Here is a 72,089-nt window from a genome sequence, read left to right on the forward strand (position 1 = left end):
TCTTTCAATCTCCCACCATCTGATAAGAGACACAGAAACATCTTCGCCAAGGCAGTAAGACTGATAAACAGTTTATTCCTCAGGGCAGCTCCACAGCCAATAGTGCAACACCCCAGCTTGCCAGTAGCCTTTGAGTGTCATGGACTATCAAAGTAAACATAGGAATGCCATACACATTGTAAATATCCATTTTTACAGAGACTGGAGTAGCACTGCAATCTCGTCTTGAGCAATGACAATAAAGTTATATTCTATGGAACTAGCAGATTGAGGGATGACCTTATGGAGGTGCAGAAAATAGTGAGGGATATAGATAGAGTGATAGCTGGATGGTGGTGTAGTGGCATCAACACTGGACTTCGAGATGAATTGTCCCAGGTTCAAATCCAGCCAGCTCCCTGCACACTTTCCATCCATGCTGGGTTGAGCATCAAACTAACAACTCAGCCTCAAAGGAAACAAACGCTAGGGAAACTGCAAAAAAAAAATGCCACCCAAAGCACAAGACGCAAAAAGGTAAAGGATAGATAGGGAAACAAGTAAATCTGTAGATGCTGGAAATCCGAGCGATACACACTAAATGTCGAGACTCAGCAGGCCGGGCAACGTCTATGAAAAAAAGTACAGTTGATGTTTTGGTCCAAGACCCTTCAGCAGGATTGAAGGAGGAACTTTTTCCCCAGCGAAGGGAACTAAAAAACTAGAGGGCATAGCTTTAAGTTGAGAGGTGAAAAATTTGAAAAGGGACCCGAGGAGCACAAACTCACAAAGGGTGGTGTGCCCATGGATCAGCTGTAGAGAAAATGGCTGTGGCAAGTATAACAACATTTAAGAACATGTGGACATGTACTTGGATAGGAGGGGTTTAGAAGGATATAGGTAAACGTGAGGTTGGTGGGCACCATGGCTGGCATGGATGAGTTAGGCTGAAGAGCCTGTATGATTCCAAGTGGCAAATGGTGTGGATGGGACCAGAGGATGGTCCATGGAGGGAATGCAGTGAAGATTCATGAGGGGCAGTGTAGTTTGCGATATAATATATAAGGGAGGGTAATAGGCAAGGCCTGTATTCCTTTGAATTTGGACAATGAGAGGTGATCAAAATGAAACTTTAAAACAACAGCAGTCAGAGTAGACGCTTCCCTTCGCTGAAGACTTCAGGGCCAGTGGTCAGTCTCAGAATAAAATCAGAATGCATAGAAATTCCTCACTCAGCAGGTGGGGTGTTTTTGAAATTGCCCACTACGATCACTGATTTATTCAAAATAACAGGTTCATAAACTTCTGGACATTGAGGGAATCAAGGGAGATGGGGTTGTGCAGAAAACAGAAAAATAGAAAAGCCACAATCGTGAACAATGAGCAGCAAGCATTAGGGATCGGATTGCCTGCTCCTTTTCTCTATGTTCCAATTTTCACGACAGCTGCTTGCGTCGGTGCCATGAACCAGAGTAGGTTCTTTCAATTCTGTCAATTCTAAAGCTTGTTGGGATATCGTCAAGCACAAGGACACCATTTAACTTCATAATCTATTTAGTCTATTCGCCTAAAATTTAGCTTATTAATTATCAACATTTTAGAATGACTGGAATTTTAGACTTGTGTTACTGGTGCAAAATGCAAACATGATTGAGTATCAAAATCAGTGATCCAACATTTATTTAGAATTGTTCAAGATTACAAAAAATTCACATTGTCTGTCTTACAACTAAACAAATACACAGCTGACTTCACATCCATAGTCTATTTCTGTGAAATAGGTAAAGGCACTAAATTCTCACATATGCCTCCAAGGAAGCTAAGTAAGGAAAAAAGGATCTGGAACAAATAGATTGCCTGAGATTCTCTGACAGAATTTTACCCTGAACAGCACATTTAACATAAAGCTCACACCAAGAAAAAGCCACATGCATTAAATTATTTGATTAGTGCTTCATTGAAGAGTATTGGAGGGAAGACAATAGAATAAGCACTAAATCTACAAAAATAACTAGGTTTTAAAAAAATGCTGGTTTAAAAAAAATACCTTTCATTATTTTTTTAAAAAACTCCCTTAGTTCATTTCCAAAATTAACTTACTGTATGAAGACTGGACTGTTATGATCATATCTAAAAGCATGATTTAATTGCCCTTCAGAAGTTTTGGAGACTGAGCAGATGTCTATTTGAGCAGCACACTACACCCAGTTTTAAACAAAAATGGTACAGCCATATAATTTTAAGTATTTTTAAAGATGGACATAATTCTAACTAAACTTTCTATATGATTTGATTGAAGCACAATATAGCTTTTGGTAAACCAATTATGTAAATCATATTTCATGATTGTACAATTGTTATCATGGCCAAAATATTTGTATTAGTTGACTGTCAGTTTTGCTGTTCATTGTTTTATGTTCACAGTTGGACATCCAATAGCCCTTTAACTATAACATTTCAAAATTAATTCTACAAAAGCGCAGACTTAAAATCACAATGATTTAATAACTTTCTAATTTCCTCATTTGTCCAAATAAAACAGACAGCTAAGCAAACAACTTATAAATGGCTATGAAGTTTTTGGTTTGAAATACAATTTCTTTGTAAGCATCGAAGAGAAGCAGGGGATTTGTTTCTTCCCTATTGCAGTACGCTCAGTACTGTTAAGCACACTTCGCTGTGACACCTTCCTATTCACCAGCGTCAGAAGTTCTGTGAACTCGAACTGTGAGCCATAGGTTTCGATTGCCTTGCAAAGATCCTGAATGTACCAGGAACCATTTATGGTTTCTCGATGAGAGTAGAAACCTAATGTAAAAAAAAAATCAGAAATTTAAGACAAAAAGGATTTAATTTTAAAGTAAAATTATATTGTATTATTTTGTTTTTTTTTTAAAAAGGGAGTTCCAATTACTCTCTCATACCACTGTAATTTTCTTTCCTTCACTGAAATACTGCTATGTCAGACTTTACTTTTTCCCCTATCAAATTTCAAGTTGAATTTAATCATATTGTGATCACTGCCTCCTAGGGGTTCTTTTACCTTAAGCTCCCTAATTATCTCTGGTTCATTACATAATACACAATCCAGCATTGCTGACCCCCTAGCAGACTCAACAAAAAACTGCTCTAAGAAGCCATCTTGTAGGCATTCAACAAACTCACTCTTGAGATTCATTTCCAACCTGATTTTCCCAATCTACCTGCATGCTGAAATCTCCCATGACTATAATAACATTGTCATTTTGATATGCCTTTTCTATTTCCTGTTGTAATCTGTGGTCCACATCCCAGCTACTGTTGGGAGGCCCATATATAACTGTCATCAGGGTCCTTTTAACCCTTGCAGTTTCTTAACTCAACCCATAAAAGGATTCAACATCTTCTGATCCTATGTCACATCTTTATACTGATTTGATGCCATTCTTTATCAGTAGTTCCATGCCAACCACTCTGCCTACCTTCCTACCCCTCTAATAAGATGATATAAGCTCTCTAATCAATTCTGGTTCATTACACAACTCTCAATCCAGAATAGCTGATCCCCTAGTGAGATCAACCACAAGCTGCTCCAAAAAGCCATTTCATAGGCACTCTACAAATTCTCTCTCTTGGAATCCAAAATCAACACCAACCTGATTTTCCCAATCTACCCACATATTGAAATCCCCCATAACTACGTAACATTGCCCTTTTGACATGCATTTTCTATCTCCCTTTGTAAATAGTAGCCCAAATCCTGGCTGTTGTTCGGAGGCTGTATTTTCATCTCCTTAATTTTACCCACAACAATTCTACATCTTCCGATCCTATGTCATCTGTTTCTAAAGATTTAATTTCATTTTTTTTTAAACCAACAAAGCCACCCCACCCCCTCTGGCTACCTGCCTGTTCTTTTGATAAAATGTTAAGCTCTGGATGTTAAGCTCCTAAATCTAATTTTCTTTCAGCCATGACTCAGTAATGCCCAGAATCTCTAACTGCACTCCAAGATCATCTACCTTATTCCACATACAGTGTGCATTCAAGTACAACACCCGCAGTCCTGTATTCATCATCCTTTTTGATTTTGTCACCGTTACACTGCAACTCGTCCCACTGACTGCTATTTTGCTTTATCAATCTCCAGTCCTTCCTGACAGTCTCACTACACACTGCCTCTGTTTCCACCCACCTCCCCAACAGTTCTAGCAAACCTGCTCACAAGGATATTGGTCCCTCTCGGGTTTAGGTATAAACCTGTTCCATAACAGGTCATACCTTCTTCAGAAGAGATCCCAGTGATCCAGAAATCTGAAACCCTGCCCCTGCACCAGCTCTTCAGCCACACATTCACCTGCCAAATCATCCCATTCTTACCCTCACTGATGCATGGCACAAGCAGCAGTCCAGAGATTACTACCCTGCAGGTCTTGTTTATCAGCTTTTTACCTAGCTCCCTAAATTCTCTCTTCAGGACCTCCTCCTTTTTCCTACCTATTTCATTAGTGCCAACATGCACCAAGACTTCTGGCTGCTCACCCTCCCCCTTTAAAATATCGTGATACCCATCCAAGACATCCCCCGGCCCTGGCACCTGCGAGGCAACATACCATCCAGGTGGCTCTATCGTGTTCACAGAATCTTGTGTCTACTCTTCTAACTATGGAATCCCCTATCACTAAAGCCGTCCCCTTCCCTCCTGAGCAACAACACCAGAGATCCAATTGCTATGTCTTCCCTCGGTAGCTCATTCTCCCCCAACCAGTATCCAAAGCTGTAAACTTGTTATTGACGGAGGAGCGCAGCCACAGGGGTACTCTGCACTGGCTGTCCATTTCCCTTCCTTCTCCTGACAGGCACTTGCTTCCTTCAACCTCCCTGTAGTTCCCATCTATCACCTATATGAGTTGAAGGTTATTGAACTGCAGCTCCAGTGTAAATGAACTTCTGCGATTTCAAGGGGATATTGCTTTTCTGTTCAACTTGTGGGATGAGAAGTTCCAAACAGTACATGAAGGATGGATGTTGGCCAAACCCGCTACAGTTTGTTACCTTCAGCTACTGAGTAGCACATTACAAAATCGGCGCCAGCTGGTAGTGTGTGCATCGTTCCAGCATCAACAACAACCTCGTTTTCTGCTGGGATTTCACAAACCGAATCCACCTCATCTTTGGGCATCACTGGATCATCATGTTTGTCCCCTCGGCATGCCTGAAAAATTAACATCAGATTGATTAAAACAGAAAGAGTAATTCACACAATTATTGATGGATACAGCATTTAGACCATAAGATTGCAGAGCAGAATTAGATCATCTGGCCCATTGAGTCTGCTTTGCCATTCAATCATCGCTGATCCTTTTTTTTTCCCTCCTCAACCCCATTTTCCAGCCTTCTCCCCGTAACCTTTGATGCCATGTCCAATCAAGAACCTATCAATCTTTGCACTAAATACACCCAATGACTTGGCCTCCACAGCTGCCTGTGACTCTCCCACCATGGAAAACATCCTTTCCACACCTACTCCATCTAGACTTTCAACATTCAAAAGGTTTCAATGAGATCCCCCTCTTATCCTAAATTCCAGCAGTACAGACCCTGAGCCATCAAAGATTCCTTGTATGATAACCCTTTCATTCCTGGAATCATTCTTATGAACCCCCACTGGACCCTCTCCAATGCCAGCAAATATCTTCTAAGATGAGGAGCCCAAATCTGTTCACAATACTCAGGGTGAGGCCTCACCAGTGCCTTATAAAGCCTCAGCTTCACATCCCTGCTCTTGTATTCTAGATCTCTTGAAATGAATGCTAACATGGCATCTGCCTTCCTCACCACCAACTCAAACTGCAAATTAACCTTCAGGGTGTTCTGAATAAGGACTCCCCAGTCCCTTTGCATTTCAGATTTTTGGATTTTCTCTCTGTTTATAAAATAGTCCACACATTTAGTTCTACTACCAAAGTGCATGACCATGCATTTTCCAACATCGTATTGCATTTGCCACTGTCTCGTCCATTCTCCGAATCTGTCTAAGTCCTTCCGCATCCTGCCCGTTTCCTCAACACTACCTGCCCCTCCACCAATCTTTGTATTATCTGCAAACTTGGCCACAAAACCATCTATTGCATCATCTAAATCATTCATATACAGCGTAAAAAGAAGTGGTCCCAAACACTGACCCTGCAGCCTCACATCAGGCATCTGTCAAAGGCCTTCTGAAATTCAGAGTAAACAACATCCACTGACTCTCCTTTGTCTATCCTACCTGTTACTTCCTCAAAGAATTCCAACAGATTTCTCAATTTTAGTTCTTTAGTGCAAAAGTATCCTTGTACTGGAACTACGATTTTTTAAAATTCCAGACTTTTCAACCTGTTTAACTTTATTCAGAAATCAACACTTGGTCACTATGGCTAGTCCTCGGATTGTTTAATGCTTAGTAATTGAACTACAACTTATAAGAGAGACTCTTCACTCTGGTTTTCATGCAGAGGAAATGAGTGCAGAGAGGGGGCAAACCCCACACTAAGAATGTTTTCCAATGGCTGGGAGGCAAGACAATTAAACAAATGGAAAATGTTGCAAAGGCTCAGTTGATATGACAATGTACAGGTGTTAACACATTTACCAGCAGCGCTGAAGTAGATTCACCTTGATTACAACACGAGTGAATCTGCAGATGCTGGAAATAAATAAAAACACAAAATGCTGGCAGAACTCAGCAGGCCAGACAGCATCTATGGGAGGAAGTAGTGACGACATTTTGGGCCCTGATTACAATTCAGATTAAGGTCACAATTCAACCTTCTTTTTGAAGGAAGGTTAAGAAACTCAAGTCTCACTATATTCTCATTGTAACTCATACTTGTAATGTTTCTTGACTACAGTAAGTCCTGGAAAGTTATTTAAATCACAGATCTGCAAATTATACATATTCTGCAGTTTAATAATGAAGTGTACAGCTGAGCACAATATGGAGAGCAAGCCTTTGCCCATGTAGAAGGCTCCCTTTCTCCATGCAGCTGATGAATCCAAAGGAACTGCAGAGACCGAGACAAATTAGGAAATATGAAGAATTTGAAGGTATCGACAATAATCTTAAATGTTACAATAAAAATGAAGATTTGGAAGATTCAGTCATTGACTGCATTGCATGAAGGCACTAGTATAATCTGCATTAGTATTGTTAGTCTTCAAATTTGTTGTGCATTTCGTTAAAATACATAATTTGTTACTCAGTTTGTCTTTTTTCATGCCTTTTAACTATTTCCATGAATCTTCAACTAATTGTGACAGCTGCTTAATTGCGCCAAAATGTACTGTTCCCAATGCGTCCCAATGAACCAAGATCCACTGTAATATTTTAAAAATCTGCTAAGTGGCAAGTCATGGACTTTCATTATTTGAATTTTCTATGAATGATGCTTTACTGATAATAGTACCACTACTTTGTGCCTGAAATATAAATAGACATTTTGTGTAGACATACAGAGAACTTGATAGACATTCTGTGCATTAAGACTGAGGGTTATCATTTAACCTTCCAATCACATATTAGTGTCCCAAATGCAGCATCAATACTTCAAAAAAAACACTTCAATATCTTCAGAAAAATAGAAAGCATCCAGTTTTTGCTCTTATAGTCACAAAATCTTTTGATTTACTTTACCTGAATTATGAATATCTTAGGTTTTCCGACCAGAGAAGAGCACTTGTCCCCTCTAAAACGGGCAGTTATGTCCTGTAGGTTTATCTTTCCATCGTAAGCGAAAACATGGTTGTTCTCCCCATGACTAAGGAAGATGCACAAGAAGCAATCTGCATCAGAATGATCTGAAGTGGCCACTGTGATCAAAAGAGAAAATAGTCAAACCCTGATTCAGAATAATAAGCAAATATCAACAATATTATCATATGCAGCCTAGATCTTCATAATTGCAAGAGATTCTGTAGAATCTGGAAATCCAGAGCAAAACAAAGCAAAGCACAGACACACACACACACACACACTCAATGGAAATGGAGTTGACATTTCGGCTTAAAACCCTTCATCAGGACTGGAAAGAAAGGGAGGAAATACTAGAATAAAGAGGTGGGTGGGGGCTGGGAGGCTAGCTATAAGGTGATAGGTGAAGCTAGGTGGGTAGGAAAGGTAAAAGGCTGGAGAAGAAGGAATCGGATAGGAGAGTGGACCATGGTAGAAAGGGAAGGAGGAGGGGCACCAGGGGAGGAAATAGGCTGGTGAGGAGAAGAGCTAAGAGGCCACAGTGGGGAATAGAAGGAGGCTGAGGCAGGGGAGAAGTAAAAAGGAAAAAAAAACAGATGAAATCGGTATTCGTGCTATCAGGTTAGAGGCTACTTAGATAGAATATGAGGTGTTCCTTCTCCACCCTGAGAGTGGCCTCATCATTGCAGGAGGTGGCCAGGGACCGACATATTAGAACAGAAATTGGGGATAGAAATTAAAATGTTTGGCCACCAGGAAACACTGCTTTTGGCAGATGGAGTGGAGATGTTCGACAAAGTGGTCTCCCAATTTACATTGGGTCTCGCCAATGTAGAAGAGGGCCACAACAAAAGCACCAGATACAATAGATGACTGAAACAGATTCTCAGGCAAAGTGTTGCCTCATCAGGAAGGACTGTTTGGGGCCCTGCATGGAGGTGAGGGAGGAGGAGAATGGGTAGGTATAGCACTTTGACTATTCGCAGGGTGAAAATGAGTGGAGGGAGCCAAATGAACAAGGAAATCATGTTGGGAGCGGTCCCTATGAAAATCCGAGCGTGGGGTGTGTGGGAAGAGGTAACGGGGTGCTTGATGGTAGGTAAGGAGAAGAGGAACTCATCAATTTTAAGGCAGCGGGAAGATGGGGTGAGAATGCAAGTGAGGGCAGCATGAAGGGTGGAGGAAGGGAAACCATGTTCTTTGAAGAAGCAGGACATCAGAGGCCAGAACTATGTGACCAGCCTTGTGTTTGCTATTTACTATGTATCCAACTTATTAGCCAGAATGTAATCTCTGTATTGTCTCTGTGCTATTGAACACATCAGTGCCTTGAGAATGTAGCTAACAGTGAAAGTAAGCATGTAGAGATAACGGTGGTAGACGGGATCGTGGAGTGTTGTGATGGTATGGGGACCAGTCAAGGCTGGGAAGGGGGACACGTGTTCCAAGGAGTAGACTAGACAGGATCATGTGATGGTGTGATGGTGTGAGAACCAGTCAAGGCACTAGAACAAGTATATGCTAATGTAACTGAGATAAGAAATTACTATAAAGAATACTGTGAACTAGGCTCGGCAGACAATTAGTGACACGCTCATTAATTGTCTCAGCTTTTGTTTGCAAATAAAGGCTTAAAATTCTCGAAGGACCTCCTGCGTCTCCTGGTTATTTCAAGAAACCACAACAAAATTGGCAACTGCGGCAGGACCGGAAAGAGACCCGCGGAAAGGAAACAGCAGATTGGGGACACTTCCCGGTCCTCTAGGGACCCCCACAAGGCTAACAGAATTAAGGGTGCACCCAAACAAAAGGTAAGCACTTTTTGCCACAATTTGGACTAAGAACTCTGTTGGTTTTGGGGAGGTCTCGGGGACTCAGAAGTGTGGAACCACTGCCGAAAGGTCTCTCCGGTCCAAAGAATCTGGCAGAATTAGGGGTTAACAGGAGGCTCAGAGGATTGATTGAGAACACTGCAGTGGGGGTAAGTACGAATAAGTTAATAAGAAGTTAAGTGAAGAAAAATTCCACGTGGTGTTGGTAAGTCCCTGTGGACACCGTTTCGTAGAGGTCAGTGGGAGACGCTCATGGAGTGAGTACTGTTTTAGATTTGCTCCACAACCTTTACTTTTTTGAACCTTTGATCACCCTTATTCAACTTATTTTTACCTACACCAAAAGATTCTTGCTATTTTTTTTTGGACTTATCGTTAAGAGTTTATTGTGAATTTTTGAAGATATGTACTCAGAAATGGCTCTTAGATCTAAAGGACGAGAACCTGGGCGGAACCCGAACGGTAATGGAAAGAAGCAAGCTCATCCGCAACGCACTGAATTAACTTACGAATTGTTATTGGAGGTTTTGGATAAAAAATTTGATGAACAACAACAAATTTTTAAACAAGATATAAAGGCTTTTCAAGATTATATGGTTAAGACGGATTTAGTAATTAACCAGCAGCAAGTTCTTATCGCATCTCTGCAAGAAGGCGCTCGGAAACGAGATTTGATAATTGAAAAATTGCAACAGGACTTACTTTTGACCACTAAACTGGTGGAAACACTTAAAACCAAGAGTGTCAACTTTGAGAATCGGTCCAGAAGACAGAACCTACGTATACTTGGTCTCCCAGAAGGTATCGAAAAAGACAACCCCAGGGAGTATTTTGCTCAACTTTTAAAGGATGCGTTCCCGTCTGTTTTCCCAGACAGCCCGCCGTTACTTGATCGCGCGCATAAAATTATGCGTCGATCACCGAGTGCTTCAGCTAAAACTTCGGTTGTAATTGTCCGGTTCCATTATGTACATATTAAAGAGCAACTTATTCGTGTGGCTTGACGTGTAGGTATGATTAAATTTCAAGATCACAACTTCTGCTTAGTGGAAGATTTTAGTCCTGAGGTAATGAGGGCACGACTTCTTTTTAAACCGCTGATGTCTGAATGTTATGAGAAAAATTTAAAACCAGCGCTCTTATACCCTGCGAAGCTCAGAATTTCTCCACCGAACGCTCCTTGACGGGTTTTTCTTTCTACATTTGAAGCGAGAAGTTTTCTGAATGAGAACTTGCCTACTGCTACGGGCTCTCAGGCCGAATGAATGAGTGATTTTGATTGTGTAAGATGGTTTTTGATCCTCTAAACCAGATTTTGTTTCTGGTTGTTGGTGTAGGTTTACTCTACACTTTATACTCAAGTTAAAGTGTTCTTTCGACATATTAATCGTTTTGTTTTACACACTTTAACCATTATACTGTATTGCTGACTATTTTCTATTCCTTCGAAGGTGTATTTTTAATCCTTCGAAGGTGAATACTTTTTTACTAAGATGGTGGTTTTTTGATAAAACATTTTTGGTGTTTTTTAAGATGGAGCTTTTTTTTCTCTTGTTTTCTTCCTACAATGCATCGCTTATCACAGTTTAAATATTTTTTTTGGTTTGTTTGGGTTTTAACCTGATTTATAAGTTTTTAGTGATTATATTTTCTTCGTTTTTTTTCTACTACCAATTATATTAAGAAGTCTGGTTCTAGTATAGTGATTATAATTTTTAAAGTTTGGATGTTTTTTTTTAATATATATCCTTTATATATGGAGTGGTCTTCCACTGATATGGGGGTAGGGTTAGTTTCATTTTTTCTCTTTCCCAGCCTTTTTTTGGCTCTGGTTTTTTTTCTCTTTCTTGAGTGGGAGGGGGGTGGTCTTTTTTCTAATTCTATATTTTTTCTATCAGTTTTTTTTTAGTTTTTTCATTTGGGCTGATTTTGAACTACAAATATGTCCGCGATATTTGTCGTCACTTCCGGGTCCGCTTTTTATTTTTGTTCCTCTTCCAGGGGCATGAGTTTATAATTTGGTTAACCCTTTTTATACCAAAGGGTTGATCTTAGAACTATGGCTCAGACCATTAATTTTGTTTCTTGGAATACTAATGGTTTAAACCATCCGATTAAACGAAAGAAGATTTTCAAAGTATTCCAAAGACTTAATGCTCATATCATTTTTGTACAAGAAACTCATGTGAGGAAGGAGGACAACTTTCGCTTTTTTAGGTTTTGGCGGGGTCAACAATATCATTCGAATTCGAATGCCAAAGTAAAGGGAGTTTCAGTTTTTATTGACTCCTCTATTACATTTGTCCAACATGATATCTTTTTGGAACCGAATGGTAGATTTTTGTTAATTACGGGTTTACTTTTTAATAAAAAGGTTGCTATGGTTAATGTCTATGCTCCAAATGTGGATTGTCCTGATTTTTTTGTCCTTATTTACTTCTTTACCTAATCTAAATGAATATAAGTTAATAATGGGTGGTGATTTTAATTGTTGTTTAAATCCTTTGATGGACAAATCTATATCTACTCAGACTGTACCCAATAAGTCGGCCACTTGTATCAACTCTTTTTTGACTGATAATGGAGTTTTTGATATTTGGAGATTTCGGCATCCTAAGGACAAAGAGTTTTCTTTTTTCTCACATGTTTATCATTCTTATTCGAGAATTGATTATTTTTGTATTGACTCTTGTTTGATTCCTTCGGTAAATGGTTGTTATTATGATAGTATAGCTATTTCTGACCATGCTCCATTAAAACTTTCTATTAAATTTATGGACACAGTTCATAATGTTAGACAATGGCGGTTTGATTCTACCTTATTGCAAGATCCGGACTTTATTAAATTTATGAATGAACAGATCAATTTCTTCTTCTCAACCAACTCCATGGAAGATATTTCTTACGGAACACTTTGGGACACTTTTAAAGCATATATACGTGGACAGATTATTTCTTATTCTGTTGGTCTGAGAAAACGCATAAAGAAGGAAACTCTTTTATTGGTTGATAAAATTAAAGAGATTGACAAGAAATATTTGATTACTCCTAGTAAGGAGCTTTACAAACAAAGGGTTGAACTTCAAACAGAATATAGTTTATTACTTACATCTTCGATTGAAAATCAACTGATGAAGTCCAGATCTGATTTTTATATACATAGTGATAAATCGGGTAAACTATTAGCTAGTCAATTGAAGAATGCTTTGGTTAAACGTCAAATTACTAAGATCCGTCAGCAAAATGGGGATTTGACAATTAACCATGATGAGATAAATAAATCATTTCAAGATTTTTATATTTCCCTGTATCATTCTGAATTTCCTCAGGATTGCAGTGCCATGTGTGATTTTCAATTTCCCAAGATTATCACCAGATGATCTTTCAATATTGGAAACTCCTATGACTGATGCAGAAATCAGAGGGGTTATTTCTTCCATGAATTCAGGGAAAGCACCTGGTCCGGATGGGTATACAGCAGAATTTTTAAAATGTTTTTCCACTACTCTCTCTCCTTGGTTATATAAGGTTTTTGAAGAAGCAATTAGATTGGGCAATTTGCCACAATCTTTTTATAGAGCTTCTATTTCTTTAATATTGAAGAAAGATAAAGACCCTACTGATTGTGCATCCTATAGACCAATATCCTTACTGAATGTAGATTCCAAGATTTTTTCCAAGTTACTTGCATCCAGATTGGAGAAGGTATTACCCCAAATTATTTCGGAGGATCAAACCGGTTTTATTAAAAATCGTTATTCTTTTTTTAATGTTAGGAGGTTATTGAATATTGTGTATACTCCTTCACATAATATCTCAGAATGCATTATTTCATTAGATGCGGAGAAAGCATTTGATAGAGTTGAATGGCCATACTTATTTAATGTGTTGGAGAAGTTTAATTTTAGTCCGACATTCATTTCCTGGATTAAACTGATTTATCATACCCCAGTAGCCTCGGTGTTTACTAAGAATCAAAGATCTCCCTTTTTTCGTTTATTTCGGGGCACTAGACAAGGCTGTCCTCTTATTATTATTATTTGATATTGCTTTAGAACCCTTGGCAATTGCTATCAGAGAATCACAGGATATTCTTGGTATTAATCGTGGGACAGATATTCATAAGTTATCTTTGTATGCAGATGATTTATTATTTATTTCCAATCCTGAGAAATCTATTCCTGTAGTTTTATCATTGTTGGCTCAATTTAGTGATTTTTCTGGGTATAAGTTAAATCTTAATAAGAGTGAATTGTTTCCTTTAAATAGACAGGTCCCAATTTATGGAAACTTACCTTTTAAATTAGTTAATGATTCTTTTATTTACTTAGGGATTAAAATCACAAAAAACCACAAAGACTTATTTAAGGTTAATTTTGTACCCTTAATTGATCAGATTAAATGCTTGTTTACTAAGTTGTCACCATTATCTTTATCTCTGATAGGTCAAATTAACACTATTAAGATGGTTATTTTACCTAAGTTCTTATATATTTTTCAAGCGGTACCAATTTTTATTCCGAAATCTTTTTTTACTAATGTTGATTCAAAAATTTCCTCATATATTTGGCAGAATAAAAATCCTAGGTTAGGTAAAATATACTTACAGAAGGCAAAGAAAGAAGGTGGATTAGCATTGCCTAATTTTAGATTTTATTATTGGGCAGTTAATATCAGATATTTGATATGTTGGTTGAAAGATTGGGATGGATCTTTTAGCCCTCATTGGGTGAGCCTGGAAATTAAATCGGTACCAGGTTTTGCACTGGGTTCTATTTTGGGGACTTTTCTCCCTTTTGCTCTTTCTAAATTGCCCAAACAAATTGACAACCCGATAGTTAAACATACTTTACGTATATGGTTTCAATTTCGGAAATTTTTTGGGTTGACTCAGTTTGTTTTAAATATTCCTATTGTATCCAATTGTTTTTTCCACCCTTCAATTATAGACCAAGCTTTTTTGGCTTGGAAGACTAAAGGATTAGTACGATTTTCTGACTTATTTTTGGATAATTGTTTTATGTCTTTTGAGCAGTTATCTAATAAATATAATTTGCCTAGATTTCATTTTTTTAGATATTTACAGATTAGGAATTTTTTAAATACTGTACTTCCTACTTTTCCAAACTTTGTGTCTTCAGGCATTTTGGAGAATTTGTTTGAATTAAACCCCTTTCAGAAAGGGCTTATATCAAAACTTTATAATATAATTATGAAGATACGTTCAGAGCCCCTTTATAAGACAAAAAATGATTGGGAAAGAGAGCTCAACATTATTATTCCTATTGAGAATTGGGATAAAATTCTTCAATTAGTTAATACATCATCTATATGTGCTAAACATTCATTAATACAGTTTAAGGTTGTACACAGGGCTCATATGTCCAAGGATAAATTGGCTCATTTTTATTCCTATATAAATCCTATTTGTGATAGATGTCAATCTGAAATAGTGTCTCTAACTCATATGTTCTGGTCGTGTCCGCTTTTGAAAAAATATTGGAAAGATATTTTTTATATTATCTCTGCGGTATTGAACATTGATTTACAACCCCATCCTATTACCGCAATTTTTGGTTTATCAATGATGGACACACTTCATTTATCTTCTTCCGCTTGTCGAATGATTGCATTTCTTACACTAATGGCTAGAAGATCTATTTTGTTGAATTGGAAGGAAATTAATCCTCCTACTGTATTTCATTGGCTTTCTCAAACTATGTTATGTTTAAATTTAGAAAAAATTATAAGTGGTGTATTTGACACCTACTAAATTTGAAAAGATATGGAGACCATTTATTCAATATTTTCATATGATGTAATAGGACCCTGTTCCAGGCCTATTTGATTTTCCAGTTTTGATTGCATATATGTCAAGAGGATCGGAGTTGACGACACTGATGATTTTGTATTTTTGTGAGATATTATAAACAGCCCCTTTTTTTTCTTTTTCTCTTTTTTTTGTTTTTTTCTCTTCTATTAGTTATTAGATTTTTAGATTAGTTTTTTGCATAATGATTTTTTTTCTTTTTATTTTTTTATTTTATATTATGATACACTTAGGTTTGCCTTGTCTATTTGTATATTGTATCATTTATGATGTGGGAATACTCATTTATACTGTAATCATTGCTCTTGTAATCTTTTATAGTTAGTTGAAATATGTATGCGTGTAATCTCATTATCTATGTATCAATTTTATTTTGTTGTTATTAATAATGATAATAAAAAGATGGAAAAAGGAAAAGGATACCATTTCGTATGAAACAAAGGTCTGAATGGGCAGGGAAAGGAAAAGTAGAAAAATCCTCATGGATACCGCCTTAAGAGATAAGGGTCTGAATAGACGAGGTGCAAAGAGAAAATCCTCGTGGATACCGCTATAAGGGTCTGAATAGACGGAAAGAGAAAGTTCTGCAGATACCGCTCTAGGTAGAGGTCTGCACGGGCAGAACAGAATAGGAAACAAGGACAGTCCGATATATAGTTTAAAGTGCTGGTAGATAGACTAGGCATAGAATTAGAGTAAATAGTATTATCCAGTAAACGAACTGTGAATCTCTGAAATACCTTAAAAAGAGAGAACAACATGACAGATAAAGGAATGGCAGTAGAGATTCTGAGCAAAAAATTCCCAGTAAATGAAAGTGAGATCACAAAAACTTCAGAAAAAATGGGAAAAAGGAACCAAGAACCTGGTCACAAAATGGCCAAGAGAAGGAACGTTTTATGTAAGCTTGTGCGAAGAAATGGAGGCGCTAATTAAAAATTACAAACCAAAAGATAAATCTAAGAAAAGAGAGCAAAAAAGAGAACGAGAAATGGAAGTGCTAAAACTCTTCAGAACAGAGGGAGAGAGGCTGAGGACAGGCAGAGTATTGATCACAAGCGAGGAAGACACTAAGGAGAAGGAGAAACTGCCTGTTAGAGAGAGGAAGGTACAGTGAGAAGCTGGCTTCAGCTCCAAACCCAGATGTGAAAGAAGCAGAAAGGCCCCCTCCCTATTATGAGGAAGGAACCCCTAAGCAGTGCCCCATGCTGATGGGTACAGTAAACATGCAGGGAGAAGTTACTGAGAGGGAATTGCCATAGCAGATGTGAAAAGTACTCCAGGAGCCGACCAAGTATTGAATCAGGACAGAAAGGAAGGACTCCACAGGGAGACAGAGGGAAGAAGAGGACCCCGGAGACATTTGTGTGGGAGGCAGTAAAGACATACCCTGAGACAGATGGGGAGTCAGGTGAGGAGGAGAGCCAGGGCAGGTGGGAAGAAGGAGGAAGAATGATGCCGTTGTTAGTTAAAGGATCAGGACAAGTGCAGTATATCCCTTGGGGATCCCAGGACCTAGAAGGGCTGAAAAACACTCTGCCCAGTCTACGTGAAGGAGCAGGGAAATGGATTAGAGCCTTTGAAGAAGAAACAGTGAGACGATTATTGGCTATGGGAGATTTAAAGGCACTATTGATAAGGTTGATGGGAACCTCCAAATTTAAAGAACTAATGGAAATGGCTGGCATAATAAACCCGAACGACCCGAGAACTGACGGAGGCTGGTTTGACAGAGTGAGGCAGAGGGTATGGCAGGCCCTCAGGAAGCTTTATCCACCCAAAGTGGACCCCAAAGCCTTAAAGGGGGATCCACTGGGAGACACTGAAAACCCAGCAGCCTACGTAGAAAACCAGTTGAAAAGGTGGAGACTGGAGACTGAGCAAGAGGTGGAGAATAGCTTATTTATGACCTCACTGTTCCGACATAGCATTTTGGATGCAATGCCTCCGCAAGTTAAATCCAAACTGGAGGAAGTGGTTGGGCTGACGTCAAAGACCCCACAAGAATTTAGAGACCACTAGTCCATGCGGTTGAGAAATACCGGAAAGACAAACGAAGGTTGGCTGAGCAGCAGGAAGAGGTGCAAAGAAAGTTAATACAAATGCAGCTCGAAGAACTCAAAAAGAGAAAAGCAAAAAGATGCTGCCAGCAACCACCGGTCCGAGTACAGCCATCGAACTGGATGAAGCACCACTATATGGAGGAACCGATCATACTGTAAGACAAGGGACGGAAAACCCCATGCTAATAATCAACGTCTTTGGAGGAGCATTCCCACAAATGCCCTATCAGGAACAGACTAAATTCAAACAGGACTGGAAGTCCCAAGGAGGAGGACAGAGGAGCTATGGGCAGAGGGGACCAGTGAGGAAACAGGGGGAAAGAGAGGTAGAGAGATTGTGCTGGGGATGTAATCAGCCAGGTGACATGAGAAGAGATTGTCCGTTTACACCATGGCCTGTCACACACCAGCAGGAACCGATAAGAAGGGAATTAAAGTTTAGCCAAGGACCAGCCCCCACAGACCCAAGCGGACCTGTGAACCCCTATGCAAGGTATTAGGGGTGCCCCGAGAACTCGAGTGGGAAGGGACATTACCCAATGATAACAAGGGAGGCAGAAGAGGAACCCATTGTTCAGGTTATGTTAGAAGGGCAACTGACACCAACGATGATAGATACTGGAGCCACGTACACTTGTGTACAGCCACAGTATGCCCTTCGCCTTCCCATGTCAGGAAAGTTTATTAAGACGGTAGGGTTCTCAGGGAAAACACAGTTGACACAATGCACGGCTCCAGTGCAGTTGAGAATGGGAAATAAAGGAATTGTTTTCCCATTGCTAGTATCTAAAGGAACTCCGATTAATTTGTTAGATTGAAACTGAAATTAAAATTAGAATGCACCAGAAACGGGCTGAGTGTGGAAAGAGCAGGGGCTCAATTGATAGTGTGAGAAGACAAGAAGACTAATGTCTTTTGGATAGGAGATATAGCAGATCAGATTCAGGAAACCTGGGAAAATGGAAAAGGGCGTGCAGGCTATATTACCCAGGGCTGTAATGCCCAAATCTGAGCTACACTGTATGGTGATTTTTGACGAGACTCAGAACAGGGAGTTAGAGGAGAGATGGCACCTGGAGGCATGTACCCAACAGCACCTGGAAGGGGAGGCTGTGATAATCAAAAAGCACGGGGCAGCTTTACAAGTTAAGTGGAACACCTTTTTAGAAAAATGGTACAGGATACCGCACCCCACGTAATGTTGTTGGTAAACAAGGGATATCAGTCTAAAGACTTAGGACCCTTAGTTAAGAGTGCTGAAACCGTAACAGTGTGGAGGAAAATCACACCGGAGGTGTGGATATCAGAAGACAACAATTGCATTAAAATAATGGTAAGTGTAGATATGGTAGGGACAATGAAAGAGGTCGAAATAATTCCCCAACCACACATGCCATTGCTGGGAAAGCAGAGAGGCCAGCAGAAAGATAGAAGGTTAGATGAGTTGCCGTCTATTCTGTGGTCACAGCATGACACGGACATAGGGAAAATAAAAACAGCTAGTTTGGTGGAAATAAGGCTGAAAAAGGGAGCAATTCCACCCAGGAGACCATAATACCCTCTAAGACCAGAAGCAGAAACGGGAATAGCATCAACAGTGCAGGGGTTGCTTGAAGCAGGAGAGCTTAAAAGAACAAGCAGTCCATGCAATACCCCGTTGCTGCCGGTCTTAAAAGCAGATAAATCTAAGTGGAGATTGGTGCACAATTTGTGAGTGGTAAACGACGTGGTGGAGGACTGGCCAGCGGTAGTCCCCAACCCACACACACTTTTGACTAATGTTCCGCCAGAAGCAAGTTACTTTTCAGTGATTGATTTGTGTGCGGCTTCCTTCAGCACTCCTCTGGCCGACCAGTGTCAGTATCTGTTTGCATTTACTTACAGAGGTGCTCAGTATACCTATACCAGAATGCCGCAAGGGTTTAAACATTCACCACATGTTTTTAATCAGGTGTTGAAGGCAGACCTAGAGGGCATACCATTGGAAAGTACATTGTTACAGTATGTGGATGACCTGTTGATTTGCTCCCACAGCGAGGAACAGTGTGAGCAGGACACTATAACTCTGTTAGAGAAGCTGGCGCACGGAGGACATAAAGTATCCAAAAAGAAACTGCAATTTTGCACGCAGCAAGTGGAATTCTTAGGCAGGGTAATATCCAAGGGAGTGAAGACGATAGCACCAGATCAGATTGAGGCAATAACTAAGGCCCCCAAACCCCAGACTGTAGGGCAGATGATGACGTTTTTGGGAATGGCAGGGTACAGTTCAGATTGGACAGGAGAATATGCTGAGATTGTGGCACCTTTGAGAAAGATAATGAAAGAAGCAGGACATACAAATTTGAAGAACGGCTTACAGTGGAATGAAGAGGCAGAGATAGCTTTCAATACTATTAAGCAGGAATTGCAGTCAGCACCAGCGGTTCTAACACAAGAGACAGGCACAGGAAAAGCAAAGCAGCCGATAGCATACTACAGTACGAGACTAGATGAGGTGGCTCGGGGGTATCCACCCTGTTATCAGGGATTGGCGGCGCTGTACTATGCATATGAAAAGGCATCATCTGTAACCCTGGGCTATCCTGTGACTACGTACACACACCACAAAGTAGCAGAATTGCTAGAAAGGGGGAAATTTGTGCTGATGCCAGCCAGGATAGCAGCGTATCAGATGCTATTGACATTTCCAGACATAACTATACAGAGATGCACTACCAGTAATATAGCCGATTTTGTCCCTTTGGGCTATGAAGGAGAACCCCATGATTGTGTAGGGAAGACGATGGCATTTGCCAAATTGAGAGCAGATTTACGGTCAGAACCACTAGAGGATGCAGATAAAGAGGTTCTGTTCGTAGATGGCTCTTGTTATAGGGATTATGATGGAAATCATGCAGGGTTCTCAGTGGTGCAGCAGGATCAGTCGAGCTATAAGATTATTAGGATGGAGTCCTGTCCCCAACCGTGTTCCGCCCAACTAGCGGAAATCAAAGCCCTGACAGCTGCGTGTGAAATGATGGAAGGTGAGACAGTGGACATCTATACGGATTTGGCATATGCTCATGGAGTATGCCATTTGTTCGGGGCAGTGTGGAAGCAGAGAGGTTTTTAAAAAAAAGCAGTGGAGATCCCATACAACATTGTCAGCAAATTCTAGACTTAATAAAAGCCATGATGAAACCTAAAGCATTGGCTATAGTAAAATGCCAGGCACACAAAAAGGGAAATGATGTAATAACAAAGGGAAATCAAGCTGCGGACAAGGCAGCCAGAAAAGCGTCTGGGTGTACGTCAGCTGTCATTGCCCCCCAGGTAAGCCTAGCTCCAGAACCTGTGGTAGAGGACCTAATTGAAATACGAGGTAAGGCAACTTTGGCAGAACAGACAATGTGGAGAAAAAGGGGGGCCAAGCAGAACCCGGAAGGCTTGTGGAGCATTGAAGACGGTTTGCCGGTAGTGCCCACCCCTCTAATGACGATTCTGATTTCAGAAGCGCATGGGATTGACCATTGTGCAAGGGGAGAATTGATAAAGAAATAAAGAAGGATGGTTTTTGGTCGCCTTATTTACAGGCTTCAGTGGACTTTGTCTTGTCACAGTGCGAGGTATGCACACAGAATAATGTTTGGAAGGGAATTACAACCCCAATAGGTCACATTCCCGTACCTGAAGGATCATTTAAACATCTAGTGATCGATTACGTAGACATGATAAAGACAGTGAGAGGGAAAAGATACATGCTGGGAATAGATAGAAGTGTATAAGGACTGGACATCCATGGTGAAAATGAAATGGTCAAGGCCAGGGAATTGAACATTGTTAAGGAGACTTAGAACCCATGAAGTGCCGAGAGTGCAGGTGGGAAGGGACTTTATAATGCCTTTTGAAATGAGATTATACAACCCATTCTGTTGTAACAAATGTGATTTGAGGGGAGTCATTTCATTTTCCAGGAATTAAAGATTTATCTGTTGATACAAACTAAATACCAAAAACTCTCTCTTTGCTACACATAGAAGCTTATAAATACGTTATGATCATGTGGAATCATTCCAATTCTCAGACTCTCCCAAGAAAGAGGAGGATATTATCCAACATTGGGATGGGTGCCTCAATATCTCTATCAACTCTTCCGTGGATGATCTGTCTAAATGTCATCTCAATCCATTTTTATGAATTACTCTCTATGTGAATAATGGTTCATGAACATCCCACCTCAGGGTCCGTCCCAACATTGGACTATTTCAGAACATTTCTATTGCACACCATTCATGGCCAGAAGGTCTTGCCCAATCTTTGCTATTCCCATGGAAGTCAAATTTCTGTGGAACTTGAATTACCCATGTTCATTAATGTAAACAAAACTTAGAAATTGTTTTAGATCTAAGATTATTACTTCTATTGCCTCTTCAGAGAATACCCATGATAACTGCTGCTCTCATCAGATTTCATCTGTTTCACTTCCCAACCTTTGCCACCGACCAAAGCTATCCTACATTTGAAATCCCCTTTTTCTTTCCCTCCCCAGGCCATATGAGGTTTCCATCTTTTCTCTGCAACCCAAGCCTAAAAGTTTCTCCCTCTCCAACTAGCTTACTGCAATGCTTCTTCAATTAGCTTTCTTCTGTCAGCTACGATTGAATAAGCTTGCTGCTTTCTTCAGATAAAGGGGAATTCAAACTTGAGGTGAGAGAAAAGCTGCACAGACAGAACAGGCCACATCTGAAATTCAATGTCTGAAACTGCTGCAGAGGCAGAAATTCTCAATGTGTGCATCCAGATATCTCTTTTAAAAAAAAGGAACTGCAACCTACCATGCTACAGACTAAAATAGAGAGGGGAAGAGCCCAATAATTCTTCATCAGCTGTCATGGAATCAGTGGGCCAAGAGGAGTCACCTATGGTTTGATGAGAGGGACCTCCAGCACCATCATCTGTGACCACATTCATGGCCTGCTAAATTTCAGACACCTCGAAAGACTCCCTAAGCTTTTGGCTGATAATTATAAAACCAGGACAAAATAAAATTCAGAATTCCTCATGATGACAAAGCTTTCTTTTTGAAATAATTGCTTAACAGGGTACGAAGGAACACATACCAATCCTCATAGAGGGATCAGAAGTGGAGAGAGTGAACAGCTTCAAGTTCCTGGGTGTCAAGATCTCTGAGGATCTAACCTGGTTGCAACATATCGATGTAGTTATAAAGCAGGAAAGACAGTAGCTATACTTTATTAGGAGTTTGAAGAGATTTGGTATGTCAACAAGTACTCAAAAATTTCTATAGTTGTACTGTGGAAAACATTCTGACAGGCTGCATCACTGTCTGGTATGGAGGGGCACAGGACTGAAAGAAGCTGCAGAAGCTGCATCTAGTCAGCTCCATCTTGGGCACTAGCCTACAAAGTACCCAGGACATCTTTAGGAAGTGGTGTCTCAGAAAGGCAGTGTCCATTATTAAAAGACCTCCAGCACCCAGGGTATGCCCTTTTCTCACTGTAGGAGATACAGAAGCCTGAAGACACACACTCAGCGATTCAGGAACAGCTTCTTCCCCTCTGCCATCCAATTCCTAAATGGGCATTGTATCCATGAACACTATCTCACTTTTTAAAAAAAAATACAGTATTTCTGTTTTTTGCACTTTTTAAAAAATCTAGTCAATATACGCAATAAATTTACATTTATTATTTTTATGTTATTTATTATTTATTATGCTTCTCTCTGCCAGATTATGTATTGCATTGAACTGCTGCTGCTAAGTTAACAAGTTTCACATCACATGCCGGTGATAATAAACCTGATTCTGATTATGTCACACCAAGCCTGAATCATTGTGTTTAATTGACTTAATTTTCAACCTAGAAGTTTCAAACAACTATTGTAATACCCACACTTCCTTGAGAAAAAGTACCACAACTGTCAATATTGTAATACCCACACCTCCTTGGGAACAAGTAATTGATGAACTAGGTTGGAATCTGACAGATTACCTTTGTGAATTATCTCCATGACGTCTATTGATTTGAGATTGTCGTAAGTAGACACATCAAAGCCCAGATCTTGTAACCTAATAGAAGTGCATAAAGTACACGCCAAGTTACACAACAGTAGCTTTAATGCAGCTTTTTAAAGCCACCCCCCCTTTGAATAAGTCCACACTAGTTAGCAACAATCACACTGCAAGGAAGATCGCTGCCATTGCACTTGCAAATTTGCAGCCAGAGATTGTTTCTGGACTGCATATTTCACCAGCTGAAATCTACAAGGTTACCAGGTTTACCTGGTAAAGTTTAAGTTTACCAGTTTACCTTAAGTTTACCAGGTTCTATTTCCTGTTATTTTTTTTAACTCACTGAGCTCAGTATCCCACTGAATTTGAATTCAATCAACTCCCAACATCTTCCAAATAATCAAACAGAAACATAATCTGAAGCAAAATTGGCTGGAGAACACAGTGGGTTGAGCAGCTCCCTGATACATGACTTTGACCATCCTTTTGCCTCCATGGATGCTGCACAACCTGCTAAGTTCTTTCAGTAGTTTGAAATAAAAGTGTGTTGGGTATTAACAGGAGTAACATTCAATCATCTAGAAAATCTGCCAGTAAAAGATACTGTAATATACATTCAGAAGTCACTTTAATAAGTGCAGGAGTGTACCTAATAAACTAGTTACAGGTGTGGATCTGCTGCTGTAGCCCATCCAAGGTTCAACATGTTATGTGTTCAGAGATGCTCTTCTGCTCACCTCTGTTGTAACACGTGGTTACTCGAGTTACTGTCAGGCCATTCTCCTCTGTCTTCTCTCATTAACAAGGCACTTTCACGCACAGAACTGGCACTCACTGGATTTTTTTTGTATTTCAAACCATTCTCTATAAACTCTAAAGACTGTTATACATCAAAATCCCAGGAGATCAGCAGTTTCTGAGGTACTCAGATCACCCCACCTGGCACCAACAATCATTTCACAGTTAAAGTCACTCAGATTATATTTCTTCACCATTCTGATGTGTGGTCTGAACAACTGTTGATGCTTTCATGCATTGAGTTGCTGCCACATGATAGGCTGATTGGATATTTGTATTAAACCCGTCTTGTTTGGATTCTAGATGACGGCCCATTTGATCACAGGGTCAACAAAAAGTATTATTGTCTTTTTTAAATACATCTTTTATGATCACATAACACTGCTGGATATTAAGTATTGTAGGTCTACCCCATCGGGGAGTTGCTTGTTGGCAGTGTGGATCGAGCTGCTGTCTGTGTCACAGGAGTCAATGCATGAAGAAGGTGTGTAGTCTTACAGCAATTAATTGCCTTACTTATTTTTCTTGTGATCGTAAGACCCTGTTGGACACGGTTACTGTGGAATGCTACAAGTCTGATTCACTGATTTAATTGGAGGATGGTGGGAGAAGCTGTGTAACCCCAGTTGTAGTGAGGATTAGCCTCAAGCTGCAGTGTCACCCATTTACAGCCGCCCAGGATGGAGGTGTCAAAGACAAGCTATATTGTGTTCATCAGCAGATTTCTGCAATATTTATGGACCAGAACTACTTTTTTTGTGTGACTGTATCTTGCTGACCATACGTGCCTCGTGCTAGGGTGATTATTGGTACTGTCTTGCACCCTGGCCCTGGAGTAATGCAGATTTGTTTGGCTCTATGCATCATGTTTGAATGGCAATTAAACTGTACCTGAATTAACCAGGTGTGCCCAGTAAAATACCACTTAGAAGCAAAAGGAAATAGAGAAAGGAGAAAGATTGCTTTGAGAGGAAGAAAAGGAGATTACAGAAAATGTATTCTTTTTTAAAATATTATAAATTTTTTGGCAAGATTAATCAACTTCAACAGTAGACCCTGCTGTAGACAACCTCACGTTTACACTAGATTAAGTGAGGCTAAACTAGTCACTGTAAGATATGCAGTGATTCATGATTCACCGCACACCTTTACAACACAACATTGCAGAACTATTTATAAAATAACATATTCAAATGAAACTTAATATTGTTCCTAACATGTACTATGTTACTGAAGCAGTACTATGAAGATGTTGGCCAACCTTCTTTCCAGGTTCATTTTGTCAGCATTAGTACCTCCTCTGCTGGGCAAACCCAGATACCAATAAAAGTGTTCATGATTGAAGATTAAGGCAGTCCCTCGCTTGCGGTGTTTCATGTTGTATTCAAGACTTGGATCCATTTGATCAATACTGCGACAAAGAACACTGGGTCAAACTCCATGAAAGTGATAAGGTGCATTTGATAGCAAGTAAGAAAATCTGTGCTCCAAGAAAAAAACAAGGCAAAGCAGAGAAGTTTAATCAACACTCAGTGACATGAGGCAACAAAAGATAGGAATTAGCATTTTTTGAAAAATTCACTTAATCTCTTATGCAAGTTTACAACGTATATTTTGAAGTGTACGGAAATATCAACAACAGGTACCTCAACCATCTTGCCATAGTATAGAAATAATTTTTTATATATAAAAAGAATCAGAGTTGTATAAACACAATAATTAGCTTTAATCCAACTCACCTACGCTAACGGTGATGTCTGTGGTAATTTCATTTGCTTACATCCCTCCATTCACTTTCTATCCAAGTACTTGTCAAATACCAAATCTAACTGCACTCCACTAGATCCTAGGGTAGCTTCTTCCATATAACCACCATCCTCTGTTCCTCACATCTCCTTTACATTTCTCCCCTCTCATCTTGAAGCAATGCCCATTAATTTCTGACTCCACCATCTGAGGGAAAAGACTCTTTATGTCTCAATTTTACAAACCTGAAAAGATAACTCCTCAGTCTCCAATGTTCAAATGAGAATAAATGCAGATTATCTGCAGGTCTCCATTCTTGTTTAATCTCTTTTGTACTCTTTCTAATGTTACCACACCCTTTATGATTTGATCCAACAAGTTAGGCACTTTTCTTTACCCAATTGCAATACTACGGTACCGCCAGAATAATTGGGTAGATAGTTATCCTTGACGAGGTTTTATGACATTAACGATTATTTGAAGACACAAGTTGTATTTCTGAAATACCTTTTGTCTCTGCGCTGAACCTGGTTCTGTGGCTACAGCCAGCTCCTGTTCTGGGTGCAGCATTGAACTGGATGCAAGGTTGTGAACTCACTTTTGAGGACTCTGTGGTTCATGTTCTGTGGATTATTTTTTGTTTTTTAATTGTTTGCACTTTTTGTCCTTTCTTTTTCACACACTGGATGCATGATTGTCTTTGTGGTGTGGGGTTTCTCGTGAATTCCAGTGTGTTTCTTTAATCTTTGGCTGCCTGCAAGAAGATGGATCATGGCGCTGCACGCCGGGGGACGCATATGGGTCACATATTTTGAAACTTTGAATAATGGTGTGCACTAGTGGTCCTATTTATGATGGTGCCAGCGATCAACGCTACCAAAGGTGATGTGCTCAAGATGGATCACAAATCAATTCCTTTCACACCTTTTTATTTGAGAAATGGTTCTGATACTTTAGAGCCTTCTAATCTACCTTCTGGCAGTGCGATTTCAGGCCATCTGCGTGATCTGGTGCTTTGCTGTCTCTGTCAGGGTTCCATGAGGCTGTGACCAAAGCCTGTGGCCAGAGGCCATGAAGTCAGGAGATGCAATGTAAGCACACAATCGACTCCAGCTCTCACCGAGAAGGGTGAGCAAGGTGGGTGAGTTACCAGCCTCTCACCGCTGCTGCTGGAGTTGTCTGCATGTGGCCGACTCTCACTCGCGGGTGTGGTCCTCGAGTCCAAGTGACCCCTCTCTCCCTCAATGCTGTTGGCAGATGGTGCTGTAGCAAGATTTAATTGACATGGATGGTAGATTCAGACTCTCAGGTTTATGACGTGTTCTAGCTCTGGTCACTATTTTTTTGTTACTACTTCCGGTGATTTTTGAATGTGACTCTAGCGAACTCCCATACATTGCCACCAAGCTCAGTTCCTCTACCCCAGACCACTTGCTTCTACCATCTACGAGTCTGGCTATTCAGGTAGGCCTATTGTCTCTGCCTGCTTCTGCCCTTCTGAACTCGTTCCTCACAACAGCTCCATTTTATCCCCCTTGGTTCAGGCCAGCCTGCTGATAATGAACACTGAGCTGAACTGTATTGAAAGATGCCTTTTCTGTTTTGTATTCTTTGTTTTTTTTCCCCACTGCTGTATGTGTTTTTTTGCTGGGGGATGGGTTTGTTGTTTGATGCTTTTCTTTGGGTGGGTTGGTTCCATGGTTCTTCTTGTGTCATGCCTGACTGTGAGGAAGACAAATTTCAGGGTTGTATACTGCATACAAAATTTGATAAATAAGTGTACCTTGAACTTTGACTTGTCTTTTAAAAGATCCTATTGTATCTGCCTCCACCACCGTTGCCGGCAGCCACGCACTCACCACTCTGCGTAAAAAACTTACGCCTGACATCTCCTCTGTACCTACTTCCAAGCACCTTAAAACTGAGCTCTCTCATATTAGCCATTTCAGCCCTGGGAAAAAACTTCTGACTATCCACATGATCAATGCCTCTCATCATCTTATACACCTCTATCAGGTCACCTCTCATCCTCCGCTGCTCCAAGGAGAAAAGGCCGAGTTCACTCAACATATTCTCATAAGGTCTGCTCTCCAATCCAGGCAACATCCTTGTAAATCTCCTCTGCACCCTTTCTATAGTTTCCACATCCTTCCTGTAGTGAGGCGACCAGAACTCAGCACAGTACTCCAAGTAGGGTCTGACCAGGGTCCTATAGAGCTGCAAGATTATCTCTCGGCTCCTAAACTCAACCCCACCATTGATGAAGGTCAATGCACCGTATGCCTCCTTAACCACAGAGTCAACCTGCACAGAACCTTTGAGTGTCCTACTGGCTCGGACCCCAAGGTCCCTCTGATCCTCCACACTGCCTAGAGTCTTACCATCAATGCTATATTCTGCCATCATATTTGACCTACCAAAATAAACCACCTCACATTTATCTGGTTTGAAATCCATCTGCCACTTCTCAGTCCACTTTTGCACCTTATCGATATCCTGCTGTAACCTCTGACAGCCCTCCACAATATCCACAACACCCCCAACCTTTGTGTCATCAGCAAATTTACTAACCCATCCCTCCACTTTCTCGTCTGAGTCATTTATAAAAACCACGAAGAGTAGGGGGTCCCAGAACAGATCCCTGAGGCACACCACTGGTCACCGACCTCCATGCAGAATATGACCCGTCTACAACCACACTTTGTCTTCTGTGGGCAAGCCAGTTCTGGATCCACAAAGCAAGGTTCCGTTGGATCCCATGCCTCCTTACTTTCTCAATGAGCCTTGCATGGGGTACTTTGTCAAATGCTTTGCTGAAATCCATATACACTACATCTACTGCTCTATCTTCATCAACATGTTTAGTCACATCCTCAAAAAATTCAATCAGGCTTATAAGGCACAACCTGGCAGTTTGGTAACAGGGACAGATTCACTTTCCACTCAACAATGGCAGGTCTAGGTGGAGGATGTACCCAATATCAAGAAATTGGGAAGGTCAAATTCACCAGATTAATCCCAAATAGTAATAAAAATCCTACAAGTCTTCATAATGGATTTGTCACATTGCCACCAAAGAGTAACTTAAAATGGCTAATTAAATATAAACATTGAAATACACATCATTAAAATAATTATAATTAAATCCATCTCATACCTTTGAAAAATTCTTGGATAGTCAACTTCAGTGGTATCTGAAAAAGAAAAGTATTTACATCAGCACTGATTCATCTTTCCTTTTTTTTTAACCTTTACTAATTGTTGAGTTCTTCTGCTCTGATTTGAAGATACTGAAGCAGTCAAGACACCAAAAATACTGCAGCTCTTTACTTCAACTTCTGTGTCAGATTTTCTCTTGTTAGACATCGTTATTTCCTGACACCTCTAAGGCACAATGTTACTTGCCATCTATTAGCCCAGATCTGGACATTATCCATGACCTGCTGCATTTGGATTTAACTCTGAAGTTCAGCTCTTTCATCCACACTTAGACAATGTCTTAATGTTCAAAAAACAGTCAAAGTCCATAGATTGCACAATTATCTCACAAGCCATTCGTTTAGTATATAAGGAGCAAGAGGATAGCTAGGGAAATAGTTGATCCCCCAAGGAACTAAAAGTGTGGAGACAGAGGACACAGGTAAGATGTTAAATGGATGTACAAAAAAGCTGGATGAACTCAGCAGGTCGGGCAGCATCTGTTGAAAGGAGCAGTCAACGCTTCGGGTCAAGACCCTTCGTCAGGACTGAAGAAGGAGGGGGCAGGGGCCCTATAAAGAAGGTGGGGGGGGGGGGGAGGGTGGAAAAGGATGCTCCAAGGATGAGACTTTCTGTTCCAGGACATACCAAATGTCCTCTTTCTTTAAGAATCATGGTTTCCCTTCTGCCGTCATCAATGATGCCCTCACCCGCATCTCCTCCATTTCCTGCACTTCACCCCTCACCCCATCCTCCCGTCACCACAACAGGGACCATGTCCCCCTTGTCCTCACCTATAACCCCACCAGCCTCCGGATCCGGCATATTATCCTCTGCAACTTCCGCACCTTCAACAGGACCCCACCATTAAGGACATCTTTCCCTCTCTACCCCTCTCTGCTTTTCGTAGGGATTGTTCCCTCTGCGACTGCCTGGTCCACACGTCCCTCCCCTCAGATCTCCCACCTGGTAAGACCTGCAAGTGTAAGTGCTACACCTGTCCCTACAACTCCTCTCAGGGCCCCAAACAGTCCTTCCAGGTGAGGCAACACTTCACTTGTGAGTCTGCTGGGGTAATCTATTGCATCCAGTGCTCCCGGTGTGGCCTCCTCTACATCGGCGAGACCCGACGCAGATTGGGGGACCGCTTCGTCGAGCAACTACGCTCCATCCACCACAACAGACAGGATCTCCCAGTTGCCACTCACTTCAACTCTCCTTCACATTCCCATTCGGATATGTCCATACATGGCCTCCTCTACTGCCATGATGAGGCCAAACCTCGGTTGGAGGAACAACACCTCATATACTGTCTGGGTAGTCTCCAGCCCCTTGGTATGAACATCGAATTCTCCAACTTCCGGTAATTCCCTCCCTCTCCCTTCCCCATCCCACCTCTACTCTCCTCTTCTAGCTGCCTATCACCTCTCATCACTGCCTTTTTCTACTACCCATAGTGTTTTCCCCTTAGATTCCTTCTTCATCTCTCCTGCCTATCCCCTCCCTGCTTCCCCTCCCCCACCCCTTGATCTTTCCTCTGATTGGTTTTTCACCCTCCCCCCCACCTTCTTTATAGGGTCCCTACCCCCCTTCTTTAGTCCTGACGAAGGGTCTCGACCCGAAACGTTGACTGCTCCTTTCAACAGATGCTGCCCGACCTGCTGAGTTCATCCAGCTTGTTTGTACGTCTTGATTTGACCACAGCATCAGCAGTGTATTTTATGTTAAATGGATGCTGCTTGTTTATAAGAGAAGAGGCATAGCATGCTCAGAGACGAACATGCTGCAGTATGTCAGTATTAAGGGAGCTCAGGTGTTATTTACCCTGAAATACAGTAGAAACTAGCTGATATCTATCCCAGAATGCAATGGAAAAGGATATTGCTGGGCCCCAACAGATACTGTTGTTAGACATGGGTGGTGTACTAGAAGATTGGTAGACAGCTAATACTGTTCCTTTATTTAAGAAGGGCAGCAGGGCTTTAGCAGGGCACCAGAAAATTATAGGTTGGTGAAAACTGTAAGCTAGTGATAGGGAACCTATTGGAGGAAGTTCCAAGGGACAGGATTTGTGTACATTTGGAAAGGCTGAAATTGATTAGGGACTTGAAGGAAAAAACCTGCAACACTGCTTGATTCTTCTGAGGAGGTAAAGGGTTGATGGCGATGTGGTAAATATTGTCTATCTGGGCTTTAGTAGGGGATTTGATACTATAGGAAGGGTGCAACCGTACTGCAGCAAGTACACAGGAGGTTCACCAGGACTTCAGTCATGGGGAGAGATTTAGTGAACTGATTTGATTCCTGCATGGTGAAACGGCTGAAGAAAATAAGATCATAGATAGGGGAGATAACAACAATCCTTTTCCCATGGTAAACAGAATCAAAAAAAGGCAGCATAGGTTTAAAAGGTGCAGGGAAGGTGCTTTAAAGGGGATGTGAAGGGCATTTTTCCTTCCTCAGAGTGCAGTTAATATATGGAACATGCTGCCAGAGGAGACTGGAATCAGATACAATTACTACATTTAAGTGATCTACAGACAGGCACTTAAATAAGAAAGGCAGGTGTGGATATGGTCCCAATGGGGAAAGGCAGGTGTGGATATGGTCCCAATGGGGAAAGACAGGTGTGGATATGATCCCAATGGGGAAAGGCAGGTGTGGATATGGTCCCAATGGGGAAAGGCAGGTGTGGATATGGTCCCAATGGGGAAAGGCAGGTGTGGATATGGTCCCAATGGGGAAAGGCAGGTGTGGATATGGACCCAATGGGGAAAGGCAGGTGTGGCTATGGTCCCAACGGGGAAAGGCAGGTGTGGATATGGTCCCAATGGGGAAAGGCAGGTGTGGATATGGTCCCAATGGGGAAAGGCAGGTGTGGATATGGACCCAATGGGGAAAGGCAGGTGTGGCTATGGTCCCAACGGGGAAAGGCAGGTGTGGATATGGTCCCAATGGGGAAAGGCAGGTGTGGATATGATCCCAATGGGGAAAGGCAGGTGTGGATATGATCCCAATGGGGAAAGGCAGGTGTGGATATGGTCCCAATGGGGAAAGGCAGGTGTGGATATGGTCCCAATGGGGAAAGGCAGGTGTGGATATGCTCTCAATGGGGAAAGGCAGGTGTGGATATGGTCCCAATGCGGAAAGGCAGATGTGGATATGGTCCCAATGGGGAAAGGCAGGTGTGGATATGGTCCCAATGGGGAAAGGCAGGTGTGGATATGGTCCCAATGGGGAAAGGCAGGTGTGGATATGGTCCCAATGGGGAAAGGCAGGTGTGGATATGATCCCAATGGGGAAAGGCAGGTGCGGATATGGTCCCAATGGGGAAAGGCAGGTGCGGATATGATCCCAATGGGGAAAGGCAGGTGTGCATCTGGCCCCAATAGGAGCAATGGACCAAATGGACTCAATGGGGAGACACAGCACCTCCTGCAGCTATTACCAACTGTTTGGAGGGATACGCCCATGATGCATTGGGCAGAATCCACTACTCTGTGCAACTTCTTACAATCTGCACATTCAATGTGCTGTACCTGACTATGATGGACCCAGTCAGGACACTCTCCACAGTTCATTTGTAGAAGTTAGAGTGTTTCTTTGTTAAGTGTGACAGCCCAACCTCATTATCTCCTTAGAAAGTAAAGACACAGGCAGGTTCCCTTAGGATTGCATCTATGTGCTGGGCCCAGAACAGGTCATTCGATATGTTAATGCCCAAGAATTTAAACCTCTGGAATCTCTCCACTGCCTATCCCCTGATGTAGACTGGTATATGTAACTTACATACAATTAAAAATTAAATAATTTGCTCTCTATCTTGTCTATGCCTGTCATTAGCTTTTAGCTTTCTCTGCTCCATGGAAAAGAAAGTCAAAGTATCCCTATCTCCTCACCCATTCCCAGGCAACATCCAGCTTCTTCTCTACAGGGAAGGAGGGGAACCAGAGGGAGGTGATGGGTTGAATGAAAAGAGAAAGGGGGAGGGGAAGAAGTTAGAGAAATCAGTGCTCGTGCCATCAGATCAGATCATACCATCATGTTACCCAAGCAGAACATGCGGTGTTGCTCCTCCAACCAGAGTTTGGCTTCACCAGACAGTAGAGATAGCCAAACGGATAGTCAAGTCGAATAGAGAACTGGAAATCAAAATGAAATGGGTAGGCACTGGGAGAGATCCTACCTTTTGTGGTGGACAAAGCGAAGGTGCTTGATAAAGCGATTCCCCAACTGATGTAGAGAAGGCCACACTACAGCACTGGATACAACAGATGACCCCAAAAGGTTCATCTGATTATTAACTGCACTGGATTTGTATGCTCGGGTCTCTGGAGTAAAACTGGAATTGATCTCAACATAGAAATGGGCTTTTTGGCGCATCATTCCACACTGACCCTTTTGTCTATCCTCACTAATCCCACTACAACTGTACCCTTTTTCTGCATGGCCTATTGAAAAGTTTTTAAACATGCTAATTGTATCTAACTCCACAATGTACTTCGGCAGTGTTTCAGATATTAACAACTCTTGAAAAAAAAACACATGGCCCCAAGACCCCTTTTAGAACAGCTACCTCTCACATTAAACCTTGTTTTTGGTATCCTTACTGTAAGAAAATAAAGAGTTTGGCTGTCTACCCTATCTTTGACTCACAAAATCATATACACTTCTTTGTGGTCACTCTTCAAGGAGGCACAAGCCCACCTACCCAATCTCTTCCCACCGAAGCAATATCCTGATGAATTTCCTCTGCATTCTTTCCAATGTCATCACAACTCTTCTTGTAGTGTGTCAACACTATTCCATCCGCCACTTCTTTGTCCATGCTCCAAATCTGTCTAAATCCTGTAGCGTAGCCTCTCTACTTCCTCAAAATGACCTGCCCCTCCACCTATCTTCACATCATCTGCAAATATTACAACCAAGCCATCAATTCCATCATCCAAATCATTGACATATAACGTTAAAAGAATTGGTTTGGAAACTATTGGCATTGTGATCACTAGATCCAAACTGCTTCCCAACAGAAACTTCAGTCACCTGCTCTGTCTCATCCCCTCATGGCAGATCCAGTATCACACGTTCTCTCATTGGAACTTGAATGTACAGATTAAGGGAATTTTCTTGAACACATCTGAGAAATTCATCTAGTCCCTTTACAGTATGGGTGCCGCAGTCAGTGTGGAAAGTTAAAATCACCTACTGTAACAACCTTATGTTTCTTGCAATAGTCTGTGATCTCTACAAATTTGTTCCACTAAATCACTCAGACTGATGTGTGGTCTGTAATTTAGCCCCATTAACATGCTCATACCTTTCTTAACACTCAGTTCAACCCATAATGCCTCAGTAGATGAGTTCTCCAGTCTGTCCTGACTGAGCACTGCCGTGACATCTCCCTTGACTAGTAACAGCAACCCCCCCCTTAATCCTTTCCACTCTGTCATGTCTAACACAACAGAAACCCAGAATATTGAGCTGCCAGTGCTGCCCCTCCTGCAACCAAGTCTCCCTACAGACAGACAGACATGCTTTATTGATCCCGAGGGAAATTGGGTTTTGTTACAGTCGCACCAACCAAGAATAGTGTAGAAATATAGCAATATAAAACCATAAATAATTAAATAATAATAAATAAATTATGCCAAGTGGAAATTAGTCCAGGACCAGCTCAGGGTGTCTGACACTCCGAGGGAGGAGTTGTAAAGTTTGATGGCCACAGGTAGGAATGACTTCCTATTACGCTCAGTGTTGCATCTCGGTGGAATGAGTCTCTGGCTGAATGTACTCCTGTGCCTAACCAGTACATTATGGAGTGGATGGGAGACATTGTCCAAGATGGCATGCAACTTGGACAGCATCCTCTTTACAGACACCACCGTTAGAGAGTCCAGTTCCACTAATGGCTACAACATCATAATTTCACGTGTTGATCCACGCCCTGAGCTCATCTGCCTTTCCATTACATCTTGAATTGAAACATGTACAGCTCAGGACATTAGTCCCACTGTGCTCAAACTTTTGATTCCTGACTTCATCTGAAGACGTAACAATATCTCCCTCCACAATCTGTTCTGGCACTCTGGTTCCCATCCCCTGCAACTCTTGTTTCCGCAGGCCCAATCAGCGGCAGGAGCAGAACATCCCAAAGGTAAAATTAAAGTGACAGTGACCTACAGAGACAAAACACAGCAGCTGAATCTCTATGTAGGGAAGGGAAGAGGAAGGCAGTAGTGACAGGGGACTCTATAGTTAGGGGTCAGACAGGTGATTCTGTGGACTCAGGAAAGAAACTCGGATGGTAGTTTGCCTCCCAGGTGCCAGGGTCCGGGATGTATCAGATCGCATATAAGATATTGTGCAGTGGGAGGGAGAACAGCCAGAGGTCGTGGTACATATTGGTACCAATGACATAGGTAGGAAAAGGGAAGAGGTCCTGAAAAAAGACTACAGGGAGTTAGGAAAGAAGTTGAGAAGCAGGACCACAAAGGTAGTAATCTCAGGATTACTGTCTGTGTCACGCGACAGTGAGAATAGGAATAGAATGAGGTGGAGGATAAATGCGTGGCTGAGGGATTGGAGCAGGGGGCAGGGATTCAGATTTCTGGATCACTGGGACCTCTTTTGGGGCAGGTGTGACCTGTACAAACAGGACGGGTTGCACTTGAATCCTGGGGGGACCAATATCCTGGTGGGGAGGTTTGCTAAGGCTACTGGGGAGAGTTTAAACTAGAATTGTTGAGGGGTAGGAACCAAACTGAAGAGACTGGGGAAGAGGAGGTAGGCTCACAAATAGAAAATGCTTGTAGACAGTGCAAGAGGGAGGATAGGCAGGTGATAGAGAAGGGATGCGCTCAGACCAAAGGTTTGAGATGTGTCTATTTTAACGAAAGGAGTGTTGTGAACAAAACAGATGAGCTTAGAGCATGGATCAGTAGTTGCAGATATGATGTGGTGGCCATTACAGAGACTTGGATGGCTCAGGAACAGGAATGGTTAATTCAAGTGCCGGGTTTTAGATGTTTCAGAAAGGTCAGGGAGGGAGGCAAAAGAGGTGGGGGTATGGCACTGTTGATCAGAGTTAGTGTCACGGCTGCAGAAAAGGTGGATGCCATGGAGGGATTGTCTACGGAGTCTTTGTGGGTGGAGGTTAGGAACAGGAAGGGGTCAATAACTTTACTGGGCGTTTTTTATAGGCTGCCTAATAGTAACAGGGATAGAGAAGAGCAGATAAGGAAACAGATCCTGGAAAGGTGTTATAATAACAGAGTTGTCATGAAGGGGGATTTTAATTTCCCAAATATCAACTGGCACCTCCCAAGAGCAAGGGGTTTAGATGGGATGAAATTTGTTAGGTGTGTTCAGGAAGGTTTCCTGACACAGTATGTAGATAAGCCTACAAGAGGAGAGGCTGTACTTGATGTGATATTGGGAAATGAACCTGGTCAGGTGTCAGATCTCTCAGTGGGAGAGCATTTTGGAGATAGTGATCATAATTCTGTCTCTTTTACAATAGCATTGGGGAGAGATAGGAACAGACAAGTTAGAAAAGTGTTTAATTGGAGTAAGGGGAATGTGGAGGCTTAAATTGAAAACAGATGTTCTCAGGGAAAAGTATGGAAAAAATGTGGCAAATATTCAGGGGATATTTGTGTGGAGTTCTGTATAGGTACATTCCAATGAGACAGGGAAGTTATGGTAGGGTACAGGAACCGTGGTGTACAAAGGCCGTAATAAATCCAGTCAAGAAGAAAAGAAAAGCTTACAAAAATTTCAGAGAGCTAGGTAATGATAGAGATCTAGAAGATTATAAGGCTACTAGGAAGGAGCTTAAGAAGGAAATTAGGAGAGCCAGAAGGGCTTGGCGGGCAGGATTAAGGAAAACCCCAAGGCATTCTACAAGTATATGAAGAGCAAGAGGATAAGACATGAAAGAATAGAACCTACCAAGTGTGACAGTGGGAAAGTTTTTACTCAGATTGTGGTGAGTGCGTGGAATGGGCTGCCAGCAACAGAGGTGGAGGCGGATACAATAGGGGCTTTTAAGAGACTTTTAGATAGGTACATGGAGCTTAGTAAAACAGAGGGCTATACGTAAGCCTAGTAATTTCTAAGGTAGGGACATGTTCAGCACAACTTTGTGGGACGATGGGCCTGTAGTGTGCTGTAGGTTTTCTATGTACTGAAAAATGGACGACCACCGTTGCTGGGACATGAATGGCTCAGGAACATCCAGTTGGATTGGCACACCATCAAGGCACTAGATGTGTCGACAAAGGCAGGCAGCAAGGCTACATCTGAGAGACTGTCACAAATACTTGCTGACTCAGAGGAAGTGTTACTGAAAGGAATAGGAACACTTCAGGGCATGAAGGCAAAGATTGAGGTTGAGGAAAATGCATGTCCAAAATTTCACAAAGCCAGACCAGTGCCATATGCAATCCATCCTACAGAAGGGGCAGAACTGAAAAATCTGGAGCAGACTGGGGTCCTGTCAAAGGTGGATTGGAGTGAATGGGCCACGTCCATTGTTCCAGTGATGAAGAAAACCTCCAGCACAAAACCAGGAAAACCAAGCAAGGTGTGCATATGTGGAGACTTTAAAGTGACTGTTAACCCAGTTCTCCACACAGTACAGTATCCTCTACCTCGTATTGAGGACATCTTTGCTTCCCTGTCAGCAGGGGAACATTTCACAAAAATCGATTTGGCCCAGGCTGATCTCCAAATGGAAATCGATGATGCATCCAAGAAATACCTGACAATAAGTACACACAAAGGACTTTACCAGTACAATAGGTTGGTGTTTGGGATAGCATCAGCTCCTGCAATCGGGCAAAGGGCAATGGACCAGGTCCTGCAGGGGATTCCAGGGACTCAGTGTTACCTGGATGACATCATTGTCACCGGCAAAGATAACAACGTACACCTTTCTAACCTTGAACAAGTGCTCACCAGGTTACGAGAACCTGGGGTCCTGCTTGGATCTTCTCAAACCAGATGTACAGTGGAATGTGGAGAACAGACAGTTTAACCACTTGAATGCTAAGTCAACACGGAGCTTTAGTGTGGGACAGTCAGTTCTTACACATGATTACCAGACTAAAAACTGGCAGCTGGGCACAATTTCCATCATAGGCCACTGATGGACAGTGAAGGTGGGAGAGAACGGATGGAGACATCATGTGGACCAAATCCTGGATGTTCAGGTGAAAAACACAACAACACGTTGCGCAGACTCCCCTGACATAGAAGCAAACACTCCTGATGTAACCACATCAGCCTCATCTACAGATAAGCCTGTCATCAGGGACCTATACCTGTGGAGACTCATACCCCAAAGAAAACATTTCAGGACAGATGTTACCCAGAGAGGCGGAGAAGACCTCCGCAGAGACTACTAAATGGGTCTTAGACCAAAAGTTTTTTTAAAAAGTGTAAAAGGCAGCTTTTTATAATTTGATATTATTAAGTTACTTTGTTATAATTTGTAAACAAATAGTAGGCGTTTTTATGTTAAGGGTAAACATATTTGTTTAGCATAGTGCCCCAGTAAAAAAAGAAAAAAACTGCTGATACACTATTAAAATAAAAGGGGACGAGTGTACCGTATAGCCTACATTATAATAGGGGACTACTTTATATTTTAGTAACATGTCGTTGCATGCGCTATTGATCTGTGTGTCAAGTTCGGACTCTACCAGTAAAGAGCCACGAAACTTCGTTCCCAACTCCAGCGATTTTACAGTATTAATAACATAGTTGTGTAACCAGGTCACATACACAACAGATGTTTATGGTATTAGGTTGGAGGCTACGTAGAGGTGTTACTGCTCCAACTTGAGAGTGGGCGCATCATGGCTGTAGAGGAGTTAACAGACTGACAGGTCGAAATGAAAAAGGGACATTGCTATCACAAAAAACAGTCAACGTTTGGTGTCTCAGATTTTTCGTACCTGTAACATTTGTTCTCGATTAGAGTTACGGCCGTAATGGCCAAGCACAGTCCTGGTTACATTGAGACGCGTAATGGAGAGTGCTGCGGGCTGTAATTGTGGTAAACTATGTATACCTGTCTGGACATGCCCCTCTGCTGACTGCTCCTGTGGCTCCTCCCACAGACCCCTGGGCGATTGGAGGCACTGCTCCCCCCTCAGTCTCCAAGATGTTGTGTGGTGGTCTCTTGCTGCTAACCATAGTCTCTTGCAGTTAATAAAAGCCTATCGTTCGCCTCCTGTCTCCGAGAGTAATTGATGGTGCATCAGTAATGTCCATTAGGATGCAAAATAATACTCAAGTCAGAATGGTGCAAGACTTAGAGCAGCATCTGAAGATCCTCCTTTATCTATCTAATTAGGGCCAGATAATGTTACTCAGCCTTCGCCTACTAGTGCGCCTTGCTGCCGCGGAGAAAATGATATCTCCATGAGTATTAGCAAGGTTGTTTTGTTTAATGCAACAAAAAAAAACACTGCTGCAGGAACTCAGCCGGTTAAACAGCATCTGTGAAGGCAAAGGAACGGTGAACCCCGCAACAGGTAGCTGTAAACATTCAATCACATTCATGGCTGAGTAACTGACCCGTGTCACGGACAATGCTGTCACTAGTGTCTGGCAACACAGTTCACCCAACGAATCCCCTCCATCTTACCTCTGGCCGTATCTGCCATGATTGCAACACAGGACTAGAAGACGTTAGCGACAGCGCTCAACCCTTTCCTCCCAAACTCTCCGGTATGGCCTCGTCCTTTGTCTTTCGGAGCAGAACTTCCTGGATGCCCCACCTGCTGCTGTGCCCTCCTCCGTCACGGCGCTGATTGGCCCACAGGCTGTCAGTCACTGGCCGGAACGCCTCTGTTCTCCGGCGGTCCGCTGCTCAGAGTCTGCAGTGTGACCCAGAACTTGTAGAATCGGACTTGTATTTTCGACCCGCTCCTTCTATGCATGTCGTCAGCACGCAAGTTACACTTAACCCATACCAATCCGGTCAAACTGCGGCGGTTCAGGCACCAAACTACGGTATATCTTGTTGTTCCGACCATGATTTAGAATTCTCACAAAATTGAAATCTAGTGGCTGATAGCAACACGAGCTCCAAAACCAGCCTTACTTCCGGCTAGACGTGGTGCGGGGGGGGTTGTTGTGGTATCCCGCAAGGAGTTTGCCCCCAATGAAAATCTTTGCTGTTGGAAGATGAAGATTATAGGTTTGTTGAAGAACTCCCCTTGCTCTTCCCAAACCTTGTCTTCCAGTGAAAGGAAGATTTGACAACAATCTAATATTTGCAAAGGACAAACATAGTGCCCTTCTGTCACGGATCACTGGCGCTGGAGTCCATGTTTTAAAAATCTGGGAAATAAAAAACGGTGTAATGCCGACACTGGGGAGATTGTGATAACGGATTTGTAGGGCTTGGTCAGGCAGAGGGAGTGCCCAAAGGTGGGGAGAGCACTGAATCAGAGATGAAACAGGAGAAGAGGGAGGCTCTGATTAGTTCTTGAGTTTGAAAGAAGAACAAGATAGAATTAAATGATAATCACAAGATTGCAACTTCTTTTAGGTTACATTGAGATTACTTTTTAATGATAAATGAACCTCAATGACATAATTATCAACTATGACCATAAACTATAGGAGCATAATCAGGCCATTAGGCCCATCGACCCTGCTCTGCCATTTCATCATGGCTGATCCATTTCCCTCTCAAGCCCAATTTTTTCATATTCCTTAATGCCATAATCAAGAATCATTCAAATTCTTCAATAAATATACATAAAGGCTTGGCTTCCACAGTTGCCTGTGGCAAAGTATTCTACAGATTCACTACTCCCTGGCTAAAGAAATTCCTCCTATCTCCGCTCTAAAAGGATGCCCCTCTATTCCAAGGCAGTGCCCTCTGGTCTTATAACCATATAACAATTACAGCACGGAAACAGGCCATCTCGGCCATTCTAGTTCATGCCGAACGCTTACTCTCACCTAGTCCCACTGACCTGCACTCAGCCCATAACCCTCCATTCCTTTCCTGTCCATTTACCTATCCAATTTTACTTTAAATGACAATACTGAACCTGCCTCTACCACTTCTACTGGAAGCTCATTCAACAGAGCAACCACTTGCTGAATAAAGAAATTCCCTCTTGTGTTACCCTTAAACTTTTGCCCTCTAACTTTCAACTCATGTCCTCTTGTATGAATCTCCCCTACGCTCAATGGAAAAAGCCTATCCACGTCAACTCTATCTATCCCCCTCATAATTTTAAATACCTCTATCAAGTCCCCCCTTAACCTTCTACACTCCAAAGAATAAAGACCTAACTTGTTCAATCTTTCCCTGTGATGCACCATCAATAACTCTCTGAGACGTGAGGCAAAATATCGGCTTTTATTGACTGGAAGAAAGAACAAGCAGTAGTTGACCACCATACTACATCCTGGAGACTGAGGGCAGGGCTTAGGCCTCAATCGCCTTTATACCAGGGTCAGTGAGAGGAGCCACGGTCAGTGGTCAGCGGGGGGGGGGGGGGGGGGGCGTGTCCAGACAGGTATGTGTAGTTCACCAACCCTGTAACTTAGGTGCTGAAACCCAGGTAACATTCTAGTAAATCTTCTCTGTACTCTCTATTTTGTTGACATCTTTCCTATAATTCAGTGACCAGAACTGTACACAATACTCCAAATTCGGACTTACCAATGCCTTGTACAATTTTAACATTACATCCCAGTCTTAGACTCTCCCTCCATAGGAAACATCCTCTCTAAATCTGCTCTATCAAAGACTTTCACCATTCAATAGTTTTCAATGAGGTCACCCCTCATTTTTCTGAATTCTAGTGAATACAGGCACAAAGCCCTCAAACACTCTTCAAATGACAAGCCATTCAATCCTGAAATCATTTTTGTGAACCCCCTTTAAACTATCTCCAGTTTCAGCACATCCTTTCTAGATAAGGGGTCTAAATCTGCTCACAATTACTCCAAATGAGGCCTCTCCAGTGCTTTATAAAGTTTCAACATCACATCCTTGCTTTTATATTCTAGTCCTCTTGAAAGGAATGCTAACACTGCATTTGCCTTCCTCACCACTGACCCAACTTGCAAATTAACCTTTAGGGAATCCTGCACAATGACTCCCAAGTTCCTTTATACCACAGTTTTTTGAATATTTTCTCCATTTGGAAAGTCGTCAACCCTTTCATTTTTCCTTCCAATGTACATGACTGTACAGTTTTATATCTATATTACATCTGCCATTTCTTTGCCCATTCTTCTAATCTGTCTAAATCCTTCTGTAGCCTCTCTACTTCCTCAAAACTACCTGTCCCTCCACCTATCATCATATCGTATGCAAACTTTGCAACCAAGCCATCAATTCCATCATTCAAATCATTGACATGTAATGTAAAAAGCATTAGTCCCAACACAGACCTCTGTGGAACACCACTAGTCACTGGCAGCCAATCAGAAAAGGCTCCCTTTATTCCCACTCTTTGCCTCCTACCAATCAGCCACTGCGTTATCTATGCTAAAATCTTTCTGGTAATACCATGGGCTCGTAGCTTGTTAAGCAGCCTCGTGTGTGGCACCTTGTCAAAGGCCTGCTGAAAATCCAAATAAACAACATCAACTGAAACCACATCCTTAACAATCAACTCCAACATCTTCCCAGCCACTAAGGTCAGCTTAACTGATCTATGGTTTCCTTTCTTTTGCCTCTCTCCCTTCTTGAAGAGTGGAGTGGTATTTGCAATTTTCCAGTCTTCAGGAACCATTCCAGAATCTAGTGAATCTTGAAAGATCATTAGAAATGTCTCCACGATCTCTTCAGCCACCTCTTTCAGAACCCTGGGGTGTTCTAGGTGACTTACCTATCTTGAGACCTTTCAGTTTCCTAAGAGCCTTCTCTCTAGTAACAGTAACTTCACACACTTCATGCCCCCTGACAGCTGAAATTTCCACCATACTGTTAGGGTCTTCAACAGTGAAGAATGATGCAGAATACTTATTCAGTTTGTCCATCATCTCATTGTCCCCCATTACTGCCGCTCCAGCATTGCTTTCCAGTGGTCTGGTATCCATTTAGACTTTGTGTATAGAAACACAGAAAACCTACAGCACAATACAGGCTCTTTGGCCCACAAAGCTGTGCCGAACACGTCTCTACCTTAGAATCACCTAGGCTTCCCCGTAGCCCTCTATTTTTCTAAGCTCCATGTACCTATCCAAAAGTCTCTTAAAAAACCCTATCATATCCGCCTCCACTACCTTTGCCAGTAGCCCATCTTATACCCCTCTATCAGGTCACCTCTCATCCTCCATCGCTCCAAGGAGAAAAGGCCGAGTTTACTCAACCTGTTCTCATAAGGCATGCTCCCCAATCCAGGCAACATCCTTGTAAATCACCTCTGCACCCTTTCTATGGTTTCCACATCCTCCCTGTAGTGACACGACCAGAACTGAGCACAGTATCTGAAGAAACTTTTGATATGTTCTTTAGTATTACTGGCTAGCTTAATTTTACATTCCCTTTACTGTCTTAATGTCTTTTTTTAGTTGCCTTCTGTAATTTTTAAAGTCCTGTAATTTCTCACTGAGTTTTGCGATATTGTATGTCTTTTCTGTTGGCTTTTTCTGTTAACTTCTCTTGTTAGCCACGGTTTTGTCATCATTCCTTTAGAATACTTCCTCTTTGCAACGCATTGTTTCAAGAAATTCCAACTATTGCTGCTGTCATCTCTGACAGTATTCTTTTCCAGTCAATTCTCACCAACTTTTCTCTCTCTCGTGCCTCTGCAATTCCCTGTAATACTGATACCTCTGACTTTAGATTCTCTTTCTAAATTTAAGGGTGAATTTAATCATTTTATGATCACTTTCCCCTCAGTGTTCTTTTACCTTAAGCAGTCTAATCAATTCTGATTCATTGCTCAACACCCAATCCAGAATAGCTGATCCTCTAGTGGGCTCAATGACAAGCTGCTCTAAAAAGCCGTCTCATTGGCATCCTAGAAAATCCCCCCTCCTGTAATCCAGCACCAACATGATTTTCCCGATCTACCTGCGTATTGAACATTGCCCTTTTGACTTGCATTTTAATTTGTATGCTACATCCTTATGACTGTTTGGGGGTCTGTATACAACTCTCAACAGGGTCTTTTTACCCTTGCAGTTCCTAAGCTCTATCCACAACGATTCAACACCTTCTGACCCTATGTCACCTCTTTCTAATGATTTGATATCATTTTTTACCAACAGAGCCAAACCACCCTCTGCCTTCCTGCCTATTGATTCAATACAATGTGTATCCTTGGACATTCAGCTCCCAGCTATAATCTTTTGGCCATGATTCAGTGAAGCCCACAACATCATACCTGCCAATCTGTAACTGTGCTGCAAGTTCATCTGCTTTATTCCGTATACTGCTCGCATTCAGATAGAATACTTTCAGCCCTGTATTCACCCTTGCAATTTTGTCATACCAGGCTCAATCCGTTGATCTCTAACTTCGTCTGAGATCTTACCAACATCTGCCTCCACAGCCTCTCCACTAACTTTTCTGGCACTCTGGTTCCCATCCCACTGAAACTCTAGTTTAAACCCCACCATGCAACATTAAGTAACATTCCTGTTAGGATTTTAGTCCCTCTCCAGTTCAGGTGCAAACTGTCCCTTCTGTACAGGTCCCACCTTCCCTGGAAGAGAGACCAATAATCCAAAAATTTTATGCCCTCCCTCCCACACCTACTCCTTAGTCTCATAATAATCTGTATAATCTTCATAGTTCTAGCCTCAGTTGCACGTGGCATTCTGTCTTTAGAATACTTTTTCTTTGGATATACTGTATCTATCCTGCACCTTCTGAATTGCTCCCAGACACTCCAGCCATTGCTGCTGTCATCCCTGCTAATTAATTTAGCCAGCTCCTCCCTCAAGCCTTTACTCCACTGTAATACTGATACATCTGACTTTAACACAGAAACATAGGAAACCTACAGCACAATACAGGCCCTTCGGCCCACAATGCTGTGCCGAACATGTCCTTACCTGAGAAATTACCTAGGGTTTCCCATAGCCCTCTATTTTTCTAAGCTCCATGTACCTATCCAGGAGTCTCTTAAAAGTCCCTATTGTATCCGCCTCCACTACCGTCGCTGGCAGCCCATTCCACATACTCACCACTCTTTGCATAAAAAACTTACCCCTAACATCCCCTCTGTACCTACTTCCAAGCACCATAACACTGTGCCTTCTTGAGCTAGCCATTTCAGCCCTTGGAAAAAGCCTCTGACTATCCACACGATCAATGCCTCTTATACACCTCTGACAGGTCACCTCTCCTCCTCCGTCACTCCAAGGAGAAAAGGCCAAGTTCACTCAACCTATTCTCATAAGGCATGCTCCCCAATCCAGGCAACATCCTTGTAAATCTCCTCTTCACCCTTTCTATGCTTTCCACTTTAGCTCCTTCTTCTCAAATTGCAGGGTGAATTAAATCATATTATGATCTCTTGTCCCTTAAGCTCTCTAATTAATTGCAATTCATTGCACAACACCCAATCCAGAATAACTGATCCCCTAGGAGGCTCAAGCACAAGCTGTTCTAAGAAGCCACCTTGTACGCATTCTACCTGATTTTTGACCTTTTGATGTTGCTCCTTTAACATTTCAACTCATCGTGTTGACTGCAATTTTGCCCTATCATCATCACTCCGGTTCCTACCTCGGACAGATGAGTTTAATCCCTCCTAAACAGCTCTTGCAAACCTCCCTGCACGGTCCCCCACATCTTTCCTACCTATGACATTGGTGCCAAAATGTACCAAAACTTCTGGCTGACACCCTCCCCCATCCTCTCTTCCATCCTCTGCTGTCATTTCTTACTCTTTTGCTAAACCAGACAGCATATTCAAAGACCCCACCCACCCCACACATCCTCTCTATTCTCACCCATCCCCACAATGGGCAGAAGGTATAAGAGCCAGAAAACATGTGCCAGCAGGCTCAAGGACAGCTTCTACCCCAGTGTTGTATGGCTATTAACTCTCAAGCTCTCAACCCCATGATTTCCATCCTAGGGCCTTGCTCCTTATTGTCAACCTGCATGCAAAACATTATTCTGCATTCCGTCATTTTACCTTGTACTACCTCTATGCACTGCTGTTTGTCACTATATTTCAGTACATGTTAAAATAATAAACCATCTTAAAAAAATCCCAGATGCCTAGGCTTCAGAACAGCTACTTCACCTCTGAGTCAATCAAATCTTTCACTCCCCCTTCCCAGTTGTGCTGCCGAGTGTTATATTTTTAATTGCAGCTTTTAGTTATTCCGTTACTGTTGCTTTAGCATTTACTTTTGTGCTATTTCAGTAGCAGAATCTTTGCACATTTATTGCGCCAATCACTGTATTTATTGTTGCTATATTACCATTTACACTGTGAGCTTTGACCGCACAAGAAATGTCATTGCACCCTGGTATATATAATAATGAGCTAATCTAGTCTAATCAGTGAAACCTAAGATCCAAGTCCATACTTGCCTGAAGTGGCAACACAGTTTGATAGGTGGTGAGAAAGGCACAAGGAATGCATCATAAAAGTTGGAAGGTTATGTCTCCACTTTACAAAATACTGGTCAGGCCACCCACTCAAAGCATTGCATGCTGTTCGGACCCCCACCCTACAGGAGAGTGCACAGGACATTGCTTGGATTGGAGAGCTTTAGTTATAGGAATAGGTTGGATAGGTTGGGCTTGTTTTCCATCAAGCAAAGGAGTCTGAGAGGTAACTCAATGAAATTAATATCTGTTTCCATTTGACCTATCCCTCATAATTTTGTATATCTCTATTAAATCACCGCTCATTCTCCAACACTCCAGGGGAGAAAAGATCCTCATCTGCTCAACCTTTCTATATAACTCACATCCTCAAGTACCAGCAACATCCTTGCACGACAAATGTTCTCTGTACTCTTTCACATTATTGATATCTTTTCTGCAAATAGGTGACCAGAAACAAGCACAACTCTCTAAATTAGGCCTTACCAATTTTTTTTATCAATTTCAACATAACATCCCAACTCGTATATACAATACGAGTATTTATGAAGGTCAATGTGCCAAAGCTCCCTTTAGACCCTATCTCGCTGGGACACCATTTTCAAAGAATTACATGTCTGTATTTCCAGACCCCTCTTTTCTACTGCACTCATCGGTGCCCTGTAATCGCACTGTGCTACTTCAGCCTGCAAAGTCTGTGTAAGATTTACTTCTCAAATTGCAAAACTTCACACTTGTCTGCACTAAATTACATCTGCCATTCTTCCAGCTGGTCCACTTTCCACTATAAGTTTTGATAGGCTTATCCACTGTCCACTACACCTCCAATCTTTGTATCATCAGCAAATTTGCTGATCCAATTTACCACATTATCATCCAGATCATTGATACAGATGACAAACAACAATGGACCCAGCACCGATCCCTGCAGCACTCCACTAGTCACAGGCCTCCGGTCACCGAGGCAACCCGTTTATTACCACTCTGGCATGTTGAATCTAGTTTACTGCCTCATCCTGAATGCCAAATGACTGGATCATCTTGACCAGTCTCCCATGTTGGAATTTGTTAAATGCCTTGCTAAATTCCCTGTAGACAGCACCTACTGCTTTTCCTTCAACTTTGCTGGTAATCTCCTTGAAAACTCCATAAGATTGGCTAGACATAACCTACCATGCACCTCACCCATAGCTCGGGACATATTAAGTGTCTCTGCCAGGGTCTCTGTAATTCTGCATTAGCCTCCCACGCGGTCCAAGGGGCCACCTTGTCAGGCCCTGGGGACTGATTCACCCTAATTTACCTCAAGAAAATAAGCATGTCCTCTTCTGTAATTTGTATATAATCCATGAACTCACAGCTGTTTTGCCTCAGATCTATAAACTCTACGTCTTTCTCCCAAGTAAATACAGAAGCAAAAACTCCATTGAAGATCCCTCCCACCCCATATCCCTTTTGGCTACCTACACAGATGATCGCACAGTCAGCCAATTTTGCCCATTGCTATCCTTTTCCTCTTAATAAATCTGTAGAGGTCCTTGGGATTCTCCTTTATACTGTCTAACTTCATGCCTTCTTTTAGCTTTCCTGATTTCCCTCTTAAGTGTTCTGATACTCCTCAAGTGCCTCATATTTTCCTCGCTGCCTATACCTGCTATGCATCTTCTTCTTAACCAGAGCCTCAATATCTTTTGAAAACCAAGGTTCCCTAAACCTTTCCTATTACTCTGACAGGGACACATAAGCTCTGTATTCTCAAAATGTCACTCTTGGAGGCCTCCCATATACCAAGTATTCCTTTGCCAGAAAACAACCTATCCCAATCCACACCTTCCAGATAATTTCCAATGCCATCAAACTGGGCTTTCTCTGAGGATGAGTCCTCACCATCTCCATAATTATCTTGAAAATAATGGAATTATGATAACCGGATCCAAAGTGTTCCCCTGCACACACATCTGTCAAATACCCCATCTTGATCCCTAATAGGAGATCCAATATCGCACCCTTTTGAGTTGGGACCTCAATATATTGCTGAAGGAAACTTTCCTGAATACATGTGACAAACTCTATCCCATCAAGTCCTTTCACAGTATAGGAGTCCCAGTCACTATGTGGAAAACTCCAAGATGGTGCTGGTGAGACACAATGGCATTTTGCAGGCTTCAAACAAAGCTACTTACTATTCTATTAATTACACCTTTTCTGAAGTACCATTGCTGCAATCTGTAGTCTATAATTTCCCTTTGGGAGTTGTGCTTTTCAGCTAGATGAACAATCTGGCGTTTTGCAGTACCCTGAAGCATTTGGTGAACTGGGCCTTCAAGAATGCAGGTATGGCCACATCGGCCATTTATGGAGCGGACTTGGGTCTGGATTGAAACTTTGGGCTGGATTGATGCAGTGGGGCTCAGGCCCGAGAGCAAAAATGAACCAATGTTTAGCTGATTTGAGCACCAAGCCAGATTAAAAAGATCAAAGTGTTGAGGCCAAGGGTGAAGGACAAACCAGCGTCCAGTTCACTACTCTGTGAGGCTTCATTCACCTCAGTGCTGAACTGACTCTGCAGCTGTGGCCTGAAGCCATTAGGCTCCTGGACCAGCTGCAGCACTGTACTTGCTCGTGTCTGTGGACTCTGGCTCATGTCCTGTGTGTTATTTGTTTACTTTTTTATTGTCTGCGCAATTTGTTCTTTTTGTTTTGCACATTGGGTGTTTGACAGTCTTTGTTGTGTGGGGTTTTCTTTAATGAATTCTGCCATGTTTCTTTGTTTTGTAGCTGTCTGCAAGAAGATGAATCTCAAGGTTGTATATTGTATGCATATTTGATAATAGGTGTACTTTGGACTTTGAAAATCATCTATCATTACTTTTCTTGCAACTGCATGCTATCTCTCTTTGCTCCCTAAATCCCACGGACTACTGGATGGTCTGTAATATAATCCCATTAATGTGGTCATCCCTTTCTTATTCCTCTGTTTCACCCATATAGCCTCTATAAATGAGCTCTCCAATCTGTCCTGCCTGGGCACTGCCATAACATTTTCCCTGAGTAGTAATGTCACACCTCCCACTCTATTCAGTCTGAAACAATGGAACATCAGAACATTCAGCTGCCACTCCTGTAACCAAATATCACTAATTTCTACAATGTCATAATTGCATGTGCTCATCCGCCATATCTACAATACTCTGTGCATTGAAATTAACACAACTCAGAACATTATTCCCACAATATTCAACCTTTTGATTCCTGTCTCTGTATGTAGGTTTAACATCATCTTTCTCCATAGCCAAACCACTATCTGCCTTGGCACTCTGGTCTCCATCCCCTTGCAACTCTAGTTTAAAACTTCCCTCCAGTTCAGGTGCAAACCTACCCATCTGCATAGGTCCAACTTTCCTTGGAAGAGAGTGTAATAGCCCAAAAAACTGAAGCACTGCCTACTGCACCATCTCCTTGCCATGTGTTAGACTACTTTATATTCCCATTTCTGGCCTCACTAACACCAGGCATAGGTAGCAGTCCTGAGATCATCTCACAGGAGGTCCTAGCCTTTAACTTAACTCTCTGAATTCACTTTGCAGGACTTTGTTGTCCTTCTTGCCTATGTCATTGGTCCTGACGTGGACCATGACCTCAGTCTGCTCACTCTCCCTTTAAGAATGCTATGGACTGGATCCAAGATGTCCCTGATCCTGGCAGATGGGAGCTAACATACTATTCAGCAATCAAATTCTCATGCACAAAACCTCTAACCTGATCCCATAACCAATGGTTGCCCTGTTGCTACAGCTTGCCTTTTCTCCCTCCTTCTCTTCTGAGTCACAAAGCCAAACTCAGTGCTAGAGGTCTAGCTGCTGTATCGTCCTCCCTCCCAAACAGTATCCATGCCAAAATGCTTGTTTTGTTGGGTATAACAATAGGGTACCCTGCACTGGCTCCTTACCCTGTTTCCCTCTCCTGACAGTCAACCATTTACCTGTGACCTGCACCTTAGGTGTAACTACCTTCTTGTATCAATTGTCAAGCCTCCCAAATGATCTGGAGTTCATCCATCTCCGTCTCCCTCTCGCACTCAGTCACCACAAGCAATGGCTTGTGCGATCTCAAGCCTGCTGAACATCCTGACTCACCCTACATGGTTTTTAGATCAGTTAGGCTGTAGATGGAATGCTGTGTGCACTTCTGGCCACCCCTTTATGGAGAGGACGTAGAGGCTTTGGAAAGAGTACAAAAGAATTCACCAGGATGCTGTCCGGACTCAATTAGAGTTTGGGCAAAATTGTGTTGTTTTCTCTGAAGCATCAGAGATTGAATGAAGACTTGATTAAAAAAAATATAAAATTATGAGAAGCAAAGACTGAGTAGATAATCAAAATCTTTTTCCCAGGGTAAAAATGTCATAGAGGACACGATGTTGCGAGGGGGAAAGGTTTTCCACACAGTGCCTGGAATGGGCTATTGGGGCTGGTGGTGGAAGTATTGGAGGATGTGGATCGTATACAGGTAGAAAAGATTTAGTTTGATTCAGCATGGTGTTTAGCACAGACATCATATTCTGAAGAAACTGTTCCTATGCTGTACTGTTCTATTTTTTGTGTTCTAAGATCAGGTGAGAGTAGATAATCAAAGTCATTTACCTAGGGTAGGGGTATTAAAAACAAGAAGGCATGGGCTTAAGGGGAGAGGAAGGAGTTTTCAGGTGGAACAAAGGGTAAGTTCCACTCTTTCAAAGGAGGTGGTGGAATCAAATGCATTTACTGTGTTTAAGAGGCATTTAGGCAGATACTTGTAGGCAAGGCATACACTGCTTTTATGGGGCAAATAAGAATAGTGTAGAAGGGTTAAAAGGATGGTGGATGTGATGGAATGAAGGGTTTGTTTCTGTGCTGTATTCTCATCATCATCCTCAGCGATCACTCGTAGTCGACTATGATTCTTCTCCTGGTGGTTGCTCTGGTCACTTGTGGGTCTTGAGATGACTGCAGAGGCTGATCCGTGACCCACAAGTCCTATTGCAGTGTTGGCAGGGGTAGGCCATTGAGGTGGAGGTGGATGTAGCTGGTTGGGCCTTTCCCAGTCTCCCCTTACGTTGAAGATGTCCCCTTACATTGAAGATGTTCAGTCTCAGCGGCATGCTGGAGGCATTCTTTGAGCTGTGCAGTTCCCTCATACAGTGTCCTCCTCCAGCTTTTCCTATCCAGTGCTAATTTCTCCCATCTATACAGGTTCATGTGGCACATCCTCAGGTGGGTCTTGATATTGTCCTTGAACCACTTTTTCTGCACTCCAGGAGTGCACATTGCATTCCTGAGTTGGCCGAACAGGAGTTGTTTTGGGTAATGGGAGTCAAGCATAGGGGTGAGGTGGCCAACCCATCGTGATTGGTATTGAGCCATGATTGTAGCTATGGAGTTAATGTTAGCTTCCTCCAGGATGGTGGAATTAGTACGCTTGTTCTTCCAGCCAATTCTCAAAATCTTTCACAGGCATCTTACATTGAAGTTTCTAGGGATTTTATGTGCCTGCTGTATGTTGTCCATGACTCTGTTCCATGTAGCAAGGAGGGGAGGACGATAGCTTTATAGACCAGAAGTTTAGTGTCCGTCTTGATATCCCAATCTTCAGAAACCCTCTTTCTCAGCCCGGCAAAAGCTCCACTCACACGGCCTGTTCTGCGACTTATTTCAAGGTCAATATTGGCTCTTGAGAAAAGAAGGCTACCAAGATATGGGAAATGATCTGTGGTCTCCAGAGGGATGTTGTTAACTTGGATGGGTGGAGGTTTAGGAGCTTGATCTGGAGTAGGCTGGTGCAGGATTTGTTTTTTTTTAATGTTTAGATCAAGTCCCAGGAGCTTGTATGCTCTGGCAAAAGCATCCAGTATGCACTGCAGAACCTCCTCGGAGTGAGTTCAGATGATGTTGTCGTCTGCATATTGGAGCTCCATGATGGAAGTAGTTGACACCTTGCGCTTTGCCTTGAAACTGTTAAGGTTAAAGAGCCCCCCACATCAGTCTGATAGAGAATCTGGACTCCTTGTGGGAGGTCTTGGCCTGTGTGATGAAGAATGGTTGCAATGAAAGCAGTTTGGGTAATGACGCACCCCTGTTTGACCCTGGTCTCAACTTTAACAGATGCTGTTTCGAAGCTGCTGTTGCTGATGACCGCTTCACTCATATCATTGTGTAAGAGCTGCAGGATCTTGAGGTATTTCTGCAGGGACCTGGTTTTGGACAGTACCTGCCAAAGGCAGGATGATTTACAGAGTCAAATGCTTTTATAAGGTCTGTGAAGGCCATATAAAGTGGGAGATTTTGTGTCACCCCTTTTGAAGAGTGACAATCAAGGCATCCCTGAGTTCAGCTGGAATCTTCTTCCGGTCCCGGATGCTGACAAGCAGATCATGAATATGATTTAAACATTCTGTTCCACTTTTCTTGAGGACTTCTGCTGGAATATCATCAGCTGAGTGTTGTTCCTCAATTTCTTGCAAGCCATTGGCACCTCTTTAATACTAGGAGGTTTACTCATGTCCTCCTTCATGTGTCATTGTGGGGGCTGGTTGATGACTTCAATGTAAACAGTGGTGTCATGATTTGTAGCTCCTGAAAGTGTTCCTTCCATCGGAAATAGATGGCATCATTGTCCAGTAGCAGCCTTTGTACATCCTTGGAGGGGATTTAAACATGGAAACATAGAAAACCTACAGCACAATACAGGCCCTTCGGCCCACAATGCTCTGCCAAACACGTACTTACTTTAGAAATTACCTAGGGTTACCCATAGCCCTCTATTTTTCTAAACTCCTTGTAACTGTCCAGGAGTTTTTTGAAAGACCCTATTATTTCCGCCTCCACCACCCTCGCCGGCAGCCCATTCCACGCACTCACCACACTCTGCATAAAAAACTTACCCCTGACATCTCCTCTGTACCTATTTCCAAGCACCTTAAACTGTGCCCTCTCGTGCTAGCCATTTCAACCCTGGGAAAAAGCATCTGACTATCCATACAATCAATGCCTCTCATCATCTTGTACACCTCGATCAGGTCACCTCTCATCCTCCATTGCTCCAAGGAGAAAAGGCCGAGTTTACTCAACCTATTTTCATAAGGCATGCTCCCCAATCCAGGTAACATCCTTGTAAATCTCCTCTGCACCCTTTCTATGGTTTCTACATCCTTCCTGTAGTGAGGCAACCAGAACTGAGCACAGTACTCCATGTAGGGTCTGACCATGGTCCTATATAGCTGTAACATTACCTCTCAGCTCCTAAACACAATCCCATGGTTGATGAAGGCCAATGTACCGTATTCCTTCTTAATCACAGATTCAACCTGCGCAGCAGCTTTGAGTGTCCTATGGACTCGGACCCCAAGATTCCTCTGATCTTCCACACTGCCAAGAGTCTTACCGTTAATACTATAATCTGCCATCATATTTGACTTATCAAAATGAACCACCTCACACTTATCTGGGTTGAACTCCATCTGCTACTTCTCAGTCCAGCCTTGCATCCTATTGATGTCCCACTGTAACCTCTGACAGCCCTCCACACTGTCCACAACACCCCCAACCATTGTGTCATCAGCAAATTTACTAACCCATCCCTCCACTTTCTCATCCAGGTCATTTATAAAAATCACAAAGAGAAGGGGTCCCAGAACAAATCCCTGAGGCACTCCACTGGTGACCGACCTCCATGCAGAATATGACCCATCTACAACCACTCTTTGCCTTCTGTGGACAAGCCAGTTCTGGATCCACAAAGGAATGTCCCCTTGAATCCCATGCCTCCTTACTTTCTCAGTAAGCCTTGAATGAGATACCTTATCAAATGCCTTGCTGAAATCCATATACACTACATCTACTGCTCTTCCTTCATCAATGTGTTTAGTCACCTCCTCAAATAATTCAATCAGGCTCGTAAGGCATGACCTGCCTTTCACAAAGCCATGCTGACTATTCCTAATCATATTATGCCTCTCCAAATGTTCATAAATTCTGGCTCTCAGGATCTTCTCCATCAACTTACCAACCACTGAAGTAAGACTCACTGGTCTATAATTTCCTGGGCTATCTCTACTCCCTTTGTTGAATAAGGGAACAACTTCGCAACCCTCCAATATTTCTGAACCTCTTCCATCCCCATTGATGATGCAAAGATCATTGCCAGAGGCTCAGCAATCTCCTCCTTTGCCTCCCACAGTAGCCTGGGGTACATCTCATCCGGTCCTGGAGACTTATCCAACTTGATGCTTTCCAAAAGCTCCAGCACATCCTCTCTCTTAATATCTACGTGCTCAAGCTTTTCAGTCTGTTGCAGGTCATCCCTACAATTGCTAATATCCTGTTCTGTAGTGAATACTTAAGCAAAGTACTCATTAAGTACCTCTGCTATCTCCTTTGGTTCCATACACATTGTTCCACTGTCACACTTGATTGGTCCTATTTTCTCACATCTTATTCTCTTGCTCTTAACATACTTGTAGAATGCCTTGGGGTTTTCCTTAACCCTGTCCATCAAGGTGTTCTCATGGCCCCTTCTAGCTCTCCTAATTTCATTCTTAAGCTCCTTCCTGCCAGCCTTATAATATTATAGATCTCTTTCATTACCTAGTTTTTTGAACCTTTTGTAAGCTTTTCTTGTCTTCTTGACCAGATTAACAACAGCCTTTGTACACCACAGTTCTTGTACCCTACCATCCTTTCCCTGTCTCATTGGAATGTACCTATGCAAAACTCCACGCAAAAATTCCCTGAACGTTTGCCACATTTCTGCTGTACGTTTCCCTGAGAATATCTGTTCCGAGCTTTTGCTTCCAAGTTCCTGCCTGATAGCCTCATATTTCCCCTTACTCCAATTAAACACTTTCCCAATTTATCTGTTCCCATCCCTCTCCAATGATATGGTAAAAGAAATAGAAGTGTGATCACTATCTCCGAAATGCTCTCCCACTGAGAGATCTGACACCTGACCAGGTTCATTTCCCAATACCTCATCAAGTACAGCCTCTCCTCTTGTAGGCTTATCTACATATTGTGTCAAGGAACCTTCCTGAACACACCTAACAAACTCCATCCCATCTGAACCCTTTGCTCTTGGGAGATGCCAATCAATATTTGGGAAATTAAAATCTCCCACCACGACAACCCTGTTACTTACACCATGATGGTTTGGGCCTTACACTGCATTGGTGCCAATAAAGAAGCGCCTGATATCACCAGAGTCAGCAAGCTGCTGATTTTCTACGACCCTCACTGAAAGACCACAAACTATGATGATCGGAAACAAATCTCCACCTAGCTGACAATCAACACTGATGCACCTCAGGGATGTGTGCTTGGTTCACTGCTCTACTCTCTCTATACCCATAACTATGTGGCTAGACACAGCTCAAATGCCATCTATAAATTTGCTGATAACACAACCATCGTTGGAAGAACTTCAGATGGTGAAGAGATGGTGTCCAGGAGTGAGATATACCAGCTAGTTGAGTGGTGTCGCAGCAATGACCAACCTCAGAATGACCAAAAAACTGATTGTGGACTTTGTTCAGATAAGGAAACATACATCTGTCCTCATAGAGGGATCAGAAATGAAAAGAATGAGCAACTTCAAGTTGCTGGTTGTCAATATCTCCAAGGATTTTACCTGGACCCAACATATCAAAGCAGTTACAAAGAAAGTATGTCATCGATTAGGAGTTAATTTCATTAGGCGTTTGAGGAGATTTGGTTTGTCACCAAAAACACTCAAGAATTTCTACAGATGTACCACAGAGAGCATTCTAACTGGCTGTGTCATCATTGGTATGGTGGGGGTGGGGTGGGGGGGTGTTGCTACTGCACAGGATCGAAGTAAACTCCATCAAAATCATTATCATAATCATAATCTCACTCTATGAGATTATCCAGGACATCTTCAGAGAGCAATCCCCCAAAAAGGTGACATCCATTATTAAGGACCCCCATCACCCAGGACATGCCCTGTTCTCATTGCTACCATCAGGAAGGAGGTAAAGAAGCCTGATGCATACACTCAATGATTCAGAAACAGATCTTCCCCTTTACCATCTGATTTCTGAATGGACAGTGAACCCATGAACACTTCCTCACTTTTTAAGTATATATTATTTCTGTATTTTGCACAATTTTGATCTATTCATTATACATATACTGTAATTGATTTATTAATTATTATTATTGTATTTATTTATTTTCTTCTTCTATATTATGTATTGTATAGAACTGCTGTTGCTCAGTTAACAAATTACATGACACATGCCGGTATTATTAAACCTGATTCTGATTCTGATTCTGATCCTGTCACAAGTGACGGGGTGAGAAGAGGTTTTACTATACGCCGTCAGGATAGATCTGTAGAGTCTCTCAAAAGCAGAGTTGCCTTATGATCAGCTCTTCTTGGTGCACGCATATATCTGTGCTGTCCCAATTCTGCTCACCAGACCTGGAATATCTAGCAGTTAAGTATCATCCTTTTTATCTACTGTGGGAGATTTCCGGGATCATTTTGGTAACAGTATACGTTCCACCTTAGGCCTACATCAATACATTTTTATTGCTTTTTTTGCACTATGTATTTTATATATATTTACTGTAATTCAGTGTTTTTTCTATTATTATGTGTTGCATTATACTGCTGCCACAAAGTCAACAAATTTCACAAGATATACCGGTGGTATTAAACCCGATTTGATTCTGATCGTGATGATGGGGAGGGCTGTGCCTATGATGGACTGGACTGTATCCAAAACATTTTGTAGAACTTTTTTTAGTCCTAGGAATTGGGGCGTTTCCATACCAGGCTGTGATGCAACTAGTCAGGATACACTCCGTGGTGCATCTATAGAAACTTGTCAAAGTTTTAGATGATGTGTTGAATCTATGCAAACTTTTAAGAAAGTAGAGGCACTATCTTACCTTCTTTGTGATGGCATGTCCTAGGACAGACCCTCTGTTATGATAATGCTGAGGAATTTAAAGTTACGGACCCTCTCCACCTCTGATCCCCTAATGAGGACTGGCTTGTGCATCTTTGGCTTCCCTGCTCTTTGGTCTTGCTGATATTGAGTGAGAAGTTGTTGTGGCACCACTCAACCTGATTTTCAATCTCCCTCCTCTACGCTCTTCTGTCACTACTTTTGATTCAACCAACCACAATGGTGCTATCAGCAAACTTAAATATGGCATTGGAACTGTACTTAGCCACAAAACTCCAACACCATATTTAAGTTTGCAAATAATACCGTTGTTGTTAGCTGAATCAAAGATGGTGACCAAATCTGTGAGCTGAGGATTTCCACATGTCTTTCAAGCCACTTAAATGTGAGGTACTGCATTTTGGGGTATCAATCCAGGGTAGAACATATAGTGAAAAGTAGGGTGTTGGTGAGTGTAATTAAACAGAGATCCCTTCAGTGCAAATACATTGTTAGACCATAACACCATAAGACATAGGACCAGAATTAGGTCACTTGGCTCATTGAGTCTGCTCCACCTTTCAATCATAGCTGATCCTTTATTCCCTTCCTCAGCCCCACTCCCCAGCCTTCTTCCCGTAACCTGGATGCTGTGGCTAATCAAGAACCTATCAGTTTCTGCTTTAAATACTCCCAATGACGGCTTCCACAGCTGCCTGTGGTAACAAAAACCACAAATTCACTACCCTCTGGCTAAAGAAATTTCTCTGCATCTCAGTTTTAAATGGATACCCCTCTATCCTGCGGTAGTGCCCTCTTGTCCTAGACTCACTCACCATGAGAAACATCCTTTCCACATCTACCATGTCTAGGCATTTAAACATTCAAAAGGTTTCAACGAGATCCCCCCATCCTTCTAAACTCCAGTGAATACAGACCCAGAGCCAAGACATGTTCCTTGTATAATAAACTTTTCATTCCCAGAATCATCCTTGTGAACCTCCTCTGAAACTTCTCCAATGCCAGCACATTTTTTCTTAGATGAGGAGCCCAAAACTGTTCACATACTCAGGGTGAGGCCTCACCAGTGCCTTATAAAGCCTCTGCAACACATCCCTGCTCTTGTATTCTAGACCAGTGGTCCCCAACCACTGGGCCGCAAAGCATGTGCTACCGGGCCGCGGGGAAACAATATGATTTGGCGATATGAAACGATACGAGTTAGCTGCACCTTTCCTCATTCCCTGTCACGCCCACTGTTGAACTTAAACGCACGTGAGGTCATTACCCATGTGAGGTCATCAGTCACCTAAATGCAGTGATACCCTCATGCCAGGGATCACAGGTTGGCCTCGGGTAACCGGCTGCCTCGTGTGGCCGGCGGGAAGTGCCGTTGGTACTGGTCTGGAGCGTAGACAGATGGGTACCGCCTCTAAACCTGTTTAGCACACCGAATGTTCGTGGGGAACCCGGTGCTAAAATATTCGCAGATGACCTAATTCAGGCTCAGGGTTTCATAAGTAGCAGAGCAGCTACTGAAAGTCATCCCTCGAGCCAAACTTTTGTCGGCTTATAGATCCTATAAGGGTGTGTGCCCTGTTGCACTTCCCCTCGCTCTCTGGACTGTGAGCATCCCAGCCCTGGTACGGGGACCATACCTTGTCCTCTCACTGGTGTGTTGCAATGATTTTATATGTTCATATGAAGAAAATACATGCTGCATGTTTAATATCCATATGTTACTTAAAATATTATGATGCTATTGACTTATAAGTGACTTATCACTATATTCATATGAGAAAAATATGCGCACTGTGTTTAATATTAAATTCGTTAGATAAACCCTTTTAGAAATGAAATTGAGTGTATTAGCCATTTATAAGTGACTTATAGTTGACTTATCACCTATATTCCGGTCGTGATTAACATCCCCCACCCCTGTCGGCTGGTCCACAAGAATATTGTCAATATTAAACTGGTTTGCGGTGCAAAAAAGGTTGGTGACCCCTGTTCTAGACCTTTTGAAACGACTGCTAACATGACTTTTGCCATCCTCACCACTGACTCTACTTGCAAGTTCACCTTTAAGGGTATTCTACGCAAGGATTCCCAAATCCCTTTGCATTTCAGAATTCTGGATTTTCTCCCCACTTAGAAAATAATCTGCACATTTATTTCTACTACTGAAGTGCATGACCATGCTCTTTCCAACATTATATTTCATTTACCATTTTCTTGCCCATTCACCTAATCTGTCAACACTGACCACATGCGGACACCACTAACCAGAACTTTCCTATAATAGCATTTGGCAAGCACTTAGTCAAAGGCCTCAAGAAAGTCCAAATATACAACATCCACTACATCCCCTTTATCTATCCTACTTGTAATCTCCTCAAAGAATTCCAACAGGTTTGTCAGGTAAGATTTTCCCTCAAGGAAACCATGCTGACTTTGTCCTATCTTGTCCTGTGTTACCATATGCACCATAACCTCATCGTTAACAATTGACTCCAACATTTTCCCAACCACTGTGGTCAGGCTAAATGGTCTATAATTTCCTTTCTGCTGCCTTCCTTATTTCTTAAAGAGTGGAGTGACATTTGCAATTTTCCAGTCCTCTGGCACCATGCCAGAATCCAATGATTTTTTGAAAGATCATTACTAATGTGCCACAACCTCTACTGCTACTTCTTTCAGAACCCTGGGGTGCAGTTCATCTCATCCAGGTGACTTATGTACCCTTAGGTCTTTCAGCTTTTTGAGCACCTTCTCCCTTGTAATAGTAACTGCACCCACTGATGCAAAATACCCATTTAGTTCATTTGCCATTTCTTTGTCCCCATTGTTATTTCTCCAGCCTCATTTTCTAGCGGTCCTATATCCACTCTCAGCTCTCTTTTATTTTTTACATACTTGAACAAGCTTTCACTATCCACTTTGATATTGTTTGCTAGCATGTTTTCATATTTCAACTTTTTTCTCCTAATGATTCTTTTAGTTGCTCTCTGTAGGTTTTTAAAAGCTTCCCATTGTTCTGTTTCTCCGCTCATTTTTGCTTTGTTGTATGCCCTCTATTTTGCTTTTACATTAGCTTTGACTTCCCTTGTCAGTCACATTTGTACTATTTACCATTTGAGTATTTCTTTGTTTTTGAAATACGTCTGTCGTACACCTTCCTAATTTTTCCCAGAAACTCACACCATTGCTGATCTGCTGTCAACCCTGCCAGCATCTCCTTCCAATTTATTTTTGGCCAGCTCCTCTCACATACCACTATAATTTCCTTTACTCCACTGAAATACTGCCACGTCAGACTTTACTTTCTCCCTATCAAATTTCAAGTTGAACTCAATCATATTGTGATCACTGCCTCCTAAGGGTTCTTTACTTTAAGCTCCCTAATCACCTCCAGTTCATTACATAACACCCAATAAAGTACAGCTGATCCCCTAGTAGGCTCAATGACAAACTGCCCTAAAATGCCATTTCATAGGCATTCAACAAACTCGCTCTCTTGAGATCCATTTCCAACTTTATTATCCCAATTGACCTGCATGTTGAAATCTCCCATGACTATCATACATTACTCTTTTGACATGCCTTTTCTAAATGCCATTGTAATCTGCGGTCTGAGTCCCAGCTACTGTTGGGAAGCCTGTATAGAGTATATCTTCCATCAGGGTGCTTTTACCCTTGCAGTTTCTTAACTCAGTCCACAAGAATTCAACATCTTCTGATCCTATGTCACCGCTTTCTACTGATTTGATGCCAGTCTTTACCAGCATGTCAGACAAAGATAGGACAAAGTCAGCATGGTTTCCTTAAGGGAAAATCTTGCCTGGAGAACCTGTTGGAATCCTTTGAGGAGATTACAAGTAGGGTAGATAAAGGGGATGTAGTGGATGTTGTATATTTGGACTTCCAGAAGGCCTATGACTAGGTGCCACACATGGGCACTTTACTTGGTAAGCAGCCTCATGTGTGTCACCAGGTACTCCATAACCTTATCCTTAACAATTTACTGCATCATCTTCCCAACCAGTGGGGTCAGGCTAATTGGGCTATAATTTCCTTTCTGCTGCCTTCCTCCTTTCTTACCAGCAGAGCCACGCTTAAAGAAAAGATGTTATTGAATTAGAAAGAGTACAAAAAAGATTTACCAGGATGTAGCAGGATTTAAGGGCCTGAATTACAAAGAAAGATTGCATAGTTCATTGAGCCTTTGGAGATAAATAAGATCATGAGGGGCATAGACAGGATGTCTCTTTCCCAGGGAGATGGGGCTAAAAGCATGAGGGCATAAGTTTAAGATCTGAGATGAGAAGTTAAAAATGGACATCAAGAAAGCTTCTTCATGTAAAGGGTGATGTGTGTTTGAAATAAGCTGTCATAAATTGCAGTTGAGGAGAGCACAAATTGCTCTCCTCAACTGCCATCCCATCTGCTTGGCCCTGGCCCACTACATTCTAAAAGCCATCCAGCTAAGTACATGGCCGGGATATATTTAGAATGCAGTGGGCCGAGCAGATGGGGACCACAGTCAGCATGTTTGAGTTGAACCAAAGAGCCTTTTTCAATGCTGTATGACTCTATGACAAGCTCACTAAAACTATTAATGCTGTCCTCAGCAGCCTGCATGATCTTAAGTGCATCCAGTTCCAGCTCCTTCAGGAGCTGCAGCTTGATGTACTTCCCAAAGTTTGATCCTCGGGAACACTAAAGGTGTCTCTGGTCTCACACATCCTGCAGTCGCTGCCTTAACTGTCATCCTGAGTGTTCTGAGACCAAAAAGAAAATCGAAGGAGCCTTACCTTTCTTTTCCCAAAATGGAGCTGGTGGTATACAGTGATGTTTTGTGGGCATCTCACAGAACTACTTGATATTTTATCAAATATATATTTTCTGAATTACAGTCACTACAATGCACAGCCTTTAATAAATGTACTTTTGAACTGTTTCAACAAACTAGCTATTTTATGATCTCCGAATGACTTGGTGAACTGGACTTTTGGGAATTCAGGTATGGCACCTCAAAAAAGAAGGTCGGACATCTCTGGGATGGATTCAAGCTTAATTAAAGCATTGAGGGTCGAGAGCAGAAAATTAATCAATATTCAGCCCATTACTTTGTGCCATTTAAAGTGTTAAGCCAGATTAAAGTGTTGAGGCCTGAGAGTAGAAAAATGAACCAACATTCAGCCCCTCTACTCCATGCTAGCCAAATGCCCCATACTGAGCCTGTCCTGTCCTGTCTGTCTGCATTCGACCTGTCTCCCTCTCTTCTCATTACTACCATCAGGCAAGAGGTGCAGGAGTCCTGGGTCCCACTTCACCAGGTTTGGGAGTAGTTGTTGGCCTGCAACCATCAACAATGAGTGAAGCCTGGACTGGTTTCACTCGCCTCATCACGGAACTGACTCTGAGGCCTGTGGGCTCTCTTTTGGGGACTTGGCAGCTCATGTTCTGTATTACTCGTTCATCATTTGGACAGTTTGGCCATGTCTGCACATTGGATGTTGTCAGTCTTTGTTGAACGTGGTTTATACTGAACTCTTTTGTGTTTGAAGGGTCTCAGCCCGAAACGTCGACAGCGCTCCTCCCTGTAGATGCTGCCTGGCCTGCTGCGTTTCACCAGTATTTTGTGTGTGTTGCTTGAATTTCCAGCATCTGCAGATTTCCTCGTGTTTTCTTTTGTGTTTTTTTGTTTTGTGCCTGCCTGCAAGAAGATGCATCTCAAGGCTTTGATAATACTTTGATAATAAGTTCACTTGGAACTTTGAACCTCTGCTCACGGGAGCCAAAGCCTCTTTACTTAGCGCTCAAACGCAGGCCACTCCGATAGAGCCTGCTTTCTTTTTGTTGACTGATGTGTCTTTGAACACGTTGATTTGCTGCTGATAATTACAGTTTCTCATTCTGAGTTCAATTTAAATTAGAGTAAATGTCAGAAGCATTATGTAAAAATTAATAGTGTAAAGAATGTCCCAGATAGATTATAAAAATTGGAACAACTGAAACCTATTTAATGTAATTCTGAGTAAATTGGAACTTGAAGATATTTCTTGTATTCTGGGGAATCATGCGTATTTTTCAACCTTTTCTCAAGGTCAATGTTTTCAATATTGAGAGGTACTATGTGGTTTTTGGGAGTACTAAGGAGCTTGTGGGAGGCTAAGAGTTTCTGGGATGATACAGGATGTGGCTGCCCATAGGCAGAATGCCTTCAGGAGGCCAATGAATGACATTTAAAAAAAACTATAAGGGGGCAGGAAGCACATGAACCTTCAAGGTATGTGCCCCACCGAAAGTGGTAACTAGTGTTAGAGACTGCAGGAGTGACAGCATTTAGAAAGGAAAATCAACGTGTAGCAGAGCAATCATTATGGAAGGTTCCATAGTTAGAAGGGCAAACAGGTGTTTTTGTAACCAACATCATGTGCCCTATATGCACTCTTACTTCTCTGGTAAAGGATTCAGACTATTCCACAAGGGAAGAGGAGTGAGAAAGAAGAAATGGTACACAATGCCATTGTCACAAAGGATACACAAATTGAGGTACTCAGAGAGAGTTTCATGAAATAGGGAGGAAGTTAAAAAGACAAAACTTCAATGCTCATGTTACTCCCAGTGCTGTGCGCCAGTGAAAGAAATAAAAAGGTTAAGATATGGCTGTAAGCACAGTGCAGAGGAACATCCACTTTCACACCAGACAGGAAGGTGTTAAGTCTGGATCTGATAAAGGAAATGAAATTAATTTGTAAACCGAATGAGAATAAAAGTTGAGTATGATCATCATATCATAGCTCTTAGATTCAATCTAGAGGACACCATGGTACAATCTAGAACATCTAAAGTGGAATTGGGCTAAGTTTAATGGAATGAGAAGACCCACAAGCTCACTAGGGAATGTGTAACCTCCAGCACACTCTTTTGCACTATTTTGGGGTTGAGAATGACTTGCTTCAAGTTCATTTTAAAGAAATAGAAGGTCTCTATACACTGCACACCAGAGCTTGCTAGGAGGAAGCTTGAGTGTAATGGCACAGTCCAAGATGATTGCAGATAGGCTTTGTTCCACAAACTTAGTGCCTGCATATGACTTGGTGCTGCACTTAATACAAGCACAACCCCACCTCTTTTGCCCCTTTCTCAGGTCTCCCAACATAACACCTTCCTGCTGCAGTTCTTTGTGCTTTCTCTTGCCAACATTTGCATCCCCCCTACTCCCAGCTCTCTGCCCCTTCCTTTCCCTTCAAATCCCTCCTCTTACTTTTCACCACTACGTTGGGCCACCTCCACCCACATGTGCATGAATCATAACAGGCATGATTTTTTTGGGGGGTTCAGTGGCAAACCTAACAGATTACAAGATGGAGTTATGACAGGAGGATATCACACAATGCCTCATGATATATCCCAATACATGATACAGATTAAGTGGGTGGGATTATCAGTATGAGTGTGCAGTTTTATGAATTACAGCTGTAGCATTCACACTGGTTTTAACACAGCAACCGAATGCTGTATGGAAGTTGTACCCACAGGAATTGAAATAAGATGGCCAGTACTCGTAGGACAGGGAAAATATTGTGTAATTATTTATTCTGGCATGGAGGAATGCAATGTTCTCTGAGCAATGGTACTCTGTGTAACATTCCTTCGAGCATACTGTTAAGAGGATATAGCTTTTAATGCTGAAAAATTTTGTCAATGAAAATTGAGACATATACAAAAATCAATTTTCCTACTTTATACTATCTTTAACCAAAGATTTAACACAAAATTAAACAAGCACTGGGTTAGACCAGAGGTGTCACACCCTTTTGAAGCAGAGAAGTGAAAACGCACAAGGCGTGACCAGTACAAAGATTAGATTATATCAGATTAGAGGACAGTTTGAACAGAGGTACAAATGAAAGGATACATCCTTGAACAAGGGTTATATGCAATATATTTTTGATATTACAATTTATATTGGTATTTATCTTATCAATAAAGATGTATGTGCAGTGTAAAAGACAGATAATGGAAGTGTTCAAAGAACCAGCCAAGTATATAAGTTACAGAATTAATAAATAGTGTAAGATGTAGATGGATAAGACCATAAGGTATAGGAGCTGAATTAGGCCATTTGGTCTACTAAGTCTGCTCCACCATTTCATCATGGCTAATCCATTTTCTTCTCAGCCCCAATCTCCTGCCTTCTCCCCTATCCCTTCATGCCCTGACCAATCAAGAATCTATCAACCTCCACCTGAAATACACCCAATAATTTGGCCTCCACAGCTGCCTGTGGCAATGAATTCCACAGATACACCACGCTCTGGCTAAAAAAAATCCTCCTCGCCTCCATTCTGGAAGATGTCCCTCTATTCTGAGGCTGTGTCCTCTGGTCTTAGACTCCCCCACTATAGGAAACATCCTCTCTGCATCCACTCTATTTGATGGGTTTCAATGAAATCACTTTTCATTCTGCCACAATGTGTTGTCTGTTGGTGCACTGTCCTCCTCACATTAGATGTGATTAATTAAATAATTTTATACACTAGTTATAGGTTTGTGGAGATAAAGACATTTAATGTAATCAAATGAAGGTAAAACAGCTTGCACTGATTTACAGATGACAGAAAAAGGACCTTGACTGGAATCATTGACTCCCTTACTCTCCCCACAGCTGTTGTTTGACCTGCTGAATGCTTCCAGTATTTTCTGCTTTTGTATTGAAAATCTTGTTTGGCATAAACTTTACCTAATAAGGCCTTCCAAAATTTCAAGACCCTCATTTAGACATCTTTCAGCAACATAAAACGGAATGCAGATGGAAGAAGAGTACGTTCTTACTAGGCAATTGTTTTTTCTTGATTCATCTTTTGGTTTCAAATGGAAGCAATCTGAATAGTCTCAATATTATGACTTGGAAAAGACTGGCATTTTACACAAGGTAGCTCAAGGCTGCAATAATGCCATGTCTCTTTTTGCAGCACTTAAGGTTATTCGGCAAAACACTCCTCTGTTTGTCAATGTTTTTTATAGTTCCTTCCTAATAACAATGTATTAATTATGTCTGCAATTGTTTTTGGAATGGTATTTAATTATGATCTTTATTATCTTTCTGATAAAAACATGAGTTGCAAAGTTTGAACTAGAAGCAAGATATGTGTGCTGCCAGAACTGAATTGACACTTAACAATCAGACATTATATTTAGAAATAACATTTCTACCAACATGATCACTGATCCAATCGAAGTAATGAGATACTTTTGTGTAAACACCGGGATGTCCGGGTTGACCACATTTTTCACCCCAGCTCACTAGTCCCCACACATACGCTTCATTTCTTTCATCAGTACAGACTAAAGGTCCTCCAGAATCTCCTTGGCAGGAATCAACAGTTCCATCAAGTTTTCCTGGAAAAGAATAATAACATTTATATATTTGGAATAAATTGAAATAAATACAAATGTTTGCCCATATTTAAATGATTCAAAACAACATTAACAATTTCATTTTAAGACTGAATTTTGAAATATTAATATCACTTTGAATGATTGAAAGTTTTGGTGTGATGAAAGCATTAAATCATCTGAGAAATATTCGCAAAAACATATGTTTTGGGAAAAAGGACTAAGTAAAAATCTCTGAAAAAATCAGTAATTGCTCAATTAGAAAAAATTGTCGCCTGCTTCTATTTTATAAAATTCCATGCCTCTGAAAGCTCTATATTTTCCATTTTCAATCCCGCTAATCAGAATCAGATTTACTATCACTGACATATCAAGTGCAATTTGATGTTTTGTAGCAATATAGTGCAGGGCATAAAAATTACTTAACAAAATAGTTGAAAAGACCAATAACAAGACAGATGGTGGAAGGGAAGGAGCTATTCTTAAAAATGGTTCTTGAAGTTCCTGTACCCTCTCCCCAGTGGGAGCTGATCCTATATGATGGATGCTGCATTCTTAAGGCAGTGCCTCTTGAAGATATTCTCAATGGAAAGGAGGATAGTGTCTATGATGGAACTGCTTGAGCCCACAATCCTCTGCACTGGAGACTCCACAAGAGGCTGTGGTGCAACCTGTCAGAACATTTCCACCATGAGCTTGTAGAAATCCGCACGACTTTGGTGATATACAGATTTCTGCAAACTCCTAATGAAGTAGAGCCACTGGTGAGCTTTCTTTGTGATTGTATCACTTTCCTGGGCCTGGATAGATCCTCTGAGATGTTGACTAGGAACTTGAACCTGCCCACCCTTTCCACCAATGAATTCTCAATGAGTACTAGTGTGTGTTCTCCCTATTTTCCCTTCCTGAAGTCCATCATCATTCCTTGGTCTTTAGGATTCTAGCCATATTTGTTGCTTTCTTTTTACTGTCTCAGTGTTACGGTGAGAGGACAGGAAATATTGAATACTCCCAAAAGTTTGCACATTAATGATGTAGGTGTATGTGGCTAGAAGTTCATATGTTCCTCTTTCAGAATGTTTTGTAGCTTTGTAATGCTCCTAGGCTGCATCATAGCACCAGAACATTTCTGTCAGGAATCTCTTGCATGTGATTCAACCGGGATGCAATCACCTGCTGACTGCAGTGCTTTAACTGCGAGGGACAGCCCTCACAGCAGCCTAATCCAAACACATGCTGCTTTTAAAGACATAACTTTGCAATAAACCACTATCTTCCCGCTTTATTTCAGTGAAAGCATATCAGTTAGTCATGGGAGAAGCAGAATCTCAAACTGAAGAGAGAACTGTTGTGTCTGCGCACAACTACATGGTGATTAAATAAAAACACACATGCGGGTGACGGCTTTAACTGGTGTATTCACATTACAACGAGAGAGAGAGAGAGAACAATGTGCATGTGCAGGGAACAGATCAATACATAGTGCTAAGGTGGGGGGAGGGGAAGGGGGAAGCTCTAAAAGAAATAGATCCATGCGTTACAAGAACCTCTCTGGCAAGTATGTCTTGTGTTCTCTTCTTATCAAACAATCCTTTCTGAAACATCTAAAAAGTACACTTCCTCCTACATTTACCCTTTCCTCCAGAAGCACCCTGCACACTGCTTAGCCGTGAACATCTGTTGCAAGGTATTGCGAGAAGAAACCATTTGCTCCCTAGAGCCCAACTAGCAGCACAGCAAGAGGAGCAAAAACAAGTTAATGATGCCAGGGACGACAATGATGTAGAACTCAACCAGAGGAGGATTGCATCACCTTCCTGATTGCTGCCTCATTCATAGTTGAAAAGCTTTGGTACGCAGTGGGTGAATGAAGCTAGAAGCCTTGAAAATAAAGATGATCATATCTGTTCCCCAAATACCAACACTCTGTGAGTTTCCTGTTTGCCTCAGCTACTCTTTGTGGAGATTACTTCTACATTCCAAACACTCTTTGAGTAAAGGCGGTTCTGAACTCCCTATTTGGTTTCTTGGTGATTTCCCTGTCTGGAGGGAATCAATTATAAGTTACTACTAACATCTGGAATCAGGAACTCAGGATGCACAAGCTTTCAGAGTCAACACTCCATAGGATGGAAGGCCTAGGGTTTTTAAAAAAAAAATTTTTGCTCAGCATAACAAATTTCCAGATACATTTACATTTACATTTCTTCCCCTCACAGATATCACATATCAGAACACTTCCATCAAAATATAGACATCACCACAACATTCTATACAAAAGCCTTTATTAGTATAGCAGACAAGTTGACATCTACATACTCCAGAAAAGGCTGCCATGTTTTATGAAAACTATTTGTTTTTGAGTGTACCATACATGTCAAACAGACCAAAGGAATGTATTCCATGATTAATTTACACCAACCAAAAAGTCCAGGGGCCTTATTGGATATCCAACAAAGTAAAATGTTCTTCCTTGCACAAAAAGTCAGAATGTTAAAAGGTTTTTTTCTGATGTGCATTAGTAATACGACTGCTGGGTAAGCCTAAGAGAAAAGACACTGGGTCCAGTTCAAGCTCCATCTTCAGAATCTTTTTCATTTCACCCAAAATATCACTCCAGAATGCCTGAAGTTTGGGACAAGTCCAAAAACAGTGGGTGTAAGTTCCAGTATTTACTTTACATTTAGAACACATTGGAGGACCCCCCCCCCCCCGCCATCTTAAATTTTGAGAGATGATCTGGAGTCAGATGGGCTCTATGCAGAATTTTGAGTTGCAATGCTTTAGTTCTATTACAAACTGAAATCTTCTTTGCATTATCACAGATGTCTTCCCATGTTTCAGCTGTAATTTCTACTTCCAGCTCTTCCTCGCAGACCCTTCCCAGCTGCTCAGCCTCTCCACAAGAACATTCCCTCAGGATGCTGTAAAAAGTACTAATGGAGACTTCACCCTTAGAACAAAACACCCTCTTTTCTATAACAGAACTATAGAAATCAGTTAACAATGATGTTTTTTTCTGTATATAATCTCCTATCTGAAAGAAACAAAAAAGTTCCTTGTTGGGTATATTAAATTTCTGTACTATTTGACTAAAAGACATCATCGTTCCTTCATCAAACAAATCTCCTAGATGGAAAATACCCTTAGAAATCCAGAGTTTAAATCCAGAATCCATTATGCCAGGCTGAAAATCTGGACTGCCGGTTATTGGAGGGAAGGGTGATACTTTCGTTGCGTTGCCCTCAATTTGTCGCACCGCCCTCCAAGCCCTGACCGTATTAATTGTTATTGGATTGCGACAATATTCCTTAACTAGTTTCATCTTACTGAGGAAAAGCCAATCAATAAGAGGGCATTTTGTTTGTGAGGCTTCAATGTCTCGCCAAATTGACTGCAAACCCAGTCAACCACATAAGACAAAAAGGAACATAATTGATATTTTTTGATGTCTGGAAAATCAAGGCCCCCTAGACTACTGGGAAGCTGTAACTTAGACATTTTAATACAGGGTCTTCTTTTGTTCCAGATGAAAGAAACAAATCATCTAGTGACTAGTGGTGTCCCACAAGGATCTGTTCTGGGACCTCAACTTTTTGTGATTTTTATTAATGACCTGGATGTGGGGGTAGAAGAGTGGGTTGGCAAGTTTGCAGATGACACAAAGGTTGGTGGTGTTGTAGATAGTGTAGAGGATTGTCAAAGATTGCAGAGAGACATTGATAGCATGCAGAAGTGGGCTGAGAAGTGGCAGATGGAGTTCAACCGGGAGAAGTGTGAGGTGGTACACTTTGGAAGGACAAACTCCAAGGCAGAGTACAAAGTAAATGGCAGGATACTTGGTAGTGTGGAGGAGCAGAGGGATCTGGGGGTACATGTCCACAGATCCCTGAAAGTTGCCTCACAGTTAGATAGGGTAGTTAAGAAAGCTTATGGGGTGTTAGCTTTCATAAGTCGAGGGATAGAGTTTAAGAGACGCGATGTAATGATGCAGCTCTATAAAACTCTAGTTAGGCCACACTTGGAGTACTGTGTCCAGTTCTGGTCGCCTCAGTATAGGAAGGATGTGGAAGCATTGGAAAGGGTACGGAGGAGATTTACCAGGATGCTGCCTGGTTATGGATTATGATCAGAGGTTAAGGGAGCTAGGGCTTTACTCTTTGGAGAGAAGGAGGATGAAAGGAGACATGATAGAGGTATACAAGATATTAAGAGGAATAGACAGAGTGGACAGCCAGTGCCTCTTCCCCAGGGCACCACTGCTCAGTACAAGAGGAGTACTATTCTATGTTCTATCTATTTTTTTAAGTATTTGTTAGGTAAAAATGACTGGAATCATTCGTATTGGGTAGAGCAGACGAGGAAGAATGTTCATTTTGAGCAACAATATTCGGCCAAGCCAAGAAATGGGAAGAGTGCTCCATCGCTTTAGATCCTGTTTGATCTTGTCAAATAACTGTGTAAAGTTAGCTTTGAACAATTGATCAAACGTAGGTGTGATAAATATGCCGAAGTAAACAAAACCTGTCTGCGACCATTTAAAGGGGAAAACACCCTGAGTGTCAGGTACCTGCTGCAGATCCCCCAGAGGCATAGCCTCTGATTTAGTAAAGTTGACTTTATAACCTGAAAAGGCGCTAAATGAATTGATGCATTATATAAGGCGGTGCACTGTTATAGCAGGGTTTGATAAGAAAATTAGAACATCATCCGCATACAGTGTAATTTTATGTGACTTCAGTCCTATGTCTGGAGCAGATATTTTGGGCTCTTGCTGAATAGCCTCAGCCAATGGCTCGATCACTAGTGTGAAAAGTAGTGGTTAAAGAACCTTCACCCGCTTAATAAAATTATTGCCCAAACCATATTGTTCTAAAGTGAAAAAAACATATGGCCATTTGACACGATCAAAGGCCTTTTCTGCATCTCAGGAAACCACCAAGCCATCCACTGCCTGTTGCTGACATAGCTGAATCATGTTAAGTAATCTTCTGATATTG

The 72,089-nt window shown here is 41.9% G+C and overlaps 2 protein-coding genes across 4 annotated transcripts in view; both read right to left on the reverse strand.

Moving 5' to 3' along the window:
* Positions 1-1,641: 1,641 nt before the first annotated feature.
* Positions 1,642-39,985, reverse strand: LOC140726572 (caspase-6-like). The gene is made up of 7 exons (XM_073043133.1): positions 39,828-39,985; positions 29,133-29,169; positions 25,491-25,640; positions 23,412-23,488; positions 7,634-7,809; positions 5,014-5,173; positions 1,642-2,787 (listed from the first exon to the last, which is right to left on the reverse strand). Exons 1-7 carry the CDS (start codon positions 39,844-39,846, stop codon positions 2,549-2,551), a joined length of 858 nt encoding a protein of 285 aa, XP_072899234.1. The 5' UTR covers positions 39,847-39,985; the 3' UTR covers positions 1,642-2,548.
* A 25,307-nt stretch (positions 39,986-65,292) lies between these two features.
* The window catches only part of cfi (complement factor I), a 245,972-nt gene continuing 239,175 nt past the window's right edge, over positions 65,293-72,089 (reverse strand). For 2 of the 3 annotated variants that reach the window (XM_073043136.1, XM_073043135.1), the window contains exon 13: positions 65,293-67,092. In XM_073043136.1, coding sequence (XP_072899237.1) covers positions 66,875-67,092 — 218 coding nt within the window. In that variant the 3' untranslated portion in view covers positions 65,293-66,874. The remainder of the gene's footprint in view (positions 67,093-72,089) is intronic. The other variant, XM_073043134.1, reaches the window with a different exon arrangement.

The sequence above is a fragment of the Hemitrygon akajei genome, chromosome 4 (genome assembly GCF_048418815.1).
Source record: "Hemitrygon akajei chromosome 4, sHemAka1.3, whole genome shotgun sequence".
Lineage (NCBI taxonomy): Eukaryota > Metazoa > Chordata > Chondrichthyes > Myliobatiformes > Dasyatidae > Hemitrygon > Hemitrygon akajei.

Coding starts and splice junctions, on each gene's coding strand:
- LOC140726572 (XM_073043133.1), bottom strand. Junction 23,489..25,490: donor AAAATGAACCTGGAAAGAAG/GTTGGCCAACAT, acceptor CACTTCTATTAG/GTTACAAGATCTGGGCTTTG. Junction 7,810..23,411: donor CATGGAGATAATTCACAAAG/GTAATCTGTCAG, acceptor TTTTGATCACAG/TGGCCACTTCAGATCATTCT.